General features: G+C 37.6%; 2 protein-coding genes across 2 annotated transcripts; one reads left to right on the forward strand and one right to left on the reverse strand.

Annotated features, from left to right (window-relative positions):
- Window positions 1-7,969: 7,969 nt before the first annotated feature.
- LOC140241074 (pleckstrin-like) lies at window positions 7,970-40,017 on the forward strand. Its single transcript, XM_072320844.1, has 9 exons — window positions 7,970-8,018; window positions 8,821-8,979; window positions 10,982-11,154; window positions 20,600-20,694; window positions 23,781-23,956; window positions 27,681-27,851; window positions 32,872-32,955; window positions 37,204-37,282; window positions 39,548-40,017. Exons 1-9 carry the CDS (start codon window positions 7,971-7,973, stop codon window positions 39,694-39,696), a joined length of 1,134 nt encoding a protein of 377 aa, XP_072176945.1. The 5' UTR covers window position 7,970; the 3' UTR covers window positions 39,697-40,017.
- Window positions 40,018-48,937: 8,920 nt separating this feature from the next.
- Window positions 48,938-62,766, reverse strand: LOC140241085 (zinc finger MYND domain-containing protein 10-like). Its single transcript, XM_072320855.1, has 12 exons — window positions 62,617-62,766; window positions 59,846-59,954; window positions 58,303-58,470; window positions 57,851-57,930; window positions 56,774-56,849; window positions 56,144-56,232; window positions 55,474-55,574; window positions 54,169-54,341; window positions 53,348-53,473; window positions 51,449-51,570; window positions 50,122-50,247; window positions 48,938-49,346 (listed from the first exon to the last, which is right to left on the reverse strand). Exons 1-12 carry the CDS (start codon window positions 62,718-62,720, stop codon window positions 49,250-49,252), a joined length of 1,371 nt encoding a protein of 456 aa, XP_072176956.1. The 5' UTR covers window positions 62,721-62,766; the 3' UTR covers window positions 48,938-49,249.
- Window positions 62,767-64,503: the final 1,737 nt, after the last annotated feature.

The following is a 64,503-nucleotide window of genomic DNA, read 5'->3' on the forward strand; positions in this document are numbered from 1 at the left end:
CAGCAACACTACAAACAGAAGAAACTATGAGGAGTTTGCTGAAGATACTGCAAGACGTGGTGTTGATGTTGTATTAAAAAGCCACAGTGAAGATTGGGGCTGAAAGGCTCACAGGAGGTGGGTCTTCTCGGTGGTAGCTGGTGAATTTTTTTTTTCTCAGGAATGGACGAATATAAGCTTATCACTGCACTGTTGCATGCTTATGATTTACGTGAGTTTAGGAATTTTATGTCGATGATGCAATATGACTTTCATTTCATTTTCTTTGTCAAGATTTTCTGTTATCTCTCTCGTTTGCGACAGGCAGTTATCAGTGATTCTGTATATTTGATTTTTCTGTCTGCTCTCTGGCTTTCATGGAATCGATCTTGAACCAAAGTCACATTTTTATGCCATTAAAGTTGGCGCTGATTTCATGTTATGACTCACTCGTGGTCATACCGAGGTATGATTGCAACTACAAGCTAAGCGTGACTAAAGATAAGCTTTGACAGAATATGAAATGAAAATTAAAGTCATCTGGAGAGAGGCATAAAGTTATGTTTAAGGGAGCCTTACTAGTGTTCTAAAGACCACTTTGTGTAATAAAATGTATTTTTATAGGAGCAATGTCATCCCCTTGCATACTGTTTGCTAGGGGTTTGATAAAATTACATATGCAGGAATTTTACTTTTAAATCAGTGCTGATAAGCACTATTCCAATATTAAAGTAGCAATCAGAGTATTTTGCTTGTGATTTATAAGTATTCAGTTTGCCAAAAACCCCTGAAAACATGCATTCTTTTGCTCAAGCTTTCACTGATGTCCAGCCGTACTTAACTGCTACAATTACAAACCACTGCTTCATTCCCCTTCAGCTACCAATTTGCTTCATAACCTTGGTCTTCCCACTCCACGTTGACAACATGTTTTACACAGTGTTTAGCTGTAAGCAGTTTGGAATTCTTGCTTTCTCCTCCTCTTGTAAAAAACCTGTCCTGGTGCATTTGTGGCTATTCCACAAGTCTGCAGAATGCTAGCTGCCCCCCCCCCCCCCCCTCCGAAAAAAAAAGTCTGCCTTTAGCTTATCAACGACGGGCTGATTTTGCTACAACACGTGTTTCCCAAAGACCCCTGCCCAAGTATACTCTGGACTCATCCTCAACGGGTTATGATATATAAATATGTGGAAAAGAGACTCGGTAATCAAATGCATGACTTCTGCATCATTAACATTTGTATCGTGAAGACCGCATAAAGTAAAACATCATCATCAACGATAACAATGGACCCTTCACATATACTACGGTACCCGACTCTGCCAATCCATGGTATGTATAATATGCATTTGATGCTTGGCATAGCCCCCACTCTAGTGCAGTCAGGCATTTATGCCCAAACAGTATATTAGGCACCAGGAAGTGATTCTAGGGAATTCCCCCCAAAGTTTTTAGGGAAGCCACTGTTCATCCTGCAGCGCACAGCCGGTTCCTGTAACATCAGAATGCCATAATGGATTCGTGTTTTCCATGTAAAGACGCAGTGCATTCAGGAACATTCAAAGCATCCACCGGATTGGTCCCTTTGTGTTACCCCGGTAACTTCCGGCCTAGTGTGAGAAACAGGTACTGTTGATTGTAGGTGATGTTTGCCATATTTGGGAGCCATTGAATAATGGCTGGTGTGTAAATCCTGATAGTCTTGAGACTCGCATATCACTTTCACAGCAAATGGGTTAGTTTAGCTGATTCCACCAGTAGAAGATACTACTAGTATCCATAAAAAAGAGGGTTTTTTTTTTCTTCTTCTTTTTCTGACAGAAAGGTGATACATATGAACTACCAATGTATTGTCAACATGTGAAATTTCAAAGAATCAGTCCAAATTTTTACATGGGATTGTTAGATGACCAAAAGGGGTTCCAAGAGGTGCTTTCATGTCCACATGCAATCTGAAGAAGCAATTTGATCTAAAGCTTGGTACCATACCAATTTCCAATTTCCATATTATTTATACCTGCCATCTCCTTTGTCAGCTGTAATCAGATCCTGAGTGCCAGGTAAAGAAAGTTCAACCCATAACTAGATGACAGATGAAGATAGCTTACCATCAGCTTATTTTGCAATATTAGTGAAGGGGGAGGGGAAATACTCCCTATTAAATCTCTCAAACATTCATTTTTAATTTCTCTCTCTTTTTGAGGGAGGAGGGAGGAGAGGTTTGTACCTTCTTGACCCCATCGGTCAAGAATGATGACCTCTTGTCCAGTTGGTCACTGATAATTCTCACCTTACTTGAATCCTGCCATTCTTTTTTTTCTCTTGTATGTCCTCTGATGTGGTTGTGTACTTTGTCTGTTTTTCCCTTTCTTGACTAAAATGACTAAAGAAATCCCCAATGCTTTTTTTTTTTTTAAACAGGCCAAATATACCATAAATGTTTTACTAGCTGCAGACAATAAACTTATGATATTTTATCAATTTAGCAAAAAGGATTGAGTGATGCACTTTTTTTTCTGGGCAAAATTCTGTGATGTGAAAGCAAAAATTAGTGTCTTTGCCCTTTTTTTTTTTTTTTTTTTTTTGCTATGGGACAATTTTGTGATGATAAGAGATAGATATGAGGTAAATTTTATCATCACTTCAATAGATGTGCAGGCCGGTATCAATGAGCATTTATATGTAGTATGGTTGGCAATATTTTTGAGAAAGTGGCATCAAACAAGGAGTTGCCTTTCTTTCTTTTCGAGTAGAGTTTCTTGATGTCACATTTCATCAATGGAAATTCAAAAAAAGGTGTGTACAACATGGTGAATATCAGTACATGTGCATGAACTGGGGCAGGCAAGGAAGAGAGAGGTGAAGTAGAGTATGTACAATATATTTTCCTCACTGTCATATGATTATCAAGGCCCAGGTATATATGTCATCTTCTTGATGAATGTCTGTAATGTGCAAACTGTTAAGATGTAGTATCTCTCCATTGTCAGAAAGAGACGAGCGTTTGATCGAACGCTGTCTCGAACCAGGGGAAACTCGTCACCACACGTGTCGGGGTTTTTGCTATCTTTAGTGTGTGCCGATTTAAGTGCCATTGTTGCTGAATACAATTTTCGTTCTCCTGTTAACACAACAGTTCTGATAGAGTACTAGTATGAACACATTTATTTTGCTTGGTATCTAGCTAGATAACAGAGAGACATGTACCCTTATGTTTTTCTTGTCCATTAGTGTAATCAGGAGTCTCAAAACACAACTATGTTTACCAAAATCTATTTCTTCCTTTTAGATTTTGTTGATGCAGGTCAATTTCAGTGGGTATTTTTGTGAATTCCTTATACTTGCAAAGGAATAAGGAACGAGGACGAAAAATTGTGTAGAGAGTGTGCATAATTTAACTCACTATATATTGTGATAAGATTATTGAGAATGATTTTTGTACTCGAATAACTATCAGTGATCAAGCAGATGTTCTCCTTTTTCTTTCCTTTTCATGTACAGAGTGTAAAGTATGGTTTTATCTCTAAATAAGAGAATAGAAAACAAATACTATTTTAATGTGTATTCCTCAAAAATGTATGTATATACTTTATACATTCTATTTTGCCATGCAATTGTATATGGTTTGTTTTGTTAAGAAAAGGAAGGAAATTCATGAAAAAAAAAATAATGGAAAAGAACAATTGTAAATTCAGGCAAACGGGGTATGCTTGGAATTCAGTTGTTTCGGTTTGGTATATTTATCAGCTGCAATTATTGTAAATAATATATGTATACCATCCTATTTCACTTAAAAACAAAAACCAAGAAAAGTAATAACATGACTTAAAGCAGAAAGTGAGAATGTTTGAAATTTCTGAATGAGTGAGAGAGAGGGAGAGAGAGAGGGGAGAGTGAGAGGGTGTGTGAGGGAGAGAGGGAGAGATATTGAGCACATATGAATTGTGATGGTGATGATATTCTGTTGTAATTATCAAAAATCATTGACTGACAATGGGAATAGTGCTCGTACCGAGTGTATATGCCTCCATATTAGTAGTCTGAAATAGGAAAGAAATGGGGGAAAAGAACAAAAACGCCCCCGGTAATATGCACAAGTTCTAGTAGAATGAGCGGATAACGGTTAATTCATATGGCCACGGACCGTGCTTGCAATATCTCACTCGTGTTGTGATTCACTCGTCGCCTATTTCACCCACATTACTCTTAGGGAATGGAGTTTCTGATGAGCTTCAGAGATGAGAATGGAGGAAGAACGAGTCTGAAAGATGCGGAGAGAGTGGGAGAGAGAGGGAGAGAGACAAAGAGAGGGTGAGGAGAATTGCGAACACAAATCCAGATGGAGAGAGTTCTTGAGATGGTTTGGAAAGAGGGAGAGAAATATGACTGAATGGAGGATATATCACTCACATTTTTTGGTACATATGAATCTGTTTTTTGTATCTACCTGTATGTATAACTAGGCTTATTCAATAATAGAACTTGCCTAATAAAAAACAAAAAATTCCAATGAAGTGACAGAAATGATGCTGTTGTACCTGTGCATTCTTTTTTTTTTTTTAAATGAACAGAAAAAAAGTTGCATTCTCTGTTCTGTTTCTGTTGTTCTGGAGAGAAAGGATGTGTGAAAGCTAAATTACAGAAATGCAAATGTAGTCATAGTGATGTTAATATTGTTAAAATCATTCATGCAAGTGAGATACACTGTATATATATATATATATATATATATAATTGTTAATTTATATTATATATAAACACACACACACACACATATATGTATATATATATATATATATATATATATATATATATATGAAGAGTTTGTTTGCAAAAACCGATAAGTCCATATTTGCCAAATGGAGATATTTGCGATTAAAGGTCAAGAAAAATAAAGAGAATAATAAGAAATTGTTTGCTTCTTTTGACCATAACTTCAAAAATATACCTTTATATGTAGTGAACACTATATCATTTAAAAGGTATTATTTTGTACTTTATGACAGAGGCCGTACTTCAAAATCTTCAAAAATGGACTTATCGGTTTTTGCAAACAAACTCTTCATATATATGTATATATATTCATATTATAAACTAGAAATATTGCTTTGCCGACTGGTATGCCTTCACTATAACATGTATTTTCCCAATAGGTCTGCAGAACATTTTGCCATTATAAGGCAATGGTTTCACATGATCGGCAAATAATCACCTTCTGGTAATACACCAAGTTTTACTGCAGTACTTTGAACCATTTACAAAATATGGACAAAAACAGTGAAATTTTAGCATTTTTTCCTGTCCTTTGACCCCATTATCCAAATCTTTCCTTGCAGAATAATTATGCAGTAACTTCTAAAGTATGAAGAGATGTTTGGAGAAAATTTTGTAATTTCACCAGTAATTAAGTTGTGTAACTATAGCATTTGAACCTCAACTTGATCCATGCCCTTTGACCTCATGACCAAAAAGTTCCCAAGGGAATCATTGCTAGGCAATACATGTATGATGTACTAAGTTTCATGATGATACTTGAGCCATATCTGAGATACAAAGAAAAACATGAAATTTAAGCTTTTTCACTCGACCTTTGACCTTTGACCCCATGGCCTAAAAATTTCACTGGGATATGTGTACTTGATGATCCCATACATTAGGTTGAATGAAAATAATTTCAGGCATTGCACAGATATGGGGAAAATAGTAATATTTCAGAATTTGGCCTTGAACTATGACCTTGACCTTGAGTGTGTGCACCCTCAAATTGACAGGCGCAGCTTTGTCCACTCATGCATTGTACATATGTGAAGTTTCATATGGATACCAGAAACGATGCTTAGGTATGCTTTCCATAAAATCAATTACAACGGAAAGGTGGATGAACATATGGACAATTTGTATATTATTTAACTATGTCTGTCTCTCTGTGTGTATGTGCTTCACCAGTTGCTATGATAAGTAGCTTCTGGTAGATTGTTCAGTCTGTCAGCCCTTATATTCTGCCACAGATATAAAGGGGGGGGGGGGGGAGGGAGAGAAGGGGGGGGGGAGAATGGTACTATTGAGAGCAGAAAACTTATAGAGCTTCGACAACTCACAAACGGGTCATAGAATACAATGGGCATATGAATAGTTTGGTCGCAAAACAAGTTAACTCCATTCTTGTCAATTTCAGAAATTCATGGAAAAAAGATTGAGAAATAAGAAAATACTGTATGAGATATTTTGAATCATAACTTCAAAAATGTTCCGTGTTATGCAACAACTGAAGTATCACTGGAAAGGATCTTATTTTGCTCTATCTGATGATGGACTTACTTCAAAATATTTGAAAATGGCACGTAACCCATTTTATTGCAATCAACTCTTCTTATGTTTCCAGTTGTGCTTGGGACAGAGGATAAAACATGTGGAAAATGACATGAAACCAGAAAAGGACTCTGAGAGTGCAGACCTCCACCAAGCAGCTAATTTCCACCCATACACGCTTGCTGAAAATTGTCCAATTACCCAATAAAGAAACCTTTTGTTTGTGTCATCAACTTCTAGCTGTGCCTCGCCTCGCCTGAGCAGAGCAAGCGCTTTAGAGCGCTTATGCAAACCTCAAATATGCACAGCTTGAACTCTAAAGTTCATTGACCCTATCTGCAAAAAGATTAAAAAATCCTTCAAAAATCCATAAAAATCCCCAGATCACTACCAAAATTCAATCATCTGTTCCTTTTGTCATCATCAACTTTTCCTGCAAGTTTCATTCAAATCCATCCACAATCCACAACCCAATTGTGCCGTTGAGTCTGAAGCTGGGGGTGGGGGGAGGATGAGGCATGTACTTTTTGTTTGATCACTCTAATCCCAACAGCTGCTCATTTGGTAACTGAATGTTTAAAGTGTGTGTGTGTGTGTGTGTGTGTGTGTGTGTGTGTGTGTGTGTGTGTGTGTGTGTGTGTGTGTATGCGTGTGTGTGTGCATAAGTGTGTGTGGAGTTGATGAAAATTTCATTCCTTTGTGTTAATACCAGTGCCAGTGACTCCAGTATCACAAAACACATTTCTTACAACAGACTCAACACCTGTATGGAGAAAGACATGATGAAAGACAGTCATCTTGAAAGAAAATGGAAACAAACAGAAAAAGAGTCAGAAAACAGATTAGCGAGTGAGAGAATGCCTGTTAAATGCCTATTACCTTACCCCACCAAGGATTATAATTCCATGTAAACATGTGATATTAGAAGATATATTCAATATAAGTGTAACATGATTGAGACGTGATCAAAAAAAAAAAGAAAGAAAGAAAGAAAGAAAGTAGGGCTCTAGTAGCTGCCCTAGTGAGAAGTGAGCTGTAGCTGTAGGGCCTGTGTTCTCAAAGGAAAATCCCAATCCCAATCAAGGGATCGCATTTGCTCTTTTTTTTTTTTTATTGTATACAAACCCGGAAACAGCGTTCAACTTCGGTGGATACCACAACCGCCGACTGCTGGTGGCGACGCGATTTTTCAATACCTCTTTGGTCTCAGCTCGCACAACATTTGCAATACAATAAGTGAGCAGTAAGCCTATTACACACGTTTCTCTGACTCAGGTTGTTACGTACCGGTGCTTCTACAACGCAACTTTTCCGGCTGAAAAGCCAAAACCACATTTGGGAGAGTTTCCTGTTAGGATGGGAGTAAGTCATTACGCTTAGGGAGACTCTGAGGAATATACGATTTATTCAGCACTTTGTTGACAGTTTCGCGTAAAACCTTTCTGTTGAGTTTTTCATTCGGTATATATGTTCATCGGAAGTGCAACGGCCTGTGCGTGTGAAAAGGGGCCGAGAGTTCCGGGGCGGTTCTGAACAGTGCACCGTTGACTCGATGGAGGTGATGTGCACATAACTGGCAAATCTTCTTCGTACTCCCGTGCAGGATATAGACTATTTCTCGGAGTAGATTTCTTGTTTCTTCTAGTCTGGGAGGTAGATAGTCACCCAAAAGGAAATACAGTATGAGTGCTCCCAAGAAAGTACTGAAAGAAGGGTTTCTTGTAAAGAAGGTAAGTGGTAATCCTAACTAATGGCATGCATCAAAACATCGATCGGATCGGCTCTATAAAATTATGTAAAAGTGTCGGTGATGGCATTGGCTTGGCTGTCACCGTAGCGTATTTACAGTATAAATTCTACAAAGCATATTTTTTTTTGTTTTTTTGTTTTACAGGACTGATTAGTGCCATATTTCCATGCCTGAACACACATAATACACACTGATTTAGTGATAGAGCAGAATGCATAGGATGTGATAACTCGTGTTACTTCTTTATAAATACTAGTGACAGAAATTCAAAACGTTAGGGGTATACTTTTTTAATGAAGTTGTGAAGAATTGGGACCATATTTGATGCAAAAGGGCTCATTTTTTCTTCATTTACTGGACATTGTGTTACTGATTGAAAGACATAATATTAAACTGGATTGAACTTTATGTTTACAAAGGATCAAAGAAGGTCAACTCTTAATAAATGCATTATTTACCATTATTAAAGCTTCACTTAACTTTGGTAGCTGTAGACCTATTGACTCAGTTGTAGGGGGAATGGAATGTCCTTTGATATTTGATCAGTGTAGTCTGCTGTACACTTTATATTGCCTGTAGATATCTATACTGAAATTTGACATTCACTTTTGTTTATGAAACTTGGATTTGAAAATGAGAGTGATCAGATCGTTAAATGATAGAATCATATTAACACAAACAAAAGGGGCACTGAAATGAAATGATGAAAGCTAGATGTCCACAAACGTAGAGCCATTTCATCAGTCGCTAACTGCTCTCTCCCTCATGTTTGTTACAAAAAGGGCCACAAAAGAACAAACTGGAGGACGAGATGGTTTGTACTGAGCGAGGATTCTATAGCTTACTACAAGCAGAGGACAGACAGCTTGCCAGCAGGGGTGGTGGAGCTGCGGGGGTGCTCTGTCGTCTCGCCGTGCACACAGTATGCAAATAAGAAAGGGGTAAGGCATGTTGAAGTGCTTGTAATTCAGTTTGTGCGTGATGCTTTGTTAGAATATGAAAGATTAAAGTATATGCCGTGTATTTCATGGGCATAGTATTTGGCAAAGTGGGACTTGTTCAGCAGTCTTGTGAGTGGCTAAATTTTTCACCGAGAATGACTCTACAGCAGTGAGATCTGGTCTGTAGAGGATTGGTGGATTTTAAGGTCAAGTGGCAACTGTCGTGTAAAGGAAAAGATGAACATTGATACTTTTGTCAGAATAGTAGATATCCTCACAACCTCACAAGTAAAACTTGGCAAGAATTCCTCTTCTCCCAAATGACATCACAAATATGGCCACCTCATTGGCCATTGACAGCAATCGAGATGTGCAGAAAATTGCAAGCTTTGTTGCATTTATGACTTTAATCACAGTTTAAAGGGCCAGGTGACATACCATGATATATTAAATCATTTTTTTTTTTCATGTAGGTTGCCGACAAACTGTGACTTATTTACAGTTATCATCAAATGTATAATTTGACTTTGAAAGGGAACATTGCCTTGGCAACAGAACTTGAAGTTTTTATTTTTCGAATTTTTTGCAAAAAGGCCAAAACCTGATTTGTTAAGCTTTCCACAACAACAGCAGTGTCCATGATTATTTTATCAATATGTGGTGGGCAGAGTAATAAACTCAAGTGGAACAGTATATCCTGACACAGTGTTGATTCTTCTGTGTAAAAGTGGCAAATGTTTAGTAATACTAATAATAATAATAATAATTGTGAATTTATATTGCGCAGTTTCTATGAACCATATATGTGACCCTGCACCTCAAAACAAACAAAAAGTCGCCAGACATGAACTTGTAGTTAAGACCATATTCTGAAAGGGCAGACTTTAAGCTTTAAAATGATGTATAACTCAAATCAAATGGACTCTCCTAACCTATCTAAATATTGGAAAGAAAGCACAAACTCAGCAAAAGTGTGAACTGAGAAAAGAGGCTCTGAAGTACAGTGTCTATTCAAGCGCTTAATCTTTACCAAACCGTGCTGGCTGTGCGATGAATGGGACAAAAAAACAGGAAGTATACCACCAGAGTAACACCAATGAAGGGATTATCAGATTAAACTGAAATTTAGCATGCCTCATTAGCACATTCTGTCCATAATTAATGCCAACTTTCAAAGCAGTAGCACTATCCTTTCAAGAGCTGAAAGTGAAGAGTGTGGACAAGGTTTTTCAGAAATGAAAAAGGGATTCTAAAGACACACCTGATCACACTATTCTACCAAAAATGTTCGAGATAAACTGTTAAAAAAACACACTTTCCTGCCCGTTTTATGATACCAAATTTTAGCATAATGTAAAAGAAGACCCACTCTTTCAGAAAATATGAAAAAGTCAAGTTCGGCTAAGTTGACCCATTTCACTTATTTTCTGTCCTCACGCAAAATCAGTGTGTGCGACTTTATGTTCGTTTTGAGGTGCACGGTCACATATACTCAACTGCGCATAACAATAAGATATAATCAATATAAAGAAAATGCAATTAAAGGACTAATAATTGCATCATCATAATTCATCATCATTATTATCATAATGCAACTATATCCCCATGTCCTTCCTATCTGTCTATCTTTCTCGTTGTAGATACAGTGCATCCATCTGTATATATCTTTTTATATATCTTTCTGTACATCCATCTGTATATCAGTTTATATCTTTCTTTATCACAAACATCAATTTATATTTGTATATTACTTAATGTGTATATCTAAACTACCAGAAGAGAGAATTTTGTAGATATTCGGTCTTTTGTTATTATTTGCTTTTCAGAAATTAAAATCATACCGTATAAAGTGTTGGAATACATTTTAACTTGTTTGGGTAAAATGTTTTAACCTTCTGGTGCTGTTGAATTTGAGGATCGTTTCAAGCTATTCAAGCATTATTTTCCAGAGAGGTATTAAAAACATGCAACAAACCTCTTTTTGTGTATTCTTCCGCACCAGTTCGTCTTCCTGCTCACAAATCAAGGCGGCCATGAGCTGCTGATGCAGGCATCGACAGATGCCGAGCGGGAGGCGTGGGCGAAGGCACTCGGTGATGCCATTGTGGAGTGCGACAGATCCAAGGAAGATGTGGAAGTCTCGGGCTCGTCCGCTCAGAACGGCATCAACTACCAGTGAGTAAATTCTAGTCTTTGTCTCTGGATATTGCAGTGCATGTCTACATACTGCTGTGGTTGAATGTTGTAAACCTACATGTATATCTACGTGGGGTTGGTGTCGTGGATTAAGCCGTGGAGGACAGGCCAAATTTGCTTAGTCCCATATGTAGACATTTGCCTGAGTACATGTGTATACTCGGGACTCACCCTCAACGGGTTAATGTGTACAAGTCATTATTGGCCATGTTTTAAGCTGTAGCCTGACTTACATGGGGAAAACAGTTTGTCTCCCACCCCCTTGTAATTTAATCGGGTCACTGTATCCACAGTCATTTGCTGTAATAAGAGATGACATTCCCATTAAATGGTGCACATATAGACAAAATTGTTATATTGTGAGCAGTGACATCAAGTCAAGAAATACAATTCTGGAATTTGACAGGCTGACGTGCTAGAATGGAGTGATGTATATTCATGTTATCACATAATAATATTGCCGTGTCTATCATTGTGACAACACTTGACAGTCCCTTTTAGGAATTTCGAGGCAATATTTTTACTCAGCATTGTGTGCCTCATGGAAAAACATCACTCTGGCAGGGCTGCCAAGTGTTAGATTACACCTCTGAAAAGGCAATATCTATAGAATGTTTGATAGATATGTACAGTATACCTTAGTAGGTGGGTTAGACAATGCAGATATACAATTTATGTTATGTTGTAGCTGATACCCACAAAGATGTTGGCTTATCTTACTATGGTTTGAATAATTGTCTGCTTGATTTAGTTATTGGATATTATGAAAAAGGATGAGGAAAGAAACTTGCCCCTTTTCTCAAGAAAGAAAGTATTCAGTAACCCAGACTTCATTCTGCACTCTAAATATGCTTTTAGCTATAAGAGTACTTTCATCAAGTCATGCTGCTCTGTTTGGTTATTCCAATTTATATTGTGACGGTTAAACTTCAAGGCGAAAATATGTATGAAATTGGACTCTTATCATTTTTAAGTGATATTTTGATTTTTCTTTTTAAGAGATTGCATAGGCCTAAGCAGGCAGGATTATTTGCATAAAATCATATTTCCGAAGACTGACACTCAATTAAGCTCTTAGGTTTCATGGCATGACATTTTTCCCCATACCATAAAGTACTTTTAATCTGATGTCATCATTGTATAAGGAAGTAATTAACAGTGCTTGATGATTTCCTTAAGTTGAGCTCTAAGTAGGCTTACAGAGAAAATCACCATAACAAAATCAGCAGGATATCTTGGTTGCTATTTTGATTACCAGTACTGGTACACAAATCTTCAATGCTGAATGGAGTCCTTGGATCTTGTATTGGGAAGTAACTTGGCACAAACTCTTCAAAATCATGAGTTTTTTTGTTAAGAAAAGGTACAAAGTGAGATTCCAAGCACTTCACTGTGCAGTAATTCTGACAATGGAAACCCACATGTTGTTGTTCTTGTTGTTTTGGTTTTAATTTGCGTGTACAAATCACTCAAGATTGAGTTTTACACCACAGTCAGCCAACAGTGTAACCTTTGCCCCAGACTTCCTTACAAAAAGGTCATTCTTATCATTTAAAGGGATGGTATAGTATTGTTTGAGATGAGGATTCAGCTTTTAACTTTTTGCCAGATAGTTAGAAACCACTTAATCAAAATAATGTTAAAGAGCTTACATACAATGGTACAACTCTAAGAGGAATTCAAAGTTTATTTGATAAATTTTGATTTTGAAATGGCTGTGATGTCCAAAACCAAGGTAAAACAAAGCAATCCTAGAAGGTGGGCCCCACCTTTTATTAGAATCCCTTTGTTTCTGATATCTCAGCCATTTCAAAACCAATATAATAAACTTTGAATCCCTCACAGAATATGTGCTCTTTCATATTTCATAAGAGATTTCTCATTATCTCAAAAAAATCATATCTTCAAAAAATCAGAGGACATTTATAGCCCCATCTCAGCTGAAACTACATGTATACCATCCCCAGACCTCCCAACCATTCTGAATTTTGAGGAAAGAATCTGAATTTTGACCATTCTCAGCTCTTGTCTCAATAGGAGTTTCCTTTTTTTTCTTGATAATTTTACTAAACACTCCTGTGGGAACTGAGCACTCTTTCTTTCTTACTTTTTAGCCAAATCATCCCTATTTTTCAGTTAGAAAGGTTGGGAGATCTTCATCCCTTTAAAGTTTGCTGTACAAAATCCATTGTTGCTACCCTGTGGATTAGAAGGTGCTGGCACCCCACTGGCTTACAAGTGTTTAGTCAGTCAAGTGTGGAGAGGAGGAAGTGATTTTCACCCCCTTTGAGTTACCTTTAGGATCTAGACTGAAGACACTCAGGAGAAAGGCATCTTAATCCCTTTATAGACACAATGTGTGTGCACACAGTAGGTTCCTTTTCAACCAATGTTAGCACTGCCCGCTGTTGTAAAGGGTTAATTACTTGATTGGGTTAAAGGGAAGTGACAGCATCATTTTGTTGAAACATTGTGAGAGCTCTTACCACCTCTTCAGAGTTAATTAGATTTAATTGTTTGGAATGTGTGCCTTCAAAGGCAGTGTATTGATTTAGAACACCTATTATAATTAAGAAGAATTTCTATGATTTACTCTGTCTGTATTTTGAGCATACCATACATTGTATGCAGATTTGGGAAGAAATTCTTGTTGTTTTGAGTGTGTGTTTGTGTGTGTGTGTGTTTGTGTTTGCTTTTGTTTCTGGTAATTAACATTCTAAAGCACTATACACTCAGACCCAGACGACCTCTCAATATTCAGTTGATCATCCATAATCTTAGATCTAATTTCGTTTTCTGTCACATTCTTCTTCTTGTCGGTAGTCTGCTTCCTTCAACCTTGAAGATTCTTCCACAAAGAGGAATAAATAAGAATGTAGATTTGAATGCTGTTTGATTGGTTCTACCCAAGTTTGTCAGTAGTATCAAGTGACAAGCAGAGAGCAATTTAAACTTTTGAGAATCTGATCAGAACATTGATACCCTACTGGTGTTTAAGTCCAACAGTATGCTTCTTGATTCTAGGCAGAGCAAAACTAAACTGGTAGTGGTGACAAGCTTGGTTTGGGTGTTTACATATAGGACGTGCAATATAGTTTTAAAAGCTTTAAAGACAAGGGGTTACATGTACTTGTTCACACTGCCCACTGTCTCCATGTCTGTCTGTCTGTCCAATGACCATCTGTCTGTCTGTCAGTCTGCTTTTATCAATTTATGTCTCAGCATATAATGACAATGATAAAAAAAAAACAATGAAATGAATCTGCTCAAATCTGTATAAAGTGATTATGTCTTGAAAGACACATTGTACAGAGATGCCAGTAACTATCACTTTTTTCCCACTATTTTGTACTGTTTGTTGTTTGTTTGTTTGTGTGTGTGTGTGTGTGTGTGTGTTTACAAAACATACTGCAGGTTTCATGGAAAATTCAGTTTTTTCAAAATTGATTCACTACATTGCAAAATAGGTATTATTTTATTATGATAATGTTATAATTATGATAATGATCGTTTCAACATCATTATCACTATTACTTTTTACAAGTACCAACTGTGTGTGTAGTGCAGTTGACTTCATTATGTACAGTGAACTATACAGGTATATCTTTGTCATCCATCATATGTGGAGGTATTTTGTCATTACAGACACAGTTTGCATTCTACCATTTATTGCTAAATCTAAATGTAATATTATCAATCATATCACAAGTAGACTGGAGCTTGAAAGAATGAAATCTCAATATAGATGGGCATACTGCTTCACTTCTTGAAAAAAATTGAACAAGGCCAATTTAGGACACAAGCCAAGGTTGAATGCAGCACAATAGAGCCAAGCATGATCATAAAGTTCAACAAATATACATTTTGTACTAAATTTTGTAAATCAAAAGCAGAAGCTACAAGCAATGCAGAATGAATCTGAAAGTAATCTCTTTTTACAACAGTAGGTGAGTAAACAATAACATATCTTTGTGACACATGTAGATAGCGTATACTCTTCATAGGAGTACATGGCTGTATGTGCCATGTTGTATCTTAGATAGCAAAGCATGCAGCTCTTCAGTGACAACCTAGACTGCAGAATGCAGATGATATTCATTCTTGTCACAACCAGCAGATTTGTGTTTCACTATAGCACTACATATGAAGATCATATTTAAACATCTTAAATCATGACCGTACATATCAAAATGTTTACAACCATAAACAAATCCACACATGAATGAAATCATAGCAACGTATATAGGTCATGTGGCAGTCCCACAAATTTATTTAATTTTTTAAAACTGAATTAGACTCAGAGTAAGCACTGTAATGATATTCGAACATGCATTTGACCAAGATTGCGTACATCTAACATACATTTCAGTACTTGCCATTGTCATATATTGCGATACAAAGAAGATATTTATATACACTGGCTAATCATGGAGACTTTTCTTCAGGTAATTTTGGCATTAGGCTCATCTACAATGACTTATATCATAGACTGTTTATACTAGATGTTACAAAAAACATTACCCACTTTTGATCCTTAATAGTTCAAAAACTATACATCAGATAACAGTGACATTGATATGAGCAATAGCTGAATAGTGTACACGTAAACTGTTGGAGGTAATTTAAAAATGATAGCATAAATCAGTTTCATTAAATTCAAGTTTTATTTTGAAGTTAGGTTTCACATTTTTGCTCTGTTTTCAACCCTCTGTACAAAATTTTGATTTTGCACAGGGGTCATCAATTGGTGTGTACGGTGTGTCGTTAACACCCTGACAATGGTCCTGAACAATGGCCAGGATTGGAATGCTTTATTACATATTCATGAGAAATTCCACTGTCACAGCTAGTCCTTATTATCCTAAAATGCAGTATTTGCAAGCACATGAAAACTTGTGCTTATTTTTGTCATGTGCATGCATTTTGCCTTTACCATGAATTCAGACTACATGTAGCAGTGCCCAGGGCAATCCATCGTGAATAATTGATTTAAAAGCATTCATGTGCCTTGGAGCAAGAGTCAAGAAGCCTAGCCAGCAGAGCTCTGAAAAGGTGGTATTAGTGATATTTACGTCTATTGTTCACGGTCATTGTAAGCACACACTCACATATATACACATCATTGGTTCTTGTGTCAAGTTCAATTTTGTACAGAGGGTTCAAGTCTGACCAAAATCTGGAACTTAACTTTCAAATTAATCATGACTTTAACGAAACTGATTCATGCTCTCATATTCACATCACCTCCATCTAAATTGTACACTATTCAGCTATTACTCATTAAAAAAAGTGATATCTGATGTATAGTTTCCGAACTATTAAGGGTGGATTTAAGTGGGAAATGTTTTTTTTTTTGTTTTGTTTTGTTTTTTTTGTTTTTTTTTTGTAAAACCTAGTATAACACGTCATACTGGCAATGCCATAAAGTACACTATAGAATCTGTCACACAAAGTGCCTATGATATTTATTGCCTAGCTAAGTGTTTAGTGTGTTGACATTAACTTGCCTGAAGGGGTAATTAACAGAAAAAAAAAAATGGTGGAGAATAATAAATATATATGTTATAGTCTTTACACTGGTGGTTTGGGCTCATTAATCTATTGCCAGTGACATTCAAGAAAAAGCTATGTCATGTTCTATACAGTCATGTCCAATATTAGGTTGCAATACTTGCCTCAGCTACAGGAAAAGTGAATTAGTGCAGTTATGCAGGAATGGACGGTGCTGAAAATTATAGCTCTGAAACAGCCAATCAACCTCCCAATGGGATGGTATAGTTTTGGTGGAGATGGTGGATTCAGATTTTTAAATTTTGGGGGAGATAATTAGAAACCACTTGTGAAATATTTAGGAGCATGTAATTCTAAAAGTAATTCAGAGTTCATTAGATGAGAATCCATTGGAAATTGCTGAGATATCCAAAAACAAAGTAAAACGAAATGGTCCTTTCTTAGAATAAAAGGTGGGTCCCACCTTTTACTTTTAGGACCTCTTTGTTTTGAATATCTCAGCCATTTCAAAACCAATTTCCATGAAATAAACTTTGAATTCCTCTTAGATTGCATGCTCCTTAATATTTCGCATTATCTCACAAAAAAGTTGGAAGCCCTAAGTCCCATCTCAACCAAAAGTATAATCCTGGGAGTGTAACTCCACTTTCTTTCTTCTTTGTCTGTATACAATAATATGTATATATCTCTATATCAAGATTTGCATATGATCTATCTGTCTATCTATCTGTCTATGCACCTATACATTATCTATCAATTTATTTTTTTATCTTTCTTTGTCTATCCCTCTCAATCTGTAAACTTGTTATGGCAAGTATCAGCTTATAAGTGCAACTAGCAATTAACCAGGATGATCTCAAGCTGAGCACAGTGTCATGTAGAAGAAAAAAAAAGGTCCATGTAAAATTTTGATTTTCCAAGTAAAAAGATAGCTTTATCATCATTAGAAGAAGTTTGATCAGACTTCAATTGTACATAGTACAGCTGTAGGTACATGGATAAACATTGAAAAAAAACAACAACAACACACCACCATTTGCTTTAATGGTATCAGTGCATTGGCATACCTGATTTTTTATTCTACCCATGCCAAAAAATTAACTGCAAACTGCCTCAAAACATTCTTTCATGGAAGCTGGCTCTCTACATAAATAAGTTAGGGCTTACTGGATGCCTACTAGTGAAGTTAAATGAGCACCACATTATCTCTATGTTATTAACTTTTCTGTGAGTATAGTGTAGTTATGGTTTTACAATGTATATCAAATTCCTTTTCTGCAATTTATTTGTTCTGTCTTTTTTCTTTGCCCTAGGGAGAAAGTCTACTACAGTTTTTATTTCCTAATTTCCTAATATTCCTTTATGACTTTCACTTTAAACCTTTAATCTTTGGCTGCGTCTCTTGAGAGAGAGAAAAAAATGAGCGGACCACTTGTGGCTGCCCTTGCATTTGTCTGTCCTACTCTGCAAGCCACAGTTTCCTCGAATCCATGATCATAAGATTTACTGCTTCCTTAAGAGTGAGTAGAGGTTGATACTGCTGGAAACATAGAAGTGCTTTCAGGATTAAAATGTTCTCCATTGAGTGTGTTGCTCTTAACAGACACAAGTGTTCAGTTTCTTCCACTTCCAGTTTTGCTTTCTTATGGGCAGTTTATAGCATCTATATATCTATAACTTTCTTTGACAATCACTGTAGTCTGAGGGTAGTTTCTTGTACACTGTAAGTAAAAATTGGTTCAACTTTGCATCTAGTGACTGGGACCAGTGTCACACTAGGAGCACCTTTAAAGGTGCAACTTTACACCTTTCTGGTCTGAAAGGTGCAAAGTTTAACGTGTAAAGGTGTTCTCAGTGTTGCAACTGATTGACAAATTGCCCTATATCGACGTAAATAAGCACTGAATTGATCAGTGTTTTAGTAGTAGCCATGATAAAAAATCATGGGTCATACATACTCGAGCAGGATTCGAACCTGCGACCTCCTGATCACCGGACAGGCGTCATCTCCACTAGACCACTGAGCTTTCGCCCGACAGCAAGTGCTGATTCTAATCCCTGTACAAAGCATGCAGCGGGTACTGCGTAATTATTCAAATTCATGAAATTCTTCCATCGAGATGTTTTCATTGCAGCTGATTGACAAATTGCCCCAGTGTGTTGCTGGTAAAGATGCAAAGTTGGAACATTTTTTCTTACAGTGTACTGACGGAAATATACAGTTAGCATATTTGACAGTCTGCTCCATTTATTCATTCTGAAATTGCCTTGTTTTGATTTAAAACTAAATACCCCTGACCCATCAAATTTGCAGTCACTGAGTCATAATGTTTATATCAGATCAACTGATTTGATATTGCATTATAAATTATACATATTATGAGTAATGTATGAAAAGGTGAGCAGAGATGGGAATCTGACAATTTCATATTCAAATTTCTATGCATTCATGACCCCATCTCTCACCTCCCCCCCCCCAAAAAAAAACACCCAAAAACAAAAACAAAGGAGGAAATGATGCATTTTGCTACATTTTGCAGGTACATTGTAGTAGTGTCTCTTTTGAAGTACTTTTGAAACATTTTGCAGTGTTTCTTTTGAAGTACAATGTACAGAGCCAACGTGAACATTTTTGGGTGAGAACAACAAGGTTGTTGATCTACGATCTTTGTATAGTGTGAAATAGTGTCTGCGGTTTGCAGCTGATGGTCCCTTGTTTTCTGTCCTGTATCACACTCACACGTCTGGTACCGTTAAATCGCTGTCAGAGTCATATGAGCAGCATTCATCGTCAATATGAAGTGCTGTGCATGTTAGTCATGCTAATGATTTTCTACTCTTTGTTGTTGTTGTTGTTGAGATTGGCATTGAAAGTTACAGGAAGTTCAAGTTCAATTAGATTCACCTTTTAATGTGCATCAGAGCAAGAAAATTATACAATGGGTATAGATACATTGTATATCAGTGAATTTAAGCAAATTGTTTTTGTCTTATTGATGCTTTGCTGCGTGAATTTTGTTTGTAAACTGCTTTATACTGTACTGCGATGTTAGTTCATATTGCAGTTACAAGTACCTTTATGTTGCTCGAGTAGTGTTGTGATTGTCCTAAGTAGTTTAGGATGTAGGGCCTATATGAAACAGTGATAATGTGATTTTTTTCCCCCCATGATATGGGTACCTCTAGTGCGATCTCAGTGCCAGTAACCATTGATCTCTGATTGATTTATAATGTTTCATTGCAGAATTTCATGTCATAATGCAAGTTTTAATGGCATTGCATATTTTTGATGTGTGTTGTAGTTGCTTTGTCTATAGAAATTCTATGGCATATATGAGATATTTGTGTGTGCATTTCATCAAGGACCAGCTAGAAGAGAAACCATGTGACCAGAGCAATGTATGTTCTCTATTTGTTTGTTTGTTTTTCTGGACACCGTCATGAAGTGCATGCACACAGGATGCCTCTGTTTAACAACCAATTTTTGATTCGTTGGGGGTGCATGTAGTATAATAGTTTCCATAGTTATTTGTATCATATTATGTTTTTATGTATTCAATTGCTGAATATTATAATACAACAGTAATCACAATGTACATTGTATAGTCGCAGATTTTGCAGTGACTATTAAGGTATGTTCAGATCTGCAAGAATGTGCATGTTGCAGCAACAGTGACAAATAGATACATGTATTACTGAACTTTTATTAACTTTCCTATAGAAGTTGTCATGATTTATGAAGTCTTAATATGTGATACACCCGAAAGCGTGAATCATTTGCAAAACCAAGGGCAGTAAAGCTTGATTCAGGTTGAAAATCTGAGCATTATATATGCAATGACTTGAATAATTCAGCTGTGTGCAATGAAAACATTACTTTTCATCCTTCTTTTTCCTTCCCCACTCACAAAAGAGAGTTAATACAAGCCATGCAAGACCCTGACGCTGGAATCACGTTGGGCACGCACAAAGTGGATGACACGACCGTCTACAAAGACTGCTTCACAGGTAGGCTGTGGTATTCCCTCGCTAATTTTGTAAGTACAGATTTGGCCCACATGCGGTGAAATGCGGTTGAGATGACTGGACAGGGAGGGAGCGTACACAATGTACAGAACATGTTCCCTCGATCCGAAAGGGTTAGGAAGGTCACATGAACTGTCTCATGATGGAGTTAAGGGAACATATCATATACACTGTATGTATTGTACTTGGCCGCCCTTGTTATTACAATGATCATATGATCGTGCTCTAGAGGCAGTCACATGTTCCGCGGCATCACATTATCAAACATTTTCTTTTCTTCTGAACAGAGGGGACTTGAATGGGAATACTTCATGGACAGCAGACTTGGTGTTCTACACTAATTTTATCGCGGAAATCGAAAGCCCACTTCTATTTGGTTTACAGTGCCAGACACGGATTTGTAAATTGATAGTATATACATACTATGTCAGTGATTATGTTTTGGGAGAGGGACATAGCTTTCTATGCAGAAACATAAGTGCATGTATATGTATTTTCAAATTGCCCACTCTCTTTTCCTTGGCCTCGACATTGTTGTTGAAAGGAAAGAGCGGAGAACTAAACCAGAGAGTGACGTCCATGCCTTGTTTCCTTCCTGAAGAAGTCAATGTCACTAATAGGTCTCAAGTGTAGGCAGCGCACTTTTGTATACCACCGGTACTGGCTTTTAATTTTTTTGTTTTGTTTTCATGGCCCAAACGGATGGTAATAGATCTACACAGCACATTTACTCTCTACCATACTCAATTCATATTTGCATTTTAATTGAATGTGCAATCTGAGATAGTTGCACTGATGTCTCAAATTTATGGGGCTAAGAGATTAGTAATTTGCCATTTTGATTTTATTCAGAGTCAATAGATATTCTTTTCCTGTCAAATGAGGATATCATTTGTATGCCGTGCTATGGGTCTATTCCTTGGTAACTGTCTTGATGGGTCTAAATGGGCCTCAATGGGTCTCAGCTGGATTCGCCTCCGCCAGGGACCCGTTTCATGAAAAAAAAAGAAAAAATGGTGATATCATTTTTCTTTTCCATTGTAACTTGCTTTGTTTATAGTTTATACTGCATCATAATTCAAATAGTTACCACTTATTGTTTGTTTGTTGTTTTTATTTATTATATAATATTAAACATTGCCACTGATGAAGCGCTCCTACATGTATATGCTAATGAGCAAGCTACAAGAGAGGGACTGAGGGGTGAAGACCCCGTTTACATTGCGGGTCTGGGCCGAGCCCAGCCTCAATTGCGAGGCCGAGCCCCGCAATTTTGTCCGTTTAGACTGCCGGGCTCGGCCGCGCTTTTAATTCAAACCTTTCAATATTTTGTCTTAGTGGCGCTCTGCTTGTAAACAAACGCAATTTGGTATAGTCTGGTTTTCAGACCCTTTGCCAACTGAATTCTGTGGCGACGAAGTCGCCGTTCGGGCAAAGGCTTTTGCCGAAGGAAAAATCCTTTGCAGGACAAAACCACCTTAAACTATACTAGTTTTCGACGTTGAGGGGGTTAATATCCTGAAAAGCGAAATACTACGGGCAGAGGGTTTGGAAGCCAGACTAAAATTGGCTGCGCATTTGGCCCAGTTTGCATTTACACTGAGAAAAAGCGGGGCTCGGCTGCGGCTTGGCCGCGGTCGAGACCACCTCCAGAGCGAGGCCAAATGCACGGACAATTTTGACCCCGCATTTGGCCTTTTGCGCGTTTACACCGAAATGAAGGCGGGCTCGGCTGTGGCTTGGCTGCGGCCGAGCCTCGCACTTTAAACGGGGTCTAAGATTCCCCTGGGTAATAGACTTGGTTGGCAGTGAGGAAAGAGTACCTGTCTCGTTAAAGGGATGGTATAGTTTTGGTTGAGATGAGGGATCCAGATCCTCACTTTTTGCATGATGATTAGGAACCACTTATGAAAATAGCATACAATTCCAAGAGGAATCAAAAGTTTGATTTATTGCAGATCAGTTTTGAAATGGCTGAGATATCCAACAACAAAGCAGAAACACATAGTGGTCCTTATAAAAAGATGGGTCCCACCTTTCATTAGGACTTTTTTTTTGTTGTTGTTGATATACTCAGCCATTTCAAAACCAACATTCATCAAATAAACTTTGAATTTGTCATAAAATTGTATGCTCACTAATATTTCATAGGAGGTTTTCTCATTATCTCACAAGAAAGTTGGAATCCTGAAGCCCCTTCTCAACCAAAACTATACCATCCCTTTAAAAAGGCATGTCATCGCAACCACTAATTGCTAGCAAAAATCTAACCACTGACCTCAGAATTAAGCTAGAGCATGTGGTTATATGGTTGCATGGCTGCTGCCCTGAAATTAGCAACTGAAATTATAACAGTTTGTAATAATTTTCCCTATCCCATATAACTGTAAAAACTCAAATGGCGGTGGTGCTATTTGATGTCCATAACAATGTGTTGACAACGCTGTGCTGATACGCAGTGCCAGCTCTATTGGATCATTCAGGAAAAACAGCAAAAAATATGGAGCACTCTCTCTATCTCCAAACTTGAATATAGTTTTGTAGATCATCTCAGCAATTGTTCCTTGTTGGAAAAGGAATATGGAGTTATAAACTCTGAAAATGCATTCCTATTGTAAAGTGACAATGTGTTAGTCATGATAAAAAAAGGGAAAAATTAGTCGTGATTTACCGCATAAACACCCTGTTCATTCTGCGGGTGCCTGCTGCACAGTAACTCTGCATTACTGGAAGTGCACACAAGTTTAACACAGAAAGTGTGACCTCGCTTGACCTCCACATGTTGGACGTGGGTGCATAAAATCACTGCATTCATTTGCATGTAGCATATATGGCCAGCATATGGAACCAAGTATGGACCCGACCACTCGCGACAAAATGTTTACATTTACATGTAAATGCGATACGAAAAATTGCAAACCTCTTCTTGAAGCTTGCCTCTGGTTTACTCTTAATTCTGTAGGACTAACAAATGAAATATGTCATCTTCTTGAAGTTTAGGTTGCATAGAACAACATGGTTGAAAATTCTCTATATATTGTACCTTAATCTTCCTGTTTTCTGCTCAGGGGCCCAGGTGATCACGTGGCTGGTGGACTGGGCATTCGCTGAGACCCGAGAGAGGGCCCTGGAGATTGGAACCAAACTGCTAACTCAGGCACAGCTCCAGCCAATGACGTGCTCCCTCGATAACGCCACCTGCCGCAAAATCTTTGTCGACGACGAGGAAGCCCTGTACAGATTTGTGAGTTTCTTGTCTGTATGGCATATAAATGATGATAGATCTTTGTGTGTTGGGTTTCTATTAAGCATTCAGTCTTGAATTAGTGGAGCAAATATTATGTTTGATTTCTGTATAGGAGATTCTGCGTTCCAATCCTGCATGGGGCACACATTTGTGGACAGATTTGTCCCCCACAAAGTAGAACTTGAGTGAGGTGTACAAACAGATATTCAAGCAGTGCAAGGTATTATTGTTGATGCTCGGGTCATCTGAGAGAATGGCCTGTCATTGACACACAAAATAGTGGGATGTTGATTGCGATCCAAATGCTGAGATTTTTTTTTTTTTTTGTCACTCAATCAGATGAACAAAAATATCCCCAATTTCTGATCATGATAATTTGTCATTGAAACTGTACATGCCCCAAATCTACCATAATTGTGACCCTTGCCCATGTGTTCTTGATGCGCTGTTGTGATGTGTATTTGAATGACGGGATATAAAATCTCGAGATTTTTTGCTCCAGCATTCACACACTCGCCATGGTGCGAAGAATCCTGCTATTTTTCAAATTGTCACTCTGATCGATAATTAAAGTGGAAATAATCGTAAGACATCTTGGGATTTGGATTGCGATGCTGATTGCGCTGTTTTAGAGAAAATTTTATGTCCACCCAGGCAAAATCCTGAGCTTTGGATTGTGATGCAATTCTCGAGATTTGCATCCAGTTAATTTGCATCAGTGTAAATTTCACTATTGATTAAAAAAAAAAAAAAACAGGCTACCTTGCGTTCATAAGATTGGGTTATCATCTTATCGTGTTATCATGACACACAGTGTTTGAATTGTCTTTGGCCTGGAAGAAATCAGAGACCTGCCAGGTACTTAGAAAACTATTTTTAGCTTGGGTTTTTAATCTATATACATAGAGAAAATCTACACCTCGTTTGTTACAAGTGCTCTAAGTATCTTCGGCTCCCAGGGTGTGCAAGGCAGTGAATGTAAATGTTATGTCTTACTTCTGAAACAAATATAAGAACCACGTGATAAAATTTTGCTTGTGTTTGATGGTAGAGAGTTTCTCTTCTTCCTCTGTACATTACTTGGCTGCTTTGAAAAGTGCCTTGAGAGGAAGAACCAGTGCTAGAAATACTAAGCTTTAGAACATACACTCAGAGCATACCTGGTAATGTAGCTAAGTACATGAACAGAAGAAAAAAAAAAGAAGAAGAAAAAAAAAAACAAAGAAAAAAAAAAAGAGAAAACAGTTCCGATGCTGTAAGCTGGTATCTCACTGAGTGGCTAACGTTTGCGAACGTAGCGAATTTGAGATTCGCCAACTTTTCTGACGAGTGTTTGCAAAAAATCAAGGTTCGCCTCTGCCATTAGCGACAGTTAGCGACTTTTAGCGATGTTTAGCAACAGTTAGCAATACTTGAGCGAATGTTTGTGAAAGTGTTTGTGAAACACAGGTGGCGACTATTAGCGACTGTTAGCAAATGTTAGCGACAGTTTTGCAAATATTAGCAACTGTTTGCAAATCCCTTGCGACAATTTGCGAATGTTTTGGGACCTGGAAAAATACCAGGCGATTATGTATAGTCAGACCCATAAAACGAACGTACAACCTTCCACTGCATTCAGATCTCTTTTGACCACCTTTCAAGATGGATTTCCAGAATATGGAAATGAATTTTTGCCAAGAAGAGGCTCAACGTGCTGCTATCCTTGAAGAGCTGCTTTTTCTGGCTGCTGCTACAGCTTTTGTGCAGCTTTAAGAGAAAGAAGATGAAGAAAAACAAGAAAGGAAGAAGAAAAGAGAGCCTGTTTGGCTCAGAGAGTGGTTGTTGCAGAGGACAGATTTTGGTCACTATGAAAAGCTTTTGCAGCAATTACATTATTGAGATGTCAAGAGCTTCAAGAACTTTCTTAGAGTGGAACCTTGCCTGTTTCAGGAGCTTTTATATAGGAACCTTATGGTTACTTGTTCGCAAGAAGTGGCGAATCAAATAAAAATGTTAGCGACACCGTATTACGACCGTTTGGGAATTCTTACAAGTGTTTTGCGAATGTTTGCAACTGTTAGCGAAAATACAAATTTGCAAAGAAATTTTGAACATGTTCAAAATTTCTTTGCGACAAGAAAAACTGTTTGCGACAATAAAGACCATTTGCAAACTTTCTTGCAACTGTTAACGAACCTTTTGCAACCCTTTATGAACCCTGGCGAAATCCCTAATTCGCTACATTCGCAAACGTTCGCCGCTCAGTGAGATACCTACTGTAGTGCTCAAGCATTCCTCACATAGTTGTTATTTGAAATAGACAAATTCTGTAAAGGTGAAAATATTTGCGTAATTTTTCGTGGTCAGCCAGGTAAATGAATTTTTATGTGTTTTTAATTCCATGGAAAAAAAGCTATGAAGTATTATTGCATGTATGAGAAGCAAAATTATACCTGGGCTTTATTATTGCACTAGTTTCATGTTGCTTGAAATGCTGTACCATGAAAATTTCCACTCTCACAGTAAGTTGCACCGTGCACTGTGGTTGACGTTAAACCATAAACCTTCCATGAAAGTATTATGAGGTTTTGTACACCACATCTTTCTTTTGCCATAGCTGGACCTTCAGAAGCTACTGTGAACTTTTTATGAAAGTGTTCTGGTGCAGATGACAAATTGCACATCTTTTTTCATGACTGTTTTTATAACCAAAATCACTTGAGCAGCCATGATACCACGAGAATGCAGCAGCAAAAAAAAAACCAAAAACAAAAAACAAAAAAAGGAATAAAAAGAAATAAACAATTATAATAGATTGAAAAATAAATAGATAAATGAAAAATATTTCTAGAAAATTACAGGAGCAGTATAATAGCAATTCATTTCTCATCTGCGTATTTGAGAGTGGGAGCAGTATTTTTGTTTGATTTCAAAAAGTACATGTGAAAACCCTTTGTTTGTCAAATGCTAATCTAGATTATCTTTGTTGGCTTCTGAAAAAGAGTAGAATGAGTTCTTATTTTACAAAACTTGCCCATTCTATTGTCATCATTATTTTTTTTTTTCATAGTGAATCTATTCATGCTTTGGATCACTACTGATAAGGGAAAGGCTTTGTGTAGAAACTGAATATGAAAGTACATGTATTAGTAATCACAATGTGACTTTGAAAAAGCCACATGTACATCTTGATTATAATCAAAGTTGTCTGGCTAGGTCAGTGACCTACCAGCACTTGCAACGTCATCAACCAGTGATTATAATCTGACACTGAAAGAAGAGAAATAATGAAGATAATTTGTAGCCACCTTTGAGGTCTCACTGCAAGTCTCATAGATTATAAGGTTGTAAGATCAAGCCCAAGCTGATATTTACATTGATGTCTTCTTGCCATGAAATGGTTATATGCACATTGCCACTCCTCCAGCATGGGAGCAGAGAGGACTCTGTAGGATGCAAATGTACCTGGGAAACTGCAACTATGGCAACCAGCATCTAATGTAATGATGGTGCACTTGCAATGTTTGAGATGAACATTGTGAATAGCAGTTTAACAACACTTTAAAATGGGACTTTCACATTTAGTAGGCCAGTTCAAATGTTAATCAGGAAGGTCATTCACACCCCGGTAGAACCACTTTCATTTTCTCTTGAAAAGGAAAGTTTGTTTCATTTGATATAGGCCATTGTGAATGCGCTGGAAGTTTCTAACTTTCATTATTTCTAAATCTCCCTTCAGTCATCACTCAACATGTCCAATTTGAGGAACGTGCTGGACAGCAGTGATTCGTCGAGCAGCGACTCGGACTCGGAGGAGAAGCTGTCGCGGAAGCCGAAGGAGGATCTGCCGGCGAAGTCGTTCAAGGGTCACGGAGGGAAAGTGGTTAAACAGGGTTTCCTGCTAAAGAGGGTGAGGTTCTCACGGTGATTAGTGTCAACGTGCATTGTGGGAAATATTCTATGACTCTATTTGCACAGTTATGATAATTTAAACATCTTGAGAGGAAAGGAAGCAGCCCATGGAGAGAACATTGCAGACCGTAGAGAAGCACTTTATTTCGGTATATGGCCATAAGTGTACATAACTAGAAAAGCACTTGAAGAGTGCAGACCTCCGCCAAGCAGCCCATTTCCACCTTTCACGCTTTCTGGAACTCGCTCATTTTCCCATTACAGAAGCCTTTTGTTTACGTAGTCAGCTTCCAGCTACGCAATGCCTCGCCCTAGCAGAGCATGCGCTTTAAAGCGCCTGAATGCAAACTTCAAAATATGCCCAGCTTGAAATCTAGAGTTCATTGACCCTAGCTGCGAAAAGCTAAAAAAAATTCCTTCAAAAATCCCTAAAAATTCCTGGATCACTACCAAAAGTGAATCATCTGTTCCTTGTGTCATTATCAACTTTTCCTGCAAGTTTCATTCAAATCCATTCACAAGTTTTTGAGTTATTTTGCAAACAGACAAACCAACGCCGATGATCACTTAACCTCCTCCTTCCTTGATGGAGGTAATGATGCATCATAAATGAGCATTACTGCTGAGATATGCTGTGCGACATGCAATGACTTAAAGCGACGGCATTGCAGAATCAGGCAAGAGTGAATATTTGCATAATTAGAAGTCACTTGTATTTCAAATATGCCCATAAAACTGCAATCTTTTGATGCAGAAGCACTTCCGGTTCTGGATTGGCAAGCTGTGCATGAAGATTTGACAGTCCAAGCATGCATCTTTGAACATATGCCAGTTTGCACACACTAGTGCTGTTATGTTGGTATTTGGTCTCTTCTCTTCCCCCACCCCTCACTATTACATTGCTTGAATGAGTCATCAGCCTTTTCAAAGTTGGAAACCTGTAGTTGAGATATAAGTGCGCTCCTTGCTGGCTCGCTGCAGAGACATTAAACAATACATGTGTGCTTTTGTGCTTCTTGTCGATCAAAAACAAAAGTAGTCTTACAGATGCACCCGTGAAGAATGTTTTTATGAAAAGGGGAAATATACATTGTATGTGTGTCATGCTGTATACCTAGTATATTTTACGGTGTTTTTATTTTTGCAATGCCGGAGAGTCAGTTGATCAATGGAAAATTAACAATTTACAAAAATCTTGCCTCCTAGCTGTAACATGACTGCACTGTATGTTTCTCCAAAATGGGGAAATCACTGACTTTTCTCCTCATCAGGGGGATACAAATTTCTCATTCCATCACTGTTGGTCCCTGTCACAAATTCAAAGCGCGCTCAAAATTGTCGCACAAGTCCCAATTTGTGAAATGCATGGCATATATACATAGTATGCCAGAGAAATTCACCAGGAAAATGTTGCACTCATAATGCTCGTCAAGGCTGAGGCGGGTTGAGTCAAACTTCACAGCTTCTCATGATAAATAGAAAGATTATGCGCCCATTTATCAGCGGACTTTGGCATCGGTTGTCTGGCACCGAAGTGGGAAGTACCCTTACGAGGAGTGTGCAATCTTTTATAACATGCATGTATGCCCATAAAATTACACAGGGACATTGTTAGTCCTATTGAGTACTACAAGGGAAAAAAAAAATCACACTTTTTGTTAATTCTGCCTTTGTGTTACTGATATGATTATTCTAAGGGAAGGGTGACTTCCTTTTATGATATTGTTATTTTTTATTGGCCATCATTTCAATGTTGATGTAGTTCATGTTATATACTCTCTTACCCTGATTTATCACAAAATTATGACGCCAATTAATGGAGATGTCTTTCAAAATGGGTTTGTGCTTCAAACATGACATGAGCAAGCTTCTTGTAAAAGTAGAGCAGATTAGATATTATACCCCGAGCTATATGGCATTGTGGAGCACCACATCACTTTTTAACCCGTTGAGGACGGACTGATTTTGCTACAACACACACTTCCCATAGACACATGCCCGAGTCTACTCGGGACTCGTCCTCAACGGGTTAAGATGTACACTTATACACTGCTGTCATGGTGGCTAAATTTTAGGGACTGGTGCTAACAATCCCAATGCCAGATCGTCCCTGTTATTATATGCATAATAAACTGAAATGATAATGTTAGATTTTTTTGTTGGTACACCAAGGTACTGAATACCACATCTTATATATATATGCATAGGAAATGAGATGCCAGAGCCTTTTATTTACATTTGTTTTTCACTTCATACAGTGCAAACTTCCTACATAGCACTGAAACTGTGTAGGTGCAAATATATTTGCATTACTGTCATCATTCTTTGAGCTTCCCTTTTCTTACAAGACATGTCAGAGCAAGAGCTGGGGTTGGGAGACCAGAGAGCATAGTTCTAGGTTTTGGAGTTTCACTGTTAAAGTGCATTTTTGATGGTATTACATTTACAGGTGTACATACCTCCTCCAAGACAGGCGGTTATATGTTTCATCGGTGTTGGTTTGTTTGAAGTATGTTTGCAAAATACCTCAAAAATTTGTTAACGGATTTGAATGGAACTTGCAGGAAAAGTTGATAATGACGCAAGGAACAGATTATTATATTTTGGTACTGATCTGGGAATTTTTATGGATTTATGAAGGATTTTGGATCTTTTGACAGATAGGGTCAATGAACTTATGAGTTCAAGCTGCGTGTATTTGAGGTTTGCATACGTGAGGTTTGCGCTTGCTCTGCTTGGGTGAGGCACTGTGTAGCTGGAAGCTGATAACATAAACAAAAGGCTTCTATTTTGGGAAATTAGGTGATTTTCAGCATTCATGTATGGGTGGGTTGAAATGTGCTGCTTGCGGAGTCTGCGCTCTCCGAGTGCTTTTCTAGTTTTTACATTTTTGTATGTGTAGTACAGACTGTATACCAAGCAGTTTTGCAGGCCTAAAGGATTTTGTTTGAGAGTAATCACAACAAAGGATCTGGACAGTTCATATGTATGTGTATATATAAATGTACATATGCCTCCTGGCGTAATTGTAAGCTGTACTTTTATGTGGATCAGAATATTGGGTTTTATAAGCTTTGAAATTGTGTAAAGCACAGCTTTGGTAAGAAAACAGACTGATCCTGTTATGTGCTGCATATCAATTCATTTCATTTTTGCAAAATTTGTTCTCTTATGTATATGCTGAAGTATTTTTACCTTTGCCAAGCAAACTAAAAAAACCCCCAAAATGATGAATTAATGAAATGACAAAGAAGAAAAAAGAATGACAAAAATAAGGAAGCTTGCATAATTTGACCTCTTCTATCTGCTGTTAAAGAGGCGAGTGCTGACAGCCAATACATTTTAAAGGACAAGTCCACCATCATATACATGTGGATTGAGTGAATGCAACAATATTAGTAGAACACATCATTGAAAGTTTGAGGAAAATCTGACAATCCGTTCACAAGTTATGAGTTTTTAAAGTATCTCATAATCTGGGCAATCACTGCTGGATGAGAAGACTACTACAGTGTAAGATGTCACATGCATACAACTATATAAGGAAAATAAAAAGAAAATTTAACATACGTCAGTTAGAATGAATGGCAGGTCTGCTCTTAATTAGAAGATGCAGGCATTAGTTGCGATGCCAGTATGATTTTGTGTTTGACCATGGTTTCTGCAGATTAGCAAACATAATATAAGGGATTGAATTTCTTCTTGTGATATATATATATATCCATGTGGTGTTATTGTTGGCCAATGGATACGGGTAGTGCTTACAGCTGTACTATTTGTACCAGTAGATACAGTGGTGGGAAACAAAAATCAGTGCATGCTAACATTACTTTGATCGTCTGCCAGCAAAAAAAACCTGTGATCAAGTCTGATTTGGACGAGTAATGTAGCAATGATGATAAACAGAAAACTCTTCTGAAGGAAGTTTTAAAGTCCATTGGAGAGCCAAGTTTGGAGTGCCATTCAACCCCCCCCCCCTCCTTCTGAATTAATGCTATTTGAAACTCTTGTGTGTGATTGCATCTTCTGAGACCTCCTTCAGTATCCTGCGCGAAAAATCTCAGTCAGTGTCATCGTGTGTCAGCTGGAGAACCGATACACCATGTTTGCAATTTGATAGTTTCCATAAGTGTGCTCAAGGAAGTAGGGACTCTGTTTGCTTTGAAGTGGATCAACATGTTTATTATCCTAGCGCAGGCAAATGCCAGAGTGTAAGTGGCACCAGAAGAAATCATGAACAAAACATCACAAGCAGATGTAGACAAAACAAATGAATATCATCCACTCTCTTTTTCATAACATTGTTTAATGTGTTCTTTACTGGAGCCATAATATGTTATCACAGTTAATGGTGAGAATTGTGTAACATTCAATTGTAAAACCAGTTTTGACAATTGTACACAAGATACCATTGCTCTGCAGTGATGATTTTCCTTTGGCATATCAGCTTCTTGTCCCTTTCATAAGTTGTGCTGTTTTGACACTGTTAGAAGTAATTAATCTATGTATTATACAAATCCTTTCAGGGATATTTTGATATCATTTTCCTGGTAATCTTTTCTGTATGAATTTTGTTTTTGCCCTGAAGAAAGCAATTAAAGCAAGGCAAAGCAAAAAATAAGAAAAAATGGAAAAAATAAATAAAAAATGAAACTACAGAACTGGAAGAAATATACATACACACATCACTATAGCAATAAGCCTGATAATGTGTAGTGATACCTGAGTGTACAAAACACACTGGAGATTGACCCGAAAGCTGAGGGGAATGCAAACTATACTGTAAGGGGGTGTATATGTTGTAGGCTTCTGTTTCTGTTTCTGTTCCGGTTCCGTCGGTATACTCAGAATTAACTGTACTCCACCGCTTCACGGAGAGGTCATGCTAACTTTCAAATTTGTTTTTTTATCATGTCCACCTGATCCTAAAGTATGACCAACAAATGTGCCTTAAAGTCAGTTCAATGTCATGGATGTTAATTGTTCTCCTGACTGCTGAACCCTTGTTTGCTTTTCAGGGCCATGTCCGTCACACCTGGAAAGCCAGACTCTTTGTTCTTTGGGATGAACCAGCCTACCTACAGTACTACAGAGGATCCAAGGTACGGATTCATTCTGGATGCTTTCCCATATTTCATTTCATTTCATGTCAATTTTTCTATTTCTGCAACTTTTTCATGAACAAAATTTTACAAAGAAAATACATGTTAAGTATGATAAAGTGATTGTATCTTTTGATTTTGTGATGCAAATTATTGTAATATAATACAGTCATATAATAAATAATGAGCGGTATATTGTATTGTATTTTCCATAATGTAAAGTTTGATGGGGTTGCAGGATTTGACATAAAAATATCCTACATATAATGCCAAATTCACACTGGTAACACAGATACTGTTGGCCCCAGGAGTGGGCAATTCTCGTGGTTGTCATGAGGCTGCAACATCATCCATTTGTGTAGGCCTGTCATCTATGGTTTATTTTGATTCGATAAGCTTTATGAGACTCATTTGTTATCTGAGAAATGTTTGAAGAGTTAATTCTTACCCTCTTGAAAGAAAATTTAACAATAATTTCACTTAAAGAAAAAAACAGTTCATATCCTTTGATCTGTCATTGAAATATGTTCAGGCAAATATTGTTTCTCATGCTTTCTGGAGGAGCTATAGGTCAAGTGCACTCTCGGTGTCATAGAATTTGGGTTTTGTTTTGTGAAATTCTTTTTATATTTTCTTTGTACCCTCTTTCTTTTCTTGATGTCATGAATTGTTGAAGAGGTCCCATCCAGAGGAAACCAAAACTTTAGATAATTTGTACCTTTGGACAGATCACTGTCTAATTTTCCTCAAACTTTTACCAAGCGTTTCAGTGTACGGTATCTTTTCTGCTTATGCTGAATCCATGTATCATGTGTGTTCTGGAAAACTTGCCCTTAAACTCTTTTATGACCACTAGCAGCTGTCTTACTGCACATAATGCTATTGAGATGTGTACATATGGAGTCCTGAGACTGAGAGGGTTAATGTATACATATTGTAAGACCTCAAGGGAAGAATATATTAACTTGTTTATCGTCGCTGGGGTGACAAGACCTTGTATCTGCAATTTGGTAAAAATGATCTTTTTGGGATTAATAGTCAAATAATGGGTTAAGTGATGTCCTGTCCAAATCCCAACTGTCTTACTCCAAAAATAAAGCCACCACGGCATGTCAAAGGAAAGGTTGTCCCATTTGATGTAGTGCTTTGGCCGCTATGTTTTTTGGCTCTCCTGAACATTTGACATTTTGTAGATACCAGATCTTGTCACCCCAGCGACGTTATACTGTGGGCAGCTTTCAAAGCCTGGTTCGAAAAGCCCGCTCTGAAAAGCAGTATTTGTCTGGTTATACTGCTCAGGCTTGTTTTGCCCAAGCAGGCTCGACTGGCTCCATGCCCATGGTAACAGAGTTCTCCTCCAATATATGGCACAGGCATTTGAATTTCTTACATAACCGTAAATGTGATTGAGTGCGAAAGTGATCATGTAAGGTTGTGCGCTGTTTACAATGGTCATGATCGATGGCTTGTTAGTTTACGTTAGCTAATGATGACCTTCAGTGAACTTCTGGGTCAGTAAAAACACCACTTCCCGACCCCTGTGTGGCATTTATACTGCAGCCAACGCTCTCTGAGGCTGCTGTAGGATGCTGTAGGATGCCCCCCCCCCCCCCCCCCCCGACCCCATGCAGTGGTTTCAGAACAGGTTGATCAGACAGGATCTCCTTTTCTGAATTCTGCCCATGTCTGTCTGTTTATATACTTGGCTGAATTAATGACTGCCCAAGGCTGCTATTTCTAGGCGGCTTCAGAACCTCCCCCCCCCCCCTTTTGCTTAGCACAAATAGTGTTTATGAGTCATCCTTAAATCACCTGTTCGTATTATGAAAGTGGTAAAGTTGCTGAGGTTGTGATACCTTTGTCTCAGTGTAGAGTGGAATCGTATCTGGATGATATTTCCCTCTTCATCGTTAATACTTTTTTTTATCTTAATGATGGAATATTGCTCAAGATTGCAGTCACATTATACTCAAATGACAATGGCAGTTTGCGCAAGGTAGGAAATTTCTGTCTTGGATCTGTGATATGAAACTTGCTACATGTTTGAATAGGGTCATTATCAGATATCTGTTCACATTATATCTGTGGTAATTTTTAATCACTTGTTGCACATCAAATGGATCTCCACCCTTTAGAAAATAGCCAGGAAAACTTCACCGCACTTTCGAATGCAACTCTCTGCCTGTATACAGCTGTCAGTTTGATCACAGATGAGACATTGATAATGACATATAAAAACCTTCTCCCAATGTCAATATAATGTACTATAAGTAATCACAGCATACTAATAATAGCTAACTCTTACATTAAAGACCTCATATTCATTATATGTACATCATGGTGCTCTGTAGAAAAGGAGACCAAAAGAACTGGGATAAAACAGAATAAAAAGGGGGGGGGGGTAATTAGCTCTAGATCTGCTGTACAATATGTAAACAATTCCAATGAATAGCACTAAACAACCAATTAAGGCTTGACCTGATGGTTTCAATGGCAGCACTTTAGTGTTCCCAAGATCTGTCACGTTCATGTTTACCAGGGAAACCTTTTGAATGGAGGGTGAATTCCATATAGTGACCTGTCAAGAAATATATCACAAAAAGTTGTTTATACTCATTGAGCAAAGTGTCAAGTACACTGTAGTTTACAGAGGGATTTCTTCTAAACAGAGACTGTATTTGAGTGCCAAAAGTGAAGTGAACTGTACTGTACAGTACCGTGCCAGAGTATAATGAGCATTCGAGCACTCTGTGGAGATCGATAGTGTACCTCATCACGAGTTATTTTTTTTTTACTCGAGTCAGAGGGGTCACAGCTTTTCCAGAATGGGGTCATCCATAATGCCCACTTACTCTACATTATGGTGTCCCTAACGAAGAGAATCACATCTTTGTATTATGATGTAGTTTGTAGTGTGTTAATACCCGTACACAACATGTCAACAACTTCTGGTACGGTGCATTTTTGGACCAGTTTGCCTTCGAGGGTTCTCTAGCTGGCCTGGTACGGTATGGTGCATTACATTTTTGGAATACATTGGGAAGCTTTCCACTTTTGGCACCGTATATGGTAAAGTCGTATCAGGGCAATCCCCCCCCCCCCCTCCCTCCGGCTAAATACTGGTTACTGATGAAGTTAGAGTAGATATTATGGTTAGGGGTAGGTTTTAGGGTTAGAGTTAGGGTTAGGTCCAGGATTAGGATTAGGGTCAGGGGAAGGGACCGGGGGTAATTGCCCAGGGGGTAATGGCCCTAGACCTGGTAAAGTAGGTATGCAATGGGAACATTCAGTTGTTCCTCTGGCACAAGTATTGTAGTATGTTATGCATAAGCGAGCTATGGCTCACAAATATAACCTAGGCAATTAAACAATTTGAAGAGATGCTGTGGCTTGGCTCAGCGGATAAGACTATATGCTTTCAATCTAGAGGTCCCTGGTTTAGAGTCCGTTGGTAACAGTGATTGTGCCTGCATGATGTACAGTACGCAAAGATAGCTCTCTATCCCCAATGCTTAGTCCTTCATAGAGGGACTGGAAGCCATTAGTCCTGTGGTTTGTGGTTGCAGGCTTACAGTCATCACTTTCTTCCATGGTGGTCATGTAAAACTAGAAAAGCACTCCGATAGCGCAGACCTCCCCAAAGCAGTCCATTTCAATCCATCTGTATACACATACGCATGCTGAAAATCGCCCATTTTCCCAACTAGAAACCTTATGTCTATGTCATCAGCTTCCAGCTGCGCCTCCGATCACCGGAACAGAGCACGCGCTGAGAGCATGTATGCAAACCTCAAATAGATGCAGCTTGAACTCCTAAGTTCATTGACCCTGTCTGCAAAAAGATCAAAAAATTTTCAAAAATCCATAAAAATTCCTGCATCACTACTGAAATTTAATCATCTGTTCCTTGTGTCATATTGACTTTTCCTGCAAGTTTCATTCAAATATGTCCACAACTTTTTGAGTTATTTTGCAGACAAATAGACCAGCAACGATGAAAACGTAACATCCTGCCTTGCTGGAGGTAATAAAGCATTGCCCAATTGGATGCAGACAAACTTTCATATCACAAGAGGAGAGAATTATATGAGGAAGTGAATAGTTTACTCCAATAGGGAAGCAATGTGTTTGTGTTTTTGGGTTAGAGAAAATGTGATCGTCGTTAAAATCAACTGTACCTATTGATAAGATTTCATTTTTTTGTTCCAAGCAGTAAATACTATTGTGTTTCTTGGCCCCATGTCACAGGCTGGCGAGGAGAAGCCATTAGGAGAGATCCCTCTTCACAAATGTGTGGTCGGTGCTCAGGAAGCACAAGAAAAGTCAGGTAAACAACTCTTGTTTTAAATAATTAGCCCTCTGTGCACCACATTAATTTTCTGCCCATAGGTATGTGTATGAAATCAGTGCATATTTGACTCATTGGCACATCGAGTACTGTAAAACGAATGTTCGCGTGCATTTTAATCTCACAAGCGTGAAGATTTGCGAAATTAAAATGCACGCGAAAGTTGTTGTCTACTATGCATTGAATACCAGTGGCAGTTCGTGAAAATTTCCTCCCGCAAAAAAGGCTGTCGGCTCCAATTCACAAAAAAATCATGCCGCGAATCTATCATGTTTTACAGTATTAATCATCACCTCTGAATGTCAGTAGCAATGCACCCTGTGTGTGACCGCCCTGCTCAAAACCCACAAGAAGTTAGGCCAGAATCTCGGACTTCCACTGTTCTTCCTATTTTAAAAGAGTAAATTCTAAGCTGTACAATGACATAAAACTTGTTTAAATTGTCCCATCCTAACCCATTTAAAAATGATTGAAATAAGAGAGAGTTAGGAGACCGGAGGATTTATAAAGATTAGGGTCACTCAGGCATAACACTGCAGAAGTGTCAATGATATAAAATATGGTCTAGAAAAAAGAAAAATATGAATACAGCTGTATCTTGATCTTGGCATTGTTTTAAGCTGCCAAATTCACAGTAGGTATAGAAAGGATTACTCTCTATGGTAAGACAAAACTTTAAAAATTTGGTCAATCCAAATGACATACATGAACTTTGGTCCAATAGAGATAATCCTAATCTGCATTTTTTTTTTTTTTTTTGGTGGAGTTGGGGGTGGGGGGAGGGGTTTGAGCGGGCAATCACATATGTAGAGTATTTAGCGGTGTGAAGATTTAATGTGATAAGTGTATAAACATGAAAATACTTCTTTTATTGAAATGTTATGTGGTGACAGTGAAATTAAGCATTTAAAATGAGTCTCACATGATTCGCACAAAAATTTCCGTACTTTCAGTAATGCCATATTGGTTTTATTGATATTAATTTGTGATGCATCATCAGGAAAGCCATATGATATCAGGTAAATTTTTGTTGTTGTTGTTTTTGGCAGATGTGAATTCGCCAGATGCTTCAATTTGGTAAAAAATTGGCCAACTTCTTAAGAAGAAAAAATCAAAGTTATTTTGCTAATGGCGGCTTTATACTCACATGTTTCTTCCTTGTGTGATCTCCGACTTTATACGGGTAACGTGATGATGCACCATATATCACACAAATAATGAAAATAACTTCTACAGCTACTGGCTGCATTGAAGGAAATCTCGCCATGAATGACACCCATGGAATAAAGAAAGAAGAAGAAGAAAAGAGATTGTAACCAGCTCATGATTTTGTGGTCCAACCACTTCCTTCAAAGTTGAAAGTTGGGAAGCACTCTTGTGTTCTAAAAATATCTGCCACCAAACATACCGGGGTACTTTTAGATGTATTTCCCTCACCCACCCCCATCTCCTCCCCCCACCCCCATCTCCTCCTCCCCCCCCCCCCCACCATACATTCAGACAGTTCAGCAAAACATAATGGCCTGAATTCACAGAGGTAATTAAAATCAAATCCACAGTCCATGGACTAAATCAGATGCAAAATAGGCGTACCTTTCACGTGCTTGTGTCAGTGCAGTTTTAATTATCAGATGTGTGTTGGCATGTAAACGCTATCTCACACCACATTTACGCAAACAAAATTTGCATAATCCACGGGCTGAAGATAAATTACTTTTGTTGAATTGGGCCAGCTCTTGGAATGTTCGGCCTGCTCACTAAACATACCCATCAAGTCATGTATTTTATAGAGATTACTGTAAAACACGATATTTTCGCGGCATGACATTTTCGGGAGTTGCTGATAACATTAAATTTGTATAGTGTAGACAAGAACTTTCACATGCATTTTAATTTCGCGAATCTTGGCTCTCGCGAAATTCGCGAAATTAAAATGCGCATGAACATTCCTCATTTTACAGTATCTTGTACAGCAGGGTGATTTTGATACAGATATTGATATGATCATAGGGCAGACAAACCCACGCACTTTCACACACCTGCATCATATGCACACACACAGACACACACGCACACATATTCAAAGGGGGCGGCGATTCTTTCCATACCAAGGGGTTAATGTTTTCATTTCCACTCCAATGAGTACATGGCCAGGTTTTCCCAATGTGCCGTTTTTACGCCCGCTCCTCTCACTGCACAAACGCATTCCTATCCTCTTGTCTTCGTTTCCCGCCACTCCTGCAGACGTGACAGTGAAGAACAAGGCGCGGCAGAACCTGTTCAGTGTAACCACCAAGAAGGGGCGGGTCTACGTCTTCCAGGCGAGAACACCGGAGGAGAGGAACGACTGGATGAAAGCCATTGTGAGTCCCATCAGTGTGGGCAAGCACTAACACCATTGTTCCACAGACTCCATCTTGCTGCTGTACATTAATAGAGTTCCAGTTCTAGTCTCTTCCTTTATTTTCTTCAGACTTACATGCCAGTTTCTGCCCCCTTTCCCTGCCCTTGTAATCTTCCTGAAACTGACTTGTATCAGGATATAGCACATGGTTAGCAAAGCCCGAGCCTAGGAAAATCACTGAAAGAAAAAGAAGAAAAGACTTATTTTTCAACTTCGCCATCCTTGTGTGAACATAAGGAAGTACAGAGCTTTAAGTTCTAGCCTCTTGTTTAAAAAAGTTGTGCAAAATCTAGACAAAAATCTGCCAATACCAAACCTTCTACAGTTGTGTTTTCACTTTTTTTTTTTTTTTTTTGGAAACATGATACATGTGTTATTATAAAGGTTTCATATACATGTGTTTTACATGTGGTGGTTTTTCATTTTGTTTTTTTATTTTTTTTATAGGAGAAAACATACAGTTATGGTGTTCAGATTTCATGCTCTTGGCTTTTTCCCCCTCTTGTGTGCATCTCATTTGCACTTGTGTCGTAATGGATGATGCTTTCTTCTTATTGTAATATTAAAGGGGAAGGAAAGAAATGTTGTACCATACAAGTTCTCCATCCAGCAAATTAGCAAACTAAGGATTTGCCTCTATATAGAATGGTGGGGACTCAATACTGTATATTAGCTGCTATTTTCGCATACAGATATTTTCGCAAATAAGGAGGTCACGGACATTTTCGCGAGATGCTGTTTTCGCGATGTGACACTGAGGCTATTGTAAGTGCACTATTAGCCTAGTGTAAGGCGACATTTTCGTGTGTTGTTAAATTCGCGGTCCAGACGTGATTCGCGAAATTTGTGAAAATTAAACCCTCGCGAAAATAACAGCGTATACAGTACTTCACTCCACTACAAAGAAACCTCAGTGTGATGTGAGGGGACTCGCAGACAGTGAACCTCTTGTCATTTGACTGATTCTTCTGACAAAATGGGACGGAAGTAAAAGTGCATTTACATATAAACCATGTCGTACTGTATTAGTGTTCAATGATTGCATACAAATTGCCAATTAAGACTTCAAGACTGTAAGAGAACTGATAGAGGGGACTTATTTTTCAGTATTATAACTCATTTGTATGGAGCCTGTAGTAATGATGATACACACTCGAGGAATACAGGAGAATGGTTTCATTATCTCTCTTGATGTGTGTGCCATGTATTTTCCCCAAAGTCTAATGAGTATGGACAAGTCGTCGCCGGTCACACGAACCGACGAATCCCTCAGGTTTGCGTAAGAATGACAATTCGAGAAAAACACGTTTGAAGTTAGCCCATTTTTGACTTATGGTTGCTACACTTTCATGTCTATAATTTCCAATTATTTTTGTAGTACACCAGACTTCAATTCTTGCTCTAATTGTAAAGTTTTTATCGAATTGTATTATTGTTAACAAATAAGCGGGAAATCGTCAAAGAGCTGCATGCATGTATTTTCGGTCTGCAAAGAACGTTGTCATTTTCCATGTGTGTCCATATGTACATGTACATTGAGCGTTGTCATTGTCAACACATGTATTACATAGTACGCGCACTATGCGCGCGGTCAATGAACTGTTGAATCTCAAAAACAACACGCAAGTCAATGCGCACTGATTCGTCGGTTCGGTGACCGCGCGTACTAGTACGCGCGGTCACCGAACCGTCGAATTGCCTGATTGTTTAACACACGCGTCTATGGGGAAAACAAATAATTTTCACAAATGGAATTACATACTTCTACAAAAGTGATAACTACGTAAAAATTACACCGAATTACACACTGAGAATTTCAGAATATGTAGTATGGAATGTCTACTATCGAAATGATTGAAAATCTCAAAATCGAAAATTTGACCCAAAATCGAGTGATTCGTCAGTTCGTGTGACCGGCGACGAAGTGTTTGTGTACAGTGGGTATATTTGATTGAAAGAACCATTGTACCTTTGATGTGCTTGTCAGTTTTGTGCTGCTTTTATCAAAATAGTAGCTTCTATGGTAGCCACATGAGTGTGGTTACCATGCTGATAAAGTTGTCCTTTTATGTCAACAACAAACTACTACTGTAGCTCTTCTTCAATCTGAAAACTGAGACTAGCGTTTGAAAGTAATGTCAACAACGAACTACTGCAGCTCTTCTTTGAATCAAGACTGAGATAAAGATTATGAAAGTAATTGGAGTTGGAGACAGAAGAGTTTGCTATGACTGATGGAGCCATGAGTTTGGTGATTCTTTGTCATTCTTTCTCTTCGTATCACGCTGCACCAATTTTTTTTTAAAAACCTTTCTCAGAGGTGTATCTTGCACTCGAATTTTGTAAGTACTACACATGCCTAAAGTACAACCAATTCTAAGCTGCCATGCACGTGTAGACCAGAAAATTATTTGAGCAATGTTGCACTCACGATTCAAAAGGTAGTTTTGTGTAGATTGTTATCCAGTTATGAAGGATGCTGTTGGACTATATATGCCAGAACAGAATGTGAAATAATGTTTAAAGTAAGTAAGGAGACAGACGTGCAGCAAAATGCAAGCACAAATTTATTGCTATGGACATGTGGAGAAAAAATATAGATGGACATGCTAAAGTTGTGTGTGAATGTTGAAGTTGTAAATGTTATATATTTCAGTGGCAATTTAATGAGTTCGTAGATGCTATGTGAACTATCAATGCTTGTTGATAGATGGTTTGTCCGAAGTGTACCTTTTTTATGATGTGTCTAGCTCAGAGTTGCTCTTCTCTTTACCATTAGTCATATCCCATGGTGATCTCAAATATTTGAAATCACTGCTTCCAGCGTTGAATTGTCACTTTAAACTTAAAGGGTGTGTACAGTTCTGGTCGAGGTGAGGATTTAGCTTTTAACGTTTTGCGAGATATTCAGAAACCACTCTATGAGAGCATGCAGTTTTAAGGGGTATCAAAAGTTTATTCGATGAAAATCGGTTTTGAAATGGCTGAGATATCAAAAAACAAGGTGAAACAAAGAGATCCTAATAAAGTTGTGGCATGTCGCCTTTTATTTTGTCACTTTTTTGGATATCTCAGCCATTTGAAAACCAATTTTCATCAAATAAACGTTGAATCCTTCTTAAAATTACTTGCTCTTTCATATGTCATAAGAGGCTTTCCACTATCTCACCTAGGAATGTTCAAAACATGAATCCCCACCTCAACCAGTACTGTACAGTCCCTTTAAGCTCTGTTATGTGTTTCCTGCTGTGTCGAGTCCAGTGATTATGAAGGCACAGTGACATGGAAATCCACAAGCTCCAGTGTGTTCTTTGAAAAATTAATTTACAGCCGAGTGTATTAGTAATGAATGTGACTGTATTGCAAATTGTACTGAGACCCTGTATATTCCTCTTGTTTCATAATCTTTCACCAAAGGGTTAACTCTCAGATGAAAGCACCAACAAGCTTCCTGCAAAAAGGCTGCTGTAACCCTGCTGTGTTGAGTGTCCACAGTTGCCTTTTTGCAGGAAGCTGATGTATTGATATATTCAGCATTTTTTTTTTTCTTCTGAGATAGGAACATCTCCCAAATACTTTCAGATGTATAGATGAAAAATTACACAATACCACCACAAAAAAAGAGGTTAAAAAACATAGAATATAATTTCAAAGTCTTCCCAGTCATAATGGCCGGAATTCACAAAGGTGGTACAAATGATACCATGGTTTAAACCATGGACAAAAACCACGGAGCGCCAAGTGTCGCATGGAATATTTAGTTACAAAATCAGTCATTTCGTCGATGAAATGATTATTTTGTAACGAAATGATAACATTTTGTAACTAAATGGACATTTCGTCCACGAAATGATAATTTTGTTAACGAAACAGTCATTTTGTTGACGAAATGACCAATTTCGTAACGAAATATTCCGTGCGACACTTGGCGCTCCATGGTTTTTGTCCATGGTTTAAACCATGGTTTCATTTGTACCACCTTCGTGAATTCGGGCCAATGTGATCAGTCGGTGATTTTTCCTGTATGGGTTATTTTGTGTCTAAAGTGGACCTAGATAGAAAGTGAACTTACTTGCCCAAGTGATTCAATGACAAATAAAACTCAGTACAACCAGATAAGATGTTGCAAAATACTTGTAGAGCTTGTTATACTGTCCTAGATCACCTTCTATAAAAGGCATCTATGTAAAAGTTATGCAATATGTTGTATTTGGTGACAATGTATTAAAGATTCCAGAGACTTACAAACCTCTTCCATCGTAATATCTCAAGAATGGCCTGTTGTGTAAAAAGGCCGACATATACGTTAAATAAAGGAAATATTATGCTAAAAAAAAAACACACACTCACACTCACACATATAAATGATGTATTCGTAGTTTATGATCTTCATTATCACACAGAGCTTTTTGTTGTTGTTATTGCTATTATCTTTTGTTGTTATACACAGAATAATTATGTGCCCTTTCATGGACATGTATGATTATTACAGTCTTGTTTATATTCTTCTAATGTTTACTTCTATTTTTTTTTTTCTGACTGCTGCCTTGCCTGCTGCCGTGGACAGCTGAGGTATGCCCTGTCAGTTCCAACAACAAAAAATAAGGGCATTTTCAATGTACCATGTAAAAACCTCTACCTACTTTTTGTGCTAACTCAGTATTGAAATTAGATTATGTCATAGCTCATCAGTTTGTACATAGAGATATTACAACACAATTTTACTTTGCCTATGATTTATAGGCATATAAGTTATAAAAAAAATATCATAATCATTTGATTTGACCGATAAAATCTTTCATTTTTCATTCCAAAAGAAGGAAATTAAGTGAAAGTTTGTAACCTTGCGTGATGAAATCATCACTGCGAGTAATTTGCTTATGCAGTTGTGTGGCCTAGATAAACTTTTTCTTGAAAACATGCAAAATTTGAATGATTTTATAACTTGGAATGAATGCACAACTTTGCTACCACTGTTTATGAAGATCAACATATATGTGGCACGGCATTTCACTTGAAAATGAGTTAAAATTGCCACTCTCAGCAACCCCTTGTTGTGGCATTCCATAGTTCCAGGCACTCTCCTGCCTTTTGTAAAATAGGCTGTAAGACCAGCCAAGATTTAATGCATCATATCTTGTCTACTGTTTTGTTGTTATGTCTTAATCTTATCTTTTAATGTGCCCGATCAGTGGAACATCGAGTGATTTCATGTTGTGATTTTTTAAGTATTTCAGACAAGTTCTAATACAGAGAAATGTAAAACAGAGTGTGTTACTGTATACGCCATATATTTAGCAAGTCTAATTTTTCGCGAATCGGGACTTCCCGACAATTTCACGAGTGGTTAAATTTCGCGACTGTGGAGCACACTACTGAATGGAGAAAAGTATGCGTGCACATCACATTCATGTTGGGATCAGAGTTAATATCTTTGCATGTTTTTAAATTCACGAATAGCACCCGACTCGCGAAATTCACAAAAATAACAGCCTCGCAAAATATTTGGCGTATACAGTATATTGCAAATCTTTGAAAATGTCAAAATGGTTGCAGGTTTCTCCATGATGCTGGACATCAATATTTTTCCATTGCCTTCTGTGTAAATAAAAGTGTCCCAGTACACAAAGACCTCTTGGAAGCCATTGTGGTCTTGTAATTTGTTTTGTCCTCCTCTTATATTTAATAATTACCATACATTTGACATACACTGTAACTGTCTTTGAACCCAGAGAGAGAGAGAGAGAGAGAGAGAGAGAGAGAAAGACCGAGACAGAGACACTTTGGTGTTATAGATTTGCCTTCAGATAAAATGATGAAGACTTCGAGAATAATTCAGGATTTCAAGAATGATCTGTGTGTATCACACAGAAATGCCAGTATTAAGTCCTATGTGTTATTTATTTAATAGTATTGTTGTTGTCATTATTATTATTAGCATCATCATCATCATTATTTTTATTATTATTATTATCATTCATCATCATCATCATTTTCATTATTGTTATTATTATCAGTTGTCTAGTAGGTCATGAACGTTAATATACTGTACACAGAAAAAAAAAAACTGCTACAGAAACAAGGAGAAATATAGAAAAAGTTCTTCTTTCAAGCATGATGCTGCCATGTATGACCATTTAATGTTAAAAGACAAATATTCACAAGTTACTTCACCTAGGAAAAAACAAATCCAGTGAAAAAGTTAAGAGTAACTTGGGACAAATGATTAGAATGTTTGAATGTTGTAAATGTCAATAAATTGTACTCTATCTTGCCCATCTCAAATTTCTTTTGCATTGACATCTGATGTGCAAATCAGCTGTCCTTATGGCCCCCAAAACAGAGAGAGAAAAAAAAAAACCAGTTCATCCCCGATTGGCTTGATGGGTAAACAAGAAAAGAAAAAATCTTTTTCAGCAGATGGGTTAGATTAAACTTTTTTCCATTTCATAAGCAGAGTCATTAAAAAAAAAAGCAAATGCAATGAGAGTTTGTGTGAAACTCTAAAGGGTACTATTTCGGATGACTAACTAAAATTCAAACCATTCATCACTTTCTTGTTATTGTCTTGTCTCAGCCAGAATGTAATTGATCGATGAAACATCATTCTCTTCATCACAGCTTCCCCTTCAAAAAATATTGTGTGATGCTCTGGCAGTTTTTGATAAGCACAAATGAACAAATATATATATTTGCATGTGAATATACATTCTTTAGAAACATTATCGATTGATCATCCACTGGATGCTACACCACCATACTCTTTGGTGAATACAGTGTTTGTCATGAAAGACAGATACAACAAATACACAATGAATGCTGACAAAATATGACATTCTATCGATTCACTTTGAAAATTTACACATCTTTCCTGCACATAAAAAAGAAGAAAGAATTAAAACAACAAGAAAGTCACTGATGCTGATTTTGACTGTGGAATATATTCTGTATCCTTGTAGAACTAGGATCATGAGCAGCAAATGTAAGGATATGACATTCAGTTTCTAATGGGTAGATAGTACAAACTCTTGCCCTTCACTGACGCACGAATTAGAATTACTATGTTTCATGTAGCAAAAAACAAAACAAAAAAACAACAAAAAACAAAAAACAAAAAACAAAACAAAAAACAGCCAATACAGAATTCTGATAACAAAGTAGGTTTAGTAGCAACATCACTGGTTATACAGTGAAACCCCGTTATAACGAGGTCCGTGGGACTCGTTATAACCGTACGCATCAAAAGCAAAGAAAAACATAAGCACGACATCGGAATATACCCATCAATGAAAGAAACTTAAGAGCATCCTTTGCGTTGTTATGACACAATTATGGATCATTATTATTGAGATAATAAAGGGAAATTATTTGTGAATTAGACGAAAAAGTAGGGGATGAAATGAGATAATTCTTTATTGTAATTCTTGTTTGTTAATTTTTCCTAACACCAGCGCAAATAGAGTAAAATACAGGCGTTGTTTACCATAACTTGCGAGGTATTTTTACGCTGTTGGTGCCCAGCGGGAATGCGATGATTTCATGAATCATTTCAGCTTGAATCTTGTACGATCATTGTGCTCGAAGGGATTAAAAATGCGTTCTTTATTTTTCTTCCGAAAATCTCTTCGCGTTTTGTACATCCGTCCTTGAAAAATATGCGACAGGATTGAATGTGGAAGGTTACGTTGTGATCCTTTTTGAGCAAATCTATACCTCACAGACCATCTTCTGAAAGAAAGAAAAATCTTCATTGTGAAATGCAGTGTTAAAATTGTGATAATGAACAAACCCAGAATAAGAAAAGAATAAAAAGAATAAACCCAGATCTATTCAAACTAATACGTTTGTTTCTTTTTCTGATTTAGGTTAACATGCGTTATTCAACTATTTTTTTACGCTACTGTCACCTGGCGAGATCGCGATAATTTCAGAGTAACATACATGCGTTGAGAGGTATTTTACGCTGTTTGAGCCCAGCGGGAATTCGATAATTTCATGAATCATTTCGGCTGTAATTTTATACAATGTATGATCGTTGCGTCCGACGGGATTAAAAATGCGTTCTTTATTTTCTTTCGAAAATCTCTTTGCGTTTTGTACATCCTTGAACTGTTAAATGTGTTTGTTTCTTTTTCCAAACACCGATTATGTAGGTTTAACGTGCGTTATTCAACTATTTTTTACGCTACTGTCACCCGGCGAGATCGCGATGATTTCATTTATTATTTCGGCTTTAATCATACACACTCATATTTAAATTATCATTTGTTAAATGATAATGAACAAATCCAGATCTATTTAAATTAATAAATGCGTTTGTTTCTTTTTCTGAACACCGATTAAGGAGGTTACCATGCGTTATTCAACTATTTTTACGCTACTGTCACCCGACGAGATCGCGATGATTTCATTAATTATTTCGGCTTTAATCATACACACTCATATTTAAATTATCATTTGTTAAATGATAATGAACAAATCCAGATCTATTTAAATTAATAAATGCGTTTGTTTCTTTTTCTGAACACCGATTAAGGAGGTTAACATGCGTTATTCAACTATTTTTACGCTACTGTCACCCGACGGGATCGCGATGATTTCATTAATTGTTTTGGCTTTAATCATCCACACTCATATTTGCTAAGCAGCAAAAGAACTGGAAGTCGGAACTAAAAATGGAAAGGATATAATAATGAGTTGCACACGCATTCCAATTGTTCATTTTTGGCCACAAGTGTCGCTACATGAAAAGTTTTTGAATGCGTTATCTTTTTTTTTTCTCGTTGCGGTGTGGTCTGCCCTAATATCACGCACGCCTATCTCGCGGAAAAGAAAATCGAATGATTATGTTTAATGATTTAGTAGGAACATCGGAAGGCATTCCTGTGTCTTATCGCGTGATTTAGAAGAAAACATGGAAGGAACGGTTCTCTGCAAAACGGAAAAAGACGTGGATAGCGTGAATTCGGTTTTCAGTGTTTTGTTTGTCGCGAGTTTGAAAGCGGCAATTTAGTCAAGAAATGGAACCTTGTTATATCCGATCAAATTGCTTATGTTTTTCTTTATCATGATGCACCGAAATTGTCCTCGTTATAACCGGAATCTCGTTACAACCGATTCGTTCTGCCATAGGTTTACACGCAAAGGAAAACGGGACCGACGGGATCACCTCGTTATAAGCGGTTCCTCGTTATAACCGAACTCGTTATAACGGGGTTTCACTGTAGTAGAGATGATAAACATGGGTGGACGGTGATGATTTTAGTACTGCAAAGACATGTAGGTGTCAATCGTAGCTGGATTGTTCCATGCAAAGATCACCTGAAAACAACTCAGTTGAACAATTCAGGCGCCCTCCTCAAAATATACAGACTTGCATTGTTGCATAGGTTTCCAACAATCGGCGAATCTCCATGAAAAATAGCCCTTGTTGCACTGTCAATAGGTCACAAGAAAAGTTTGCATCATTGTCAAACATTTGTTTGCAAGTAAAACCAGTGCCAGGTTGCACTCCTTCATGCATTGCCGGGGCTGGGGAAACGTTAGCTGCCCGTGGCTGTCTCTTTTAGTCTCTCCTCGGTCTCCCACATGAGGTTGCACGCTGTCTTGTGCTTTGGCCAGTGCTTCACCTGGCATTCCCTGCAAAATCAGGAAGCGGAGAAGGTTGCACGTCAAGCTTGTCATTTTGGTGACCCTTTGCACACAGATATTCTTCAAACAAAGCGTTGTTGTGTATACAACAAGAACAACAACAACAAAAAAGCATAGAAATCCCGAGGGCTATATTGCTGTTACTATCATGCTACCATTTTGTTGCTAATTCAGAATAAAAGGATAAATGGATTTCATTTTGAACCAAACACAGCTAACATCATGTACATGTACATACACCTGTATTCTGGTTACTTTCATTTGCTTTACTGCATTCGCCATTTGACTACTGACAACACATTTGAATGAGTGGGTATCTCCAGCATTGCAACTGTGAGTGCTGCGACTTATGCATCCAGGAAAAATCCATACCAGACCAACTGACTTCTTTAATTCATCGATTTATTGGTGGGCAGTTTGTACCAGGTAATCAACCCACTGTTTCATCAATCTAATTAAAAAACAAATTTCGTCAAATCCTTACTTCGTGAGTGGCCAAGAAGACTTGATAGTTCTAGACTGAACTTCAATCTGGTTTTGTACACGTAAATAAATGTGAGGGGATCTTTAGACACTGAAATGGTCACAATTTCTACATGTCTGTCACATGTTGCTGTCATAGTCACTGGCCTGCATCTTTTTTCCCATGCCTGCAAATCAACTACCTAGGGGTGGGGGATATATTTTGCTCTTAATGCCCACACTGACATTATCTTGCGACAAAGATGTAGGATAGGGTCTGATCTTGGAGTGACACACTCACCTCCTACAATACCACTCATTGCGACACCTGGAACACCTGTGGGCAGCTGGCGATCCACAGAGGGCGCACTTTGGTGGCTCTGCTATCAGCGACTCAAGCACATCAAAGTTGTACATATCTGCAAATCTGCACACACACAAAAAAAGACAAAATCTGGCTAAGGATGGCAGTAAGTTTATTTCATATGTACTAATACCATTCATAAAGGGCCAGTCCTTGTAATACAATTTTGCTACTTTAATGAAAATAAGTTTGACATGGTTTCAAAGACAGAGATTGAAAAATAACATGACAGATGGTATGTGAGACTAAAGAAGTCCACTAACTATGAAAAAAATTGATACCTGTAACAGATTTTTTCCAAAATTACATCCTCTGTATTTTAACATTAGTATAAATAATCTCTTCCCTCGCTTAACAACTGTTAGCAAGCCCTGTCCAACTTGGATGACAAGAACAATGTCGGAATTCAGAGCCTGGGAATTCGTTCCAAGTTCATTGAGTCATTGCCGGCAACCAGGGATAGCTTGGTGGTAGTGTCCTTGCCCAGATAATAGTAGATGACATATATGAATCCCAACTAGTTTTGTGTTTCTGACATGTCTGTTAAAAACTGCAGATCAGCAATAGCCATCTTCAAATACAGACGGTGTAATTTGACCAACACAAAAATAAAATAAAATGTGTTACAACACATCTTCTCATCTCTGCATGAACAATCTCTTTCTCACCCAAAATGAAGTCTTGTCCATCTTGGATTACTTAAACCTGACAATGTCAGAATTCACAGCCTAGGTACTTGTTCCAAGTTTATCGTCTCACTGCCCACTCAGACATACATATGCCACTTAAGTTTCATTTGGATATCTCGACTGGTTCTTAAGTTACATCTTTAACAAAATCGATTACAGATGGATGGACAACCCAAAAATGTTTTGCCTCGATGACGATTCATGGTGGAGGCATTAAAAAAAGAAAAAAAAAGAAAGTTATTTCAACAGTAGGGTATCAAAGGAGATAAATGCTTTGTAAATGTACATCTACTACATAAGAGCGCTGGAGTGGCATGGCCCTCAGGAGTTTACTGTCTACGCCATATAGCAAGTCTAGTTTTTTGCGAATCAAGACTTCCCGCCAATTTCTTGAGTGACTAAAATTGCAATCGCAATCACAATTTCGGGTGCTGTTAAATTTGTGAAAAGCACCAGACTCGTGAAAATTGCAAAAATAAACACCTCACGAAATATTTGGCACACACAGTAGATGACTGAAGAGTGCACTCATAGGCAGCAAAGCTAACACACCCCTCTAATATACCAATACTCACAATTTAGCCTGCTCCTTCATAGCTTGGGAGGATGCATTGAAGCAGGTTTTCACCTGATGCTTGGCAATGGCCTTCCATTTGCCTTCATTCTCTCTCAGCAGCCTGTCCCGGATTTCTGGCACCTGCCCATGGAAAGCAGCAAATATTGCATGGCAACTTTTTAAGCATGACCATCTCTCCGGCGCTCCAATTCTGTGAGTTATTAATATGCCATATTTTTAGCATGTCTCATATTTCGTGAGTCGGGACTTCCCGACAATTTTGCGAGTGGTTAAATTCAGGCTTGTGGAGTACAGTACTGAATTAAGAAATGAATGCATGCACGTCACATTCATGTCAGGATCAGATTTAATATTTTCGTGTGTTTTTAAACTCGCGAATAGCCCCTGACTCACAAATTCAGGAAAATAAATACCTCACAAAATATTTGGCATATATAGTAACTTGCTTGCCTCCTGCTGTGGACAATCTTCGAGATGGAGATTATGTGTTATATTTCCTCTGTCATACAAACTTTACTGCTGGCATGACTGCTAATCGCCGTGATCCTTGAATTTACAAAAGTACAATGTATCTTCAAAAACTGACATATTCCATTGGCAGTCAAGACAGTGATGTTTCTTGGCAGCACACAAGAAGGGGTTCAATATCCACATATCCTATGCACAACTCATTTAAAAAAGAAAAAGAAAAAAGAATATCCAATGAATTACAACAAATTATACATTATTTCAATCAAATCTATTAAAAGGAGGTCAGCTAAATGTTACAATTACTCATTAGTGTAGCAGATATTGTCATCTAAACTCCGTGGTGAGGAAATCAAACAAAATTATATGACTCTGCGGATAATGACTGCCATAAAACTAACGCATGTATTTGATATTGGACTAGTATAAAATTAATCTTTGATTTTTAAGAGAATCACTTGTCAGAAATGTAAATATTGAAATTTGGGAATATAAACAGATTTTACTGTTCATGTCTTATCACCACATGATTGAGGAAGTCTTCTATTCATCTGGGGATGAAGGAAAGGCAAATACTTACATAACTTTGTTTCCCTGTATTTTGAATTGCCATAAATGCCCTCAGGCTGCAAAAATCTTACATTGAGCAAACGTGTGTTAGCACATGGAGTAGTATAAAAATAATGCACACTGAGGTGAGGTAAGTTGGTGGAGATGCAGTGCACTCTAGGGTATTTACAACAGTGTAAGCTGAGGTGCAGCTAAGTGAATGTTGCACAATGCTGTGAATACCTGACAGTTAGCTGCATCTCCAGTAATGTCCTGAACATAAAACTGTGCATTATTTGTTTTATAAAATGGTTCTACTACTTTTCATTTACCTTTATGGGTAAGTATTGTTCAGCTACATGTTTTCTCAAGGGGCACGATGTCCGAGGAAATGCTCTAAACATACCGAACATGAACTTAGAACTTGTTTTATAAAGTGATTACAACTTGTTCAATGATTGAGCACGCGCTTGTAACTGATTGAGTGCACACCGCTTGTAAGTATGCAACTGTGATGTACAATGTACGTCAGTGAGCGCAATTACAGCAAGTCTCAGTCATGTACATATCTGTGAGCAGTCGTTAGTACTGGTCATTAATATGTGGTCAATGGTAAAAACTGTGGGCATATTAGGCAAAAGAAAAGACTAGTCATGTGATTGCATTCAACCAATCATTTCATAAATAAAGGATCTATATAACCATTTTATAAAGAATGATCAATAGCATTAAAAAGATAATAATTTAGCTCGAGTGTGGGCAATAAAGACAACACATTGATAAACAACACAAAATTCTTTGAGATGAAGGAAGGTGTATGATATCTAGTCTGCGACAGGATTACCCTCCCCCCCCCCCCCCCCCCCCCCATTGTTCTCACCTGCTCCAGCACAATGCCCGTCTTGGCAGGGGGCGGTTCCATCATGGATAGGTTGCCAAGGTAACGCTGGAGGTCACACAGGCTTGGGATCTGATCAAGCAGCACCTCAGTGAGGTGAGACCTCAGCTATGGGGTGAAATCAAGTTTTAATCAAGTTTTTACCTTTTTAAGATATAGAGAGTGAGCAACATGCAGGCAAAACAACAAAATCTTGGCTCATCTACAATACTCTCAAAAGACAATCATACTTTCCTTATTTAACCATATAAACTCACACATCCTTATTTGACCATATTAGCAGTAAGACTATTGCACTTGTTGTCATGGTAACTACAGTGTCTACTGTATTGGCTCTTCATTTTTGTAAATGAGCAAGACAAATTGCTTTGGCAAACAAATATCCAAAAATGAAAGCACTCTGATCAGGGAGGTGGAAAGAGAATTTCCACCTCCCTGCTCTGATGAATGCATAGACAATGAAGCCTCTTACATATGTGTTTTAGTCTACAGACTAAACATAAACCATGATTGTGACTGAAAAATACCTTCACAAATCTGTGCTGATATTTCATTCATTCATTCATTCATTCAATCATTTGTTCATTCATTCATTTATTCATTTATTATCATTACTGTTTTTTTTTGTTTTTTGTTTTTTTTTTTTGCTAGAGCCAGAGGAGGCATTCTCTTTGAATGTTAGCAATTACAGCTTTGTGGAGAAACCATCTCCTTATTGTTGTTAGTTTTTTTTTTTTTTTTTTTAAGAATCAGACACAAATGTTATCACAGGAACACTGGCTACAAGCTTTTGACAAACATACCTTGAGTATCTGACTCTTGTTGTGGGGGTTGAAGGCATACTTCTGCTGGCAGTCGGGCCCCATGAGGAGATTGAAGAGGGCGATCCAGACCTGGCCCTCCAGTCTCGTCAGGGTCAGCCGCTCACTCGGGGCCACCTCCTGCCACTTACCATCCACATACTTGGACAGCTTGCCTGCAGGGCGGGTTGTGGGTGCACAGGGGGGAGGGGTTTGAAGGAATGCAGAGGTGTTTTTGATGGTGACGGCAGTCCCAATCTTATGCTTCCTTTGCTTTGGTTTCTAATCTAGCACTTTGAATAAACACTAATGCAATTTGACTGCATCTGCGCAGTTGATTGGGATGTCTCCCTCAAGGATGCCTTGAGGGAGTTCACCCAAAACTAATCAGCCCATTGAGGCCTCATGGAGTATATCTGGGTCTGGAACTGCAACTGCAAGATGCGAGATGCGGGATGGAAAATCTGTAAATATCACGCCATCAATATCAACATGGTAGTATCATAATTGAAGGGGGTAATCCATCATAACAGCACTCATGAACAGTCACCATTACAAATGGCTCTGGTTTGAGACATGTAGGTTTGTATTCACCAAGGTGGTTTACAAAACAATGGTTCAAATCTAGTTCATGGACTACTAGTATCAGGTAAAGCAAGTGTGAAATAGGCATACCTTACACACACAAATATCAACGTGTGGTTACTATTTGATGTCTGTTGCTGTACGTTAATTGTCTGTCATGTGCATTAATAAAAAAAAAAAAAAAGAAATCTGCATAAACCATGGACTAAATCTAAACCACCTTTGAGAATATGAGCTAATGAGTCTAACTGAGCAATGCTGTGTGCTATTATGCAGTCCCATCTAATAGGACGTAAAACCCTCTGCCCTTCAGATGAGACATAAAATTGGGGTCCCATGTGTGAGAGAGCCACAACTCATTCACATAAATGATCACATTTTGCTTCGCCACGCAAAGAGATGGATGTAAACCAGATGAGGTGGTCATGCCCTAACCACACACCCATGCACTAGAAAACGGGCAGATGATGCTGACGCTCATGGTGACTAGCAATATTAAGCAGTGTATCAACCAGGCACATTGTACCAATGAAAAAGGAAGGCTCATTACAAATATCAGAGTAATTAAATGATTATTTTCTATCAAAACACTAACATTTACCATGAAAAACATATATAAGTAATTCCATCATCATTATTATCACTTTCAACAGCAGTATGGGGGAAAATAACATTGGTTGCACAGAGTTAGAGTAGCAGCATTGCAGAAGGAGAAGGAATTACCTTCCTCATATTTGGTCCAGGGAGGGTCTTCTACCAGTTGAACCAGGAGACTTGGGATATCTAGGGTGTTGAGGATTCTTGTTGTCACACTGAGTGGGAGGCTGGAGGAAGTGAAGTTATATATGGCAAAAATAACATAATTTGTTATTGTTGTTGTTGTTGCAGTAATACTTTCACTTTAATTATACTGAAAAGAAATCACAAACACTACGAAAACACTTTTGCTGACACGCATGCATAGTAATTGCATACTACATAAACACTTCCACATAATTTATATACACCTGCACACCCTCTAGGCATCAGATTCTATTACACAGTAAACAAGTATCTTTAGCTTGTGCATTAGAAATGTAAAATGTCAAATGCAATTCAATTACAGATATCTGAGATGGTATGTAATATGTTGACACTCACTTTCCGAAAGTGTTTAAAAATGCATGAGGAAATACTGTTTCCTCATATGCATTTTTAAATACAAGAAGATAAAAAACAAACAAACTGTGAGAAACTGCTTTCACCATGAAAACTAAAATTCTGACCTGCAGTAGAACCCACACAGTTATTATAACTGCCTCATTTCATCTATAAATGTAATAAATCATTGTAAGCAGACTATCAAAACTTTTCTTCTTGTTTGTGTAAAGTTGGACCAAAGAAAATCACTCACCTTGATAAATGGTCTGTGATGTATCTCAGTATAGATACTGCCTTCACGGCGATATCAAACTGCAACTTTTGCTCCTGCCCCTTTAACTCCTGTGAGGAACGATTGCACAAGAAGGAGTTGGATTTGATGCACGATGAGAAAAATCCTTTATCTTGCATTTTCATTAAAAAAAAAAATGCAACGTACTGCTCTGTCTAGTCCTGTAAAATTATAATTGTTTGGGACTGTTTCATTCATTAAACATCACGATGGTATTCTTTTCTTGTCTCTAAAAATTATCATCACTTGTGAATGCTATAATCCTTCACAGTAGACACACAAGGTTTCAAGAATAATAAAGGAGAAAACAGATAAGACATATGATGCATTGTTCTAAGTATCGGCTTACAATCAATTTTCTGTGTCATTATGCATTTCATGTCTACATGTATATGAATCAAATGCTGTCACTGCTAATCCCAAATTCTCTATTATTTTTTATAATTACCCATTACACCAAACTGAATTAAATGGCATCATTTGTTTGATAGTCTACGCTTGATGGCATTTGTACCACATCCTGTTTTTTCCATAAACAATATGTCTTATTAGTATAAACTTGCAACACGGGTAAGAAAATATGTAAATTACCTCCATAGCTGATCTTTCTTCTGCATGCTTGGTGTCCGGTTTTGATTCCACTTCTTCATGCATTTTCTGTTCTTGTCTGTTCACAAGGAATAAATTTATTCACACAATCTCTTTAAGACGTTATTAAGAGTTTTAGCAGTAAAATCATGTGAAAAATTTGTTCACGGCAGATGGAAAAAAAGGAGATTATTTTTATGTAATGCCAAACTTATGGTCGCAAACATGATTCATGAAATATTTGCTAATCTTATCATAAAACACATCTGCTTGGAAATCTGTGCCAACAAGGAATACATGTACAGAAAAAAAGAAAAGAAAAGAAAAACACAGGTGGGAGATACATTGTAGTAAATACAGACATCTCATGGGGAAGCTTCTGAAACAAAAATATTATTTTTCCCCCGAGCTTTGCCAGCTTTGTTTTTGTACGTCACTAGCATTCGAGATCTGCAACATTTTTCTAGAGTCAAATGTAGAGGGCGCAAGCTCTTTACTTTCAGGTCTATACATTGAATCATTGATTCCAATCAAAAGGGATATCAAATGTATAATGAAAAATTCTGATCATAACAGACAATGTTAAAAAAAAATAATACATCAGAAGTGAGCATTTCATTCTTTATTTTGAAAAACTGATTACGTCATCACCTCATAATCTTATTTGTTCTGTTAAACTCTCATGTGGATACTTTTTTTTTCTCCTTTTCTTTCTTTCACATGAGCTCATCATGGAGACATCTGATTGGCATAGGTTTGAATAATAAAATCCTTTGATCTCTTGATATGATTGTTTGATTTGACAGCACGGGCTTTACTAGGGCACCATCTTCTTTTTTTTCCCCATAAGACACAACACATCATCATTAAGAGTTCCAGAGATGGAGAAATTCCGCATATCTGCAAGGTATTAAAATCAAATTAAAAACAATATTTTTCACAAACTGTTACCTCTATTTTGTTTTTCTGGAATGAAGTAAAGACATACTAAATACTTTCATGGACACATTCTCATTGGCAGTTCTTCTTTTAACACCAAATCATTTACAATCAAAACATTGTGATTTCTTTTTTTTTTACCTGGCTATTAAATCTGTGATTTTCCGATGACAATAATCCACCAGATCCAGGGCACAATCTTCGGTAGATTCACATGGCTCCTGGCAATAGGGGAATGAGAGTCTATGAATTGCATATTGCTTGAAATGGTCAATGATATATGACAGAAAACAGACAAACAGCATTTTCTATATCTTTCACTACAGGAAATTAAACTATCTACCAAAATCTGAACTTATCTCAATTGCCAGATGATCTGGCTTAGGGGACATACATGATACTCACATACAGTACAAGGAAGACAGAACTTTACATTATATCGTCAGTCAATATTCAGTCATTCTTAATTCACTGTTATGCTTTTGTGAATATCTCATTTGGGTCACATATGTAGCCTGGTCATTAATGTACTTGTACTGAAATGTACAAGGAAATTATATAGAATCAGGAAAGCGCAAAAGAATGCAGCTTACCTTATGATACAAGACAGTTTCCAGCAGGTTTGCTAGGGTGGCCTCATGGTACAGTGTCATGTACAGAGGGAAAGTGGTCTTGGGTTCAAAGTTCATTCTCTGGATGACAGAGAAGACTTTCTGTTTCCAAACTTCAATGGCAAGTAACTCCTGAATCAAGGTGGGAATCTGCAAGAGAAAACACATGACTTAATCTTTTTAGGTAGAATGAGTGCTTTATAAGAGTCTACAGTTATTTTCTTTCACATACACTTTTAGCAAAAGTATTCTTCTGCCCACAGGTATCTGGAGAATGCAGGCATAAAAGCATTTCAAACGGTGTTGTTCAAGGAACTGCATATACACAGTGCATACTACACTTTCGGTGACTCAATGTACATGTACAGTGAGAGTAGCCCAAAGGAGAATGTGGCAATGAGTGAATGCAGTAAATGCAAGTAAAAGAGTAACGAAAAACTGAGCAGCATGGATGTATACTGACAACCCTCTGCATCATGGATTTAACTATATAGGCCCGAATTCATGAAGATGGTACAAATGAAACCATGGTTTAAACCATGGACAAAAACCATGGAGCGCCAAGTGTCGCAAGGAATATTTTGTTACAAAATCAGTCATTTCGTCGATGAAATGATTATTTTGTAATGAAATGACATTTTATAACTAAATGAACATTTCGTCCACAAAATGATAATTTTGTTAACGCAACGGTCATTTTGTCGAAGAAATGACCAATTTCGTAACAAAACATTCCGCACGACACTTGGCGCTTCATGGTTTTTGTCCATGGTTTAAACCATGGTTTCATATGTACCACCTTCGTGAATTCGGGCCATGGTGTTTAATGGGCACCATGAAAGGATCATCCAAGCCACTTGAGTGCGCAGTCGCCAACATGATACTCATTTTGCTTTGTGTACGAATATGAGAAATGTCTTTATCACAATGTCACCAAAAAAAAAACAAGATTAACTTCATGACTCTGTTTGATAAATCAGAACTATCATATTTTGTTTGTTTGTTGTTGGGTTCTTCTCTCTTTTTTTAATTTAAGTTTGGTCTGTTACTTGTATGCAAGTATAAGGTATATGTGTGATATTTAACACCCTTTGATTCAGGTCTCTTTGAGTGCAAAATGAGGTTTTTAATGCAAGAAACTTGTTATAAGATATTAAGATGGCTTTCAGACTATCAACAATGCACGTGCGACATTCATGTCACCTCACTAATTACTGTACAGTATAGCTTGTACTCTTTCTGACAAATACATATCTTTCCTGCCTTCTTCTGTAATCTTCAAGAAGATGATCCTGACTTGCGTGCTTGTTTTGAGAAGGAATGTGGTCCTACTCGGAGGTTGTTGTGAAATGGCCCATAAGGAGATCTTGGAATTTTTTGACCGAGTTAGAATTAACCAAGGAGCTGGGTAGATCATTCCATTCAGGGGTAGATTGTTGCACAAGTCTTGAACATATAATGACTAATTGCTAATTCTGTTGGTAAGTGAAAGCAAGCAAACGGGGCAGCAAGGAGAGCAATTCACCTTTTCATATGTCATGAGCATCTCTTTGACGAATTCATCCTGGTTGCTCGAGGCATGTAGCACTGCTTGCATGTTGAGTTTCTCAAGATATTCATGCTGTTTCATCCAGCTGAACAAAAAAAGAAAATTATAGCAAAATTCAAATTATTTCCAGACTGACATAGTCCAGTCTTCCACAATTAGTGTGTTAGTCCCTTCAGTTGATGACAGTGATACAAATTGTGTTTAAAAAAAAAGAAAAGAAATACAATGTAAGCATTTAAGTTACAGAAGCGTGCAATTTCCATTCCTGAGACACACCCAAGATATTGCAAGAAGTGAAATCATGTGCATCATGCTCATTAATGTATGCTGCTACAATCTTCCTATCAACAGGACAAGTGTGAAAAATGACTGAGCCAAAGTTATTTTCTGATAGTTGTATGTTCCTACATTTATCAAAATATGAGAAACGCCTCTAGATTAAGATGCTCTGGTGTACCATCATAGTATATAGGCTATAGCATTAGATCGTATCAGATGGAATCAGAACACGGATCTGGATTGAATATGCTGAAATATGTGTACTCTGGACAGGGTACTGTATACGCCATATACTTAACGAGTCTAAATTTTTGGCCTTGTATACAGGTATTGTATTACCGGACAGCATGGTAATTCAGGACGCACAAATTTTTGCGTATTAATGACATTCAATATGCGCGGGAGGTCGAAGGTTAGCATTACAGAGCGTTGTATGGACCGAAATTGCAAATGTAAAAACACCGAGAACTTCACATTTCAACTCAAGATTTAGAAGAAGTATGTCAATTTATAACAAGGTTTTATCATGTGAACTGTTCGAAATGTGTAAGTTTGATATTTTGATACTGTAAAATACGAAATTTGAGCTTCATTTGCTGATTTTTTTCTTTGTCGTCCACTTGGTAAGCATGTGTACGATGAATCGTGGGTATGAATTGTGATTCTGGTTGCAAGGACAAGGTGCGAAAGATGTTGATTATTTTATTGCAAAAATCATGTCCAGAATTACTGTATACGCCAAATATTTCGCGAGGTTTTTATTTTTGTGAATTTCGCGAGTCAGCCGCTATTCGCGAAATTAAAAACATGCGAAAATATTGACTCTAATGCCGATATGAATGTGACGTACGCGTATATATTTCTCTGTTCAGTACAGGACTCCATGATCGCGAATTTAACCACTCACAAAATTGTCGGGAAGTCCCGATTCGTGAAAATTTAGACTCGCGAAATATATGGCGTATACAGTACAATGCGATTTTACACTGCGCAAAAAGACAACTTTTTGGAGCGGGGTATTGAAGTCCATTTAATTTACAAAAATCGTAGTAAATGATTTTCATAATTTTCCCGAATTCATAATTTTCAGGATTTTGTGAATAACTGGTGTCATTTTTGGCTGAAATTTTATGGAATTGAGAGATGGAAAAAAAAAATCCAGTGCAGCGGTGATAAGATCCACTCTCCTACCGTAGAAAACCCTGGTGGCAGCTTTGCGCTCGGACCACGCGGTAGGGTTAACGCCATGGTTCGGTAATCATGCCATGGTTAGTAGGCCTACTAGTATTAGGGTAACATCCCCAGTATTCGGTCACTTAAGCTTTTTTGCAATATTTTTCAAACTAAAATAATACATATATACATACATCATATCTACAGCAATGTACCGTATGTGAAATATATCAAATTTCTTTAATCTCAATTTTCATTTTGTTAAATATGACACAGAATTTCACAAAATCGCAAAATATATCACCTTGAAAATTCCCCAGTATACGGTCACCGGCACCAGTATTCGGTCACGCGATATGCGCGTTCAAAGTCAATAAGTGTTCAAAGCAGCTGAAAAACGCGCACGCGCACTACCTTTTTGGCGCAAAATTGCATCGGGGATGTTGCGGCCCCCGTTGGTGACCGAATACTGGGGACTCGGCACTTGCATTCAACCCTTGTACAATGAGACAATGTATCGGCTCGTACGGAAATTTTGTTTTCCTTTTGCGTTTTTTGAGGATACCATCACACTCCAAGCTTGCGATAAGCAAAAAATCCTGTGAGAGAATGGCCTATTTTTTTTTATTTTTAGCGCTTTTTCGCCGACATGTACTCTTAAAACTGGGCAATATCCGTGCACGCTTTTGGAAAGTGGTTCTAGCGATGATTCTGCACTTTTGACTAGTGATAAGTGACCGAATAGTAATACCGGTAGCTGACCGAATAAATTTACTGGTGCTCTTACCTTGATACTAGTTTACTACCTTTCACTGTCAGCTTGACGCCTAATGGTTAGAGGATACCTACATGACTGTACCGTGCGGAATTTTTTCCTTTCAGAATAAATAGTCTAATCCAAAGAGGTTTCTAAAGATTCAGCCATTAGACTCATTGACCCTCGACCAAAATTCGGGGGAAAAATGCTCAGCTCAGAATGGTGTCTTGCTTGCACTTTGCAGGACCATCTTCCATAACGGGAGAATCATGAGAGCAATATAGACTATATGGGGATGGGTACAAACGCTCCTCTCATCTCCCTCTCCCCTTCTTTGGTTGCAGCGTCGCTAAATAGCAGTTTCTCACTCCTATCCTAGCCAGTTTTAGAAATTTGGCATCTCTGACAAAAAGCATAGACAGTCTCTACTGGAACATACATGTACTTCAATGCATGGGACTGAGTTGATTAAGAGTGGTATAGATATCTATGCTCTCACAATCAATCTAATAGTAATAGGAATACATTATTGACTCACTTTGCACTTCCAATGTCTTGAATACGATACACTTGAAGTGCCTGTACATACGCCTCAGCTTCAACCGCGAGTAAAACGGGTTGATTTGAAGTGTCAAACGCCATTTTCCAGACAGTTGGTTCAACTCGATATTCGACGCGTCCCTGACAACTGTGCCTCGATCGATCAATTATTTTTGGGTATAACAATCGATGGTATCCGAAACCCATAAAAATTTCCCTGTTTTTTTTTTTTTTTTCTCTCTCTCTCTCTCTCTCTCCCTCTCTCTCTCTCCGTCTCTCTCTCTCTCTCTCTCCCTCTCTTAAGATGCCGGTAGTTTTTGTTTGTTTGTTTGTTTATTTGTTTGTTTGTTTGTTTGCTTGTTTGTTGTTAACAATTGTTGTTGTTGTTGTCTTTTTTTCTTTTTTTTTTTTTTGGGGGGGGGGGGGGTTATACGTTTAATGGTTACACTTGTATTTTAAGCCTGTACCAATTCTTCTTGCTCTATGATTTGCAACAATGTTTATGCTATATAGCCGAACAAAAAAAAAAACAAACAAAACAAAACAAAAAAACAAAAAACTTTAAAGGGGTAATATAGTTTTGGTTGAGACAGAGTTTCAGGTTTCCGGCATTTCATTTATTTATTTATTTATTTTGTGAGATATAACGAGAAAACTCAGAGGAAAACCTCTTGAACTTTATTAAATGAAAATTGGTTTTGAAATGGCCAAGATAATCCAAAACAAAAGGATCCTGACAAAAGGTGGAACCCACCATTAAGATTGCTTTAATTTGCTTGATATTTTATCCTTGTGTGTGTGAGTGTGTGTGTGTGTGTGTGTGTGTGTGTGTGTGTGTGTTTGATATCAGACATTTTAAAACAGATTTTTATCAAGTAAACTCTAAATTCCTCTTAAAATTGTATACTTTGTAACATTTCATAAGTGGTTACTTATAGTATCTCACAAAAAGTTAAAAGCTCAATCCTCATCTCAATCATTATCCCTTTATTATTGATCAACATATTCTTACTTCTTTCAAAGGCTCTTGGTGTGGGACATTCATCTTTGATGTTAGTTTACTAGACAAAGTACAATTATTATTATGTGGTATATATTTCTGGTGATGTGAGATTATTGATGTCTTCCCTCAGATGATGCATATATTCTTTTCGGCACATGGGTGAATTTTCATGACAGATATGGGTGAATATCCATGACATCTAGCAATGCCTTCTAATTCTTCAGATTTAGCTATTTGACTAATGAAAGCAAACATTTGCAAAAAATTATGACAATGTATTCCCAACGTATCACAGCGATTGCAAAATAACCAAGGCATCTTTCACATCACGGTGAAATTATAACAGGACTAGATACTTTGAGTGAAGTACATACCCCACCCCCTTTTTTGATTGGAAACATCTAACTGATTAAGCTTGTGAATATGTGCACCGCCTTCATACATGTGATACCATGAGGCTCATTCTCAGATGAGCTGCCATATTACATGATATAATAATAATAATAATAATAATAATAATAATAATAATAATAATAATAATAATAATAATAATAATAATAATACTAAAGCACATTTATAATGTGCCATATCTATCATCACTGCTACTCTCGGCGCATGAGAGCCTGTAAGATTCAACATAATCATGTCATGTACTGATAAACAGCTAGCCGTACAACCCTTCAAATCCAATCCATATCAAATATTACATACTAATTACCCAAAACTACAAAACCAAAATACTGCCGTAATTCTATTAGAGAAATATATGATCATCTTATCATTGTCAAGATATGTAGGGCCTACATGTATTTGTGTTTTCCACAAATAATCTTCTAGGATACTGATGGGAGAAAGACTCTTTCATATATATACTATATTAAA

Source organism: Diadema setosum, chromosome 2 (genome assembly GCF_964275005.1).
Source record: "Diadema setosum chromosome 2, eeDiaSeto1, whole genome shotgun sequence".
In the NCBI taxonomy this organism is placed as follows: Eukaryota; Metazoa; Echinodermata; class Echinoidea; order Diadematoida; family Diadematidae; genus Diadema; species Diadema setosum.

Coding starts and splice junctions, on each gene's coding strand:
- LOC140241085 (XM_072320855.1), bottom strand. CDS start 62,720: ATGGCGTTTGACACTTCAAATCAACCCGTTTTACTCGCGGTTGAAGCT. Junction 59,955..62,616: donor CAAGACATTGGAAGTGCAAA/GTGAGTCAATAA, acceptor TTTTTTGTTCAG/CTGGATGAAACAGCATGAAT. Junction 56,850..57,850: donor ATCACAGATTTAATAGCCAG/GTAAAAAAAAAA, acceptor CCTTGTGAACAG/ACAAGAACAGAAAATGCATG.
- LOC140241074 (XM_072320844.1), top strand. CDS start 7,971: ATGAGTGCTCCCAAGAAAGTACTGAAAGAAGGGTTTCTTGTAAAGAAG. Junction 8,980..10,981: donor AGTATGCAAATAAGAAAGGG/GTAAGGCATGTT, acceptor CTTCCGCACCAG/TTCGTCTTCCTGCTCACAAA. Junction 20,695..23,780: donor CTACAAAGACTGCTTCACAG/GTAGGCTGTGGT, acceptor TTTTCTGCTCAG/GGGCCCAGGTGATCACGTGG.